General features: G+C 51.8%; 6 protein-coding genes across 6 annotated transcripts; 5 read left to right on the top strand and 1 right to left on the bottom strand.

Annotated features, from left to right (window-relative positions):
* Positions 1 to 15,126: 15,126 nt before the first annotated feature.
* On the top strand, positions 15,127 to 18,067 carry LOC100897295 (uncharacterized). The gene is made up of 5 exons (XM_003741956.2): positions 15,127 to 15,229; positions 16,144 to 16,344; positions 17,306 to 17,495; positions 17,660 to 17,787; positions 17,914 to 18,067. Exons 1-5 carry the CDS (start codon positions 15,141 to 15,143, stop codon positions 18,065 to 18,067), a joined length of 762 nt encoding a protein of 253 aa, XP_003742004.1. The 5' UTR covers positions 15,127 to 15,140.
* Positions 18,068 to 29,828: 11,761 nt separating this feature from the next.
* LOC100897151 (ATP-binding cassette sub-family D member 4-like) lies at positions 29,829 to 31,616 on the top strand. Its single transcript, XM_003741955.1, has one exon. The coding sequence runs from the start codon at positions 29,829 to 29,831 to the stop codon at positions 31,614 to 31,616; it is 1,788 nt and encodes a 595-aa protein (XP_003742003.1).
* A 923-nt stretch (positions 31,617 to 32,539) lies between these two features.
* On the top strand, positions 32,540 to 34,333 carry LOC100909260 (ATP-binding cassette sub-family D member 4-like). The gene has a single exon (XM_018638979.2). The coding sequence runs from the start codon at positions 32,540 to 32,542 to the stop codon at positions 34,313 to 34,315; it is 1,776 nt and encodes a 591-aa protein (XP_018494495.2). The 3' UTR covers positions 34,316 to 34,333.
* A 16,722-nt stretch (positions 34,334 to 51,055) lies between these two features.
* LOC100905380 (activator of 90 kDa heat shock protein ATPase homolog 1) lies at positions 51,056 to 54,145 on the bottom strand. The gene is made up of 10 exons (XM_003741928.2): positions 54,013 to 54,145; positions 53,645 to 53,724; positions 53,390 to 53,505; positions 53,036 to 53,154; positions 52,815 to 52,921; positions 52,492 to 52,615; positions 52,222 to 52,355; positions 51,854 to 52,061; positions 51,563 to 51,645; positions 51,056 to 51,335 (listed from the first exon to the last, which is right to left on the bottom strand). Exons 2-10 carry the CDS (start codon positions 53,722 to 53,724, stop codon positions 51,269 to 51,271), a joined length of 1,038 nt encoding a protein of 345 aa, XP_003741976.1. The 5' UTR covers positions 54,013 to 54,145; the 3' UTR covers positions 51,056 to 51,268.
* A 1,713-nt stretch (positions 54,146 to 55,858) lies between these two features.
* On the top strand, positions 55,859 to 58,629 carry RpL3 (ribosomal protein L3). The gene is made up of 6 exons (XM_003741929.1): positions 55,859 to 55,883; positions 56,327 to 56,519; positions 56,769 to 57,046; positions 57,244 to 57,599; positions 57,943 to 58,159; positions 58,340 to 58,629. The coding sequence occupies exons 1-6, from the start codon at positions 55,881 to 55,883 to the stop codon at positions 58,529 to 58,531; spliced, it is 1,239 nt and encodes a 412-aa protein (XP_003741977.1). The 5' UTR covers positions 55,859 to 55,880; the 3' UTR covers positions 58,532 to 58,629.
* Positions 58,630 to 62,166: 3,537 nt separating this feature from the next.
* On the top strand, positions 62,167 to 65,528 carry Loxl2 (Lysyl oxidase-like 2). Its single transcript, XM_003741927.2, has 10 exons — positions 62,167 to 62,628; positions 62,728 to 62,804; positions 62,968 to 63,114; positions 63,226 to 63,382; positions 63,614 to 63,799; positions 63,999 to 64,155; positions 64,269 to 64,364; positions 64,492 to 64,618; positions 64,731 to 64,856; positions 65,334 to 65,528. The coding sequence occupies exons 1-10, from the start codon at positions 62,361 to 62,363 to the stop codon at positions 65,454 to 65,456; spliced, it is 1,464 nt and encodes a 487-aa protein (XP_003741975.1). The 5' UTR covers positions 62,167 to 62,360; the 3' UTR covers positions 65,457 to 65,528.
* Positions 65,529 to 69,243: the final 3,715 nt, after the last annotated feature.

The raw sequence follows: 69,243 nt of genomic DNA, 5'->3' as shown, positions 1-69,243 counted from the left end.
ATCGCGATTCTCGCGAGGAGCTCTCCCCGCGGCCAGAAATCCACCCAGCGAGTCTCGGGGACACCTCTGCTCCAAATAGCACGGTGATGAAGAAACCTACGCAAACTCGTGGGTGTGCCCACTCACCCGATCGACCTGCGGAGGTGTATGGGTGGTTTCTCAGCCGAGGCATTTTCGCTTCCTCTTCGTTGCCTGGTTTTGCGGTAGTCGTCGTGGCCGGAGGAGATGGGGCAGGGCAATGAGATGGTGATGGCGGAGGAGGTGCCGCCGGTCGTGGTAACGCTCGTGAGCTCAATACGATCGACGAACGTTGGCAGCAGCAGCAGCTGCGGCTGCGGCCACAGCGACGAGTGGAGCTTTCCGCAAATTCCGTTGAGCAAGCGAAGCGTACGCGGAGAGTCGGCACTCAACGAGAGAGAACGAGTGCAAATGGCGAACGCGAAAGAACGCGAGGTCTCAGAGTAAAACGAATCCACCCCCCGAGACGAGTCAAGACAACCAATCCCGACCCCACCTCGCCGGGCGGAGGAAGATTCCTTGGCTTCCCCTCCACCGTTCTCTCGGCGGCCGCCACCGCTGTCTCGAGTCCGCCACGCGAGCCTGTTTATATTATTCACCCAGGCATCTCATCAGGAATAAATTTGAGAACGCGTGAGTTGATTTAATGATCATTTAGGAAAAAGCTGGGTTTGACACTCGTTTTTTCCCATTCTTTCCGTTCAAGTCGATCTTGAAGCATCCCTCCCGGCCGAAGACCTTCCTCATATCTCCGGGAGCCGCTGTGGATGTTGCGAAAGGGGAGCAAGATGTCAGAGCTGTCGAATTGTTCTGAGTGACGGGGCTATTCGATACTTTCCGTGTCGATATAATATTTCGCTCCGATTCGGACTCTCCACGGCTTCGAGATCGAGAGGATGCGCGCGGAAGGCGAGCGGGATGAGGGGCGAGAATGATTCCGCGCTCTGTGACGTCCTCGACGTCAAACGTGTCATGGCGCGTTTCTCCCGGTGTTTTGCATCCGATGGCTGTCGCGGAAAGAAACTGACGAGTGCAACGTCCGATCCGGGTCGGCTCGACTCGACCTCATCACAGTTCCCATTCGGAGACCTCTCGAAAAAATGTACTAACTAAGAATGTTAAAATTTAGTAAGACCCGGAGGGGAAAAATGCCGCCTCCGTTGGACTCCTATTTAGAGGCGGTTTCCTCGATAGATTGGAAATTCGAGAAGAACCTCGCGTTCTCAATTCACCTCGGTCCGAGCCGTCGGAATCGGGGACAGGCTTGACGTCCCCGCGACATGCCGCCTCACAATGTGGAAGCTCCAGAGCGGCGTCAGCTCCGAACGCAGTGATACGTCGCCGACGTTTGGTTAGAGTTGAATTCGCATCAGCTAGAATGCGCGACGAGACGGGTCGGGAGGAGGTTGCTGTTAACTTTTTTTATGTCCGATTTCCTTGAAGTTTCTTCTTAACGGAATCTCGACTGCATCCTGTGTTTGTCCTGTCACACGAGTGAAGACGCTGTTGTCTCAGAAGGAACGCTGTGTCCAAGGAAACGCAAGGAACCTCTTTTCCGCTCGACGGATCAAAAGAAGAGAGCAGAAGGCAAAGGAAGGAAGCAGTTCAAGCAAGAGGTGGGGCCGACCATTCGACCCACACCGACACCCGGACTAGCATGCCGGTCGGTTGCCCGGTTTTGCAAAAGCATCGAAACGAACGAACGAACGACAGGGACCGAGAACCGGGTGGGGGAATGGAAGAAGGAACGAGGGGGAGGGGAGCACATGGTGGAAGAGAAACTGTCCTGTAGCTGAGATGGATGGTCGTGTTGAGGCGAAGGCTCCCGCTGATCCCTTGCCAGACCAACAACTCAAGCCTTGTACACACTTGCCGTTCTGTTCGTCGGTCCTCCGCCGCGCCGGTCGGTGTGTCGGTCGGTCGGTCGCTTCACGCTCGTCTGTGAATTGTCTCTTTCTGACTCTCATCTAAAATGCATTCGCTTGCTCAGAAATCCCGTTCCAAACGAGCTCGTGAGATTTGACAAGTGAATATGACAACAACAAGCGACTCACCCAACACACCACAAATATTGTGTTTGTGTCGCTCTCCGTCGCCCTTGTCACCCGACATGCAAACGCCTAGGGTTCTTCTTCCTTCTCCAACCCCGCGCTTTTTTCTTCGGCACAAGAGATTCACTCTCTCACTTTCCTTCTCCCTTTTTCGAAGTCCAGCAAAATGACCGCTGCCGAAGAGAGTTCTCGGTTTACATGTGGCCGATCAAGGCTGCCCGGCAGTGGTGATCCTGATCGGGAGGTTGTTGCAAACGTCGCTGACGATGTTAATGATGATGTTGTTTCTGGTTCGGAGTCTCATCGAGCGTAATATTTATATTTCGCTGAGAAAAAACGACCGTTATGACTTCCTTAATTCGCCAGGCCGTGGCTTCACGCTGCTCGTTGTAAGTAAGCGGACGGCTTGGTGGTCGGTCGTCTGGTCGACCGAGCTGCCTGGCCGTTCGAGCGGGCCGACAGGCGTGCGTGTTCCTTGGAGAGGCAACTTTTAATGCGTGTCTCCAGCTCTTACAGGGCCTCAGAGGACGTCGTCGCAATGATAACGCTCGCCCGGCGGCAGGCTCGCTTGCTCGCCTCCTGCCGACCACCCCTTCTTCCGCAGGCCACAGACTCGGAAGTAGAAACAGGATCGTACCCTTGCGACATTGTCTGCGTCGCCGTGGGTGACAGCACAGGAATGGACTGTCAACCCCTCCAAACCGAATTCCCATACCAACCACGAGATCGTTCGGATTTTCGCTGACGCAAACCTTTAATCGTCTCGGATGAGCTCTCGCATGAAATTCGAAAGATGATCTCGCGCATCGGACGCCCGATTTCCGTAGTCCAAGGCTGTGGGACTGGCGAACGATATCGGAGTCTTTTCCATCTCGTAGCTCGCGCCGTGTGTGACAACCGGCCAACGTTTTCATTCGAGCTGGTGGTGTATTTGATTGTGAATGTTGAGAAAAGTCAGTATTCTTATGGGACGGGCGGCCTGGAAAAACAAGCCGAAAATTCCCTGTTTCGGACGAGGAAATCAGAAGAAAACAACGCGCCGTATCCGAACGACGACGACAACGGCGTCGGCGGCGACAAACGGTCAGAGCAATTTGTCAATTCTCAGAACAGTTCCTGTGATTTATGCGACCGACGTCGACTGCAAACAACAGGACGTACGGCAGAGGGAATAGCAGCCAAATGGAAAGTGAATCGAGGGGCCAAGAAGAAAGATTAGAACGAGAGGGTAAAGGAAAGGGGACAAGGACGCAGACGTAGGCTCTACATATAGAATGGAGTTATAGCTCTCTCTGAGAACATGGGCAGGTGCTTTTGAAGGCAGCAAAGAGGTTTCCACTCTCACACACATGCGCGTCGCAGACCTTGCTCCTTTCTGCAGTCGGTGATACTCTGTCGACGTCCTTTCGACCGCTCCTCTGAGCACCATGTCTTTTCACGACGTGATTGCGGAACCTCTTTCCGGTCACGAGTTCGACATATCCTCGGGGCGTCGCGATTAATTCAGAGGCTTGCGGCTAGGGAAGCCTTCAGCGACTGCGTGGAGTTCAATGGAAGGAAGAGAGGCGCTTCGCGTCTTAATTGCTTATTTGCTGTTGAGCCAACGATCCCTATCGTGTGGGGTTATGTGAGCCGTTTCCCGCGACGCCGTGGCAACGACTCTCATTTCGAACTTGTTTTTATCCGTCACATTCCCGAAACTGTTTTGTCTTATTTTTCTCCCTCATACAGTCGTTGTTGTTCGCTCTTCTCGGAAGCAGCAGAAGAACGAGCATTTCTTCTCGTGTTTCTTGGAGGAGATTGAGGGATTGTGAGAACGGAGGATTTGAGATTCGTAGTCCGAGACATGTTTCCCTCCTGGCAGCGTTCGCCGTTTCTGCGTCCATTTCAAACGAGATCGGCAGATGGTTCAGCAGTGGCGGCTGTATGTGTCTGTCCACGGAGAGCAGTCGGCGGCGGCGGCTGTCTCTCCAGCCGAGGGCTCACCAGACCGCGGCTGGGTTAGTGCACGGCTTGCTGCGGCACAACTAGGCTCAAAACTTTAAGAAAAGAGAACCACTCCGTCAAACTTCGCTCACGCGCCTGTTTGCGGTCGGTGGAAGAGTTTCGACTGGAATCGACGAACGTTCAGCGCGGCTTTATCCCTCCCGTATTCTTCCCTCCCGTAGTTTCCCACAGATCCCGATCGCTTCTTCATCTCTCGCGGTAGACTTCGATATCCTATCGTTCGTCCGTTGCTATTCAGGTAGACCTGTAGGCGGTGGGGACCTCGGGAATACTGGGTCCAAACGATCAGTTTCCCTGTACTATTCCGGTCGGGAGTCGTGGGATCGGAGGTCGCTCCCCAGACGGAAGTACAGGCCGTTTTCGGCGTTTCGAAAGCTCGCGTCCGCCTCGCCGTCACTTGCGTCAGTCACAATTTATTTTTGACAGAGTGTCGCTCTAGCTTCATCCATCACGTGTCTCTTGACGTCGATTCAGAGGGAATGAACAAATAATATCGGCTATTCTCGGCCGGCCGCCGAATATAGAGCCGGAGCACGCCGTGCGATGGAGCGCTGGGCGCGAAGACCACATTCAACCAGCGCGGCGTGTAGAAGTCGTTCGCCGTCGCTGATAAGCCTAATGGATTCTATCGACTCATCGACCCATCATCGAGAATACTTCGTATTGGAGTGGCCAGAACGGGAGGGAAATCTCGGAAGGAAAAACAGGAAAGTATAACACAACCTGCATGAATGGAAAACTTCGTCCTTTGCGAGCCCCACAATAGAGCAACAATGCTCCACTTCCTAATGCAGCACAACCACTTTGGTGAGGGCTTAGAGGTCGCTCGGTGGAAGGCCGCACATACGGGCCGACAGTCTTGCGGCCGTAAAGACAAACGAGCCTCGAGGCCCACGTGGGCGAGTTCAGCAAAAATCTTCCATCACAGGGGGATTTATTCTGTTCCCTCGCAGGGCAAAGCTGCATTCAGTGCATGGACACTTATCGGAGTCATGATGAGCGGAATTACGTCTAGCGCCTGTTTGGACAGCTTGTGTAGTCGGTGAGCGTACGACAACAATTCTCGACCGCTGCTGGGAGGGTGATTGATAAAAATCAGATCATCAGAGTCCTCTACGCCCAGCTGTTTATGACGGATGTGGCGCTTCCGTCCACGTCGATCAGGATTCCAGTCGCAGAAATCAACGTTCTCATCGGAGTAACTCGTGCCGGACGAGGAGGATTCGTATCAAGGAGAATATTCGGACTTCATGAATTCAGAGGTCATTCTAGATATCTCTTCCCTCTATATCAGCGTATTGAGATCGCATGCAGAGCACCCTTCAGCCCCTCGTGCTGCACAGCTGACGTCGTCGCAGGCGAGAGGAGTTCCGGCCGCGGAGAGCGTGGCCATGCTCGTCCGCTGTAACAGACGAGCGGACCAAGCAGGTTTTTGCCACCAATGGAGTTCTCGTGGTCCCATGAGTGCAGAATACGACCGCTTGGTGAATGAAGCCAACTGCTCGCGTGCCGTTTTATATAAGGCGAGCATTCCTCGTAATGAGCAGCTTCCAAAGCTTCTATAAAACTTATTGCATGTGATCCCATCGGAAAGAAGGCGGTCGTGGCAGCTCAGCTACCAAAAGGATCTCGTCAGTTTTTTTTCCATGCGATCCTGCTCCCATCCTGTTCCCTCCTCGTTCCTCGGCACAATATCTATTCCTCATCCTCTCCTCTGAAGACTTTGTGCGTGTGGGTGTGTACGTGTGCGACTAGGAAAGATAAGTGAACACCGACCGACCCACTGACGTGTTCCGTCAGGTTATTTGCAGGTGCCGTTGAGGAGACTCACAGGATGGAAGGTAGCCACATTTCCTACAAACTGAAAGATAGTCTGCAGACGCTGGTTGAAACAAAGGAAGAACGAAACTTCATCCTGCAGACAATGGTCCTTTCTCTGCTCACCAGCTCCTCTTGGACATCTTTCCCCGGGCGCAATCCCAGTCGCCCATTGTCTCTCCTTCTGAGTCTCTCGTGTTGGTCTTCTCGGCTTGCTTGTGTTCATGACGAGGGCTCCACCCACTCCTTGCAAAATCGACCTTGATCCTTCAGGGAGCGGTGCTTGAGTTGTCCAGCCGGCGACTCCTCAGCGGCTTCTCCCGCTCTCTCTCCACTTGTGTCTCCTCGCCATACTCTTCTCCTGACGTTGTCGTAGTCGTTGCCACCGCCGCAACCGGGCTCTGTCTCGGCTCCTCTCACTCGCTTGCCCCGACGCCGGGATCCTTGGCTTACCTCCAGTTTATCCTAAGGCTGCAAGTGACGTGACCACTCGCGTCACGTTAGACCTGGTCAACCTTCGAGGAGCAAATAGCTCGGTCTATCTTTCACATCACACAATCTTCAGAGTTTCTCCCGGAGGAAACTCACTGATCGGGCTAGAATTTTCCCGCGTTCTGTGATTTTGCCTCGATTGGACTCGTGTTCCTCTGACTCCGAGTCTCCGCCTTCGGGATATCTGACTCGATCAGTAGTTCAGAAGTTTTTCGCGCTCCAGTACCGGCTGTCCTCATGGCGCGCAGCGCAGCGACTATTCAAGTTCACTTCGTCATTCTGCAGACGGGGGCAAGTGTCCATAAGCAGCGTTTCTCGGGGTCACTCTTCAGGAGGCGCCTCCACCTTCTACATTGGCACAATAGTTTCGGTCTACTCCATTGCTCGGAGGACTGACTGTGAGAGGCTGAGGCTGGAGCCCCGGACTCCTAGTCCTGCCGATACGTATCGAATCATGGCGCTAGATCACGACGCCGACGCAGCAAATGTACAAAAGGAATTCAGCGGCAGCCCTGACAGCCACTGCGGAGGGCGTGGGGTTTTCTGCGAGAAGAGCTTTTCAGAATGTTCGAGCGCGTTCAGTCACTACGGAGTCGCAGAGCCGAGCCAGGAATGGAGCGACCTTCCGCTGGCAATATCACCGCTTCGTGATAGTGGCTTGCCGAGAAGGATTACTGGTGACGTTGAAGATCGCTGAGATTGTAGAGTTCAATAAAAATAGTCGGAGCGCTTCGTTGCGGCCCCTTGAAGAGTTCTCTTTCTTTTTTGCCCCCCAAATCTAATGGAAGTAGATAAAGAGCTTTTTGGACTGGTATCTTGACGAAGTTTCTTTTCTTCACATTCTTCAAATAGAGCCGACATCGCAATCTACTGCGACTCGGAAAAGAGGGAAGCTGAACTTCGATCAGTGGTCGACTGTGCGGAAATATTTGGCAGGGAAGCTCCGCAGACAAGGACGAAAAGGCCGAAGATTAGCGATGCGAATATATTTTGAGCTGCGGGAAATAATCGAGTCGCGGCTGGGGCTAAGAAACATATTTTCTACTAGTACGGCATACGACGACGGGGTTCGCTAACAGCGCCGATCCAAAAACGATAATGTCGTCGGAAAAAGCGGTGTTCCTCGCTTCAGACCCAGCGATGTTTTTCGAATTTATTGTAGGGAATTCTCGGCCGGAAAAGTCGCGAGAAGCCGTACCGAATATTCATGGAGATGGCGAAAGGGCATATGATGTATCCTCGAGTAAAGCGGGCTGCCGAAGGAAAAACGTTTCCAAAACTACGTAACGTTTATCATGGGACGGTTGGACGGACCGACCCACCCACTACCACCACCTACAAAAAATCAACTAAGCAAGTGAGCGTTAATTGGCTCATATATAATGTCTCAGCCGGGTAAGTGAAAGACTGAGTGCGTGAGTGAGTGAGTGGGGAAGGCAAACGACGTTCAGGTTGAGGGAACGAAAGGAGAACACTTCTTTTGGAAACTCGACATATTAATCACGGCAAACAGGCAATTCGCTTTTTATGACCTGCTTTTCGACTCTGCTCCGCTCGCTCCGGCAAGTCTCAGACAGCCTACCACCACCCAACCATTCGACCGACGGACCGACCGAGCGGGCAAGCAAGCGCTTTCTCCTCCATTCAAGGACTTGCGTTGGGCGACCGATATAGATTACAACGCTTACCACTTGAGGCAGTCCCGGGATGAGGGCGAGGCACGGTCTTGTACCCCGGAGCGAGTCTCGCTGGTGGAATTCTCATCATACTGATATGTACAACAATCTCTATTTGCCAAGGAAGCGTGTCCGCGAGCCTCGGGTTCCCTCCTATTTAGACGCCCCGGTGCTTCTCCAAGCGACTTGTAGCACTATGAACGCAGCGTTATATCTTTTCTTGTTTTGAGTCTTCATCGACAGTCCCATGATCGCCAGCATGCAAGGTTTTCATGAGAAGGGTGCTCGGAGTCCACAGGGTGCTCGAGCCATAACTCCGAGCGATCGTTCCTTCCGCGCATGCGGGAGATGATCGCATTGCTCAGAACGGAATCGGTAAACGGCTCTTTTATTCCGTCTCGCAGCCTCACGCATTTCCTCTCGGAGATATTCCGATGCCAAGAACGAGCTTGACGCGAGCGAGCATCAAGCTGCGGCATGAGAGCAGCGGGTTAGGGCTTCAGTGGTCGCCTCCCGCCTCCCCCCGAATGTTCGGGGGAAATAGTTGGCAAGAGAGCTATTCTCCGCAGACGACTGCCACACCCACTAGAGCAGGCCGGTGATGGCGGCGGACAGCAGGCAAACAGGCAAGAAATTCTCTCTCTAGGACCGCTCGCTCATTTCTTGCCTAGGTCGGTTGGTGGCGTACTCGTTTTCTTTCTTCTTCCTACTCACAAAGTTGGCTCAATATCTCGCGAGCTCAACTCAATAACTGAGCGGGTCCGGGCGTGCTGTCGTTCCTTGGACCGTTGGTGGCCGAGGATTGCTCTCCGTCCAAGAACTTATTCCGCTGGCCGGAGGTGCCTGGAGGCCAAATCGGAGAGAAGACGAATCGCAGCTCAGGTCAACAAGGCCATCGGTGCACTTGCGAATTCAGCATGGCCGTGCCGCGCCACCGGAGCAATACGGCACCTGGAAACGCGAATCTCTTGACGTGAATCTACGCACACGGAAGCGTGATTTCGGAATGCCGGCTCCTGTCCGGATCACAGCCGACGCGAGAACACTAGCAAGTCCTTGGCACTCTTTGCGGCTGACCGCCACTAATTCATCGCTTCCACCTGCGGTCTGAGCGAGTGAGCCCTCTACACCGAGAACCCTCGACCAGGGCCAGCAGCTCGCTGAGAATGCGGCAACCCCTGGAACACGAAACGTGCCCGGCTGAGCGTGTCAACTGCGTACAGACTGCTGCTATACACTTGCAAGTCAGAAACCAAAGTCAGCGAGCTGGCTAGACAAGCTGCACGAAGGTCGTTGGTACAGTCCGAGAAACGATAGCCGTTTAAGTTGGACGCACCGGACTGCATACTAACAAGTTTCGTGGTTCTATTCATGACGGTCGTTAAGATAAGGCGCTCACCTAACCTCGCTGCCCCGACCGGGTGGACGATCTAACGGAACGTTCACGTATTTCGCGACTTGCCCTCGCTCGTCCGCGGATCCTCACGCTTCCGTTCCATAGGGAGAGCCGCAGTTCTTCGTTTGAAATTTCACTGAATATCCCCATTCACCTCGGGAAAGCGAATTCGAGCAAGAATCGTCGAGATCGCCGATGAAGGCTCCCGCGGGATCCGCATTGATTTTGCCGAGACCAGAACCGCGAGCCGCGACTTTTGAATTTCTCCCTCCGCTCGAGATGGTCGGAAGGTAAGCTGAATTCTGGAATTATTTCTAAATCGAATCCATGATCTCGGAGATGAGCCTCTGAACGAAGTGCTGACTCATCGCGCATTATACTTCGAGGAGGCCTCCAAACCTTTCCTTGTGATCGGGCATGCTTCCCGACAGGGCGTGGTCGGGTTCATCTGATGTAGTGTCGAATGCCAATCACTTCGTGTCTGTTGCGTTTTCAATCGAAGGGATATCGTTTATTGATCACGTACTGTTTCTCACGAGATGTTCCACGTCGGTTGAGGGCATACGGCGTACGAAGTTGACCGAAGGACCAGGAACCTGGCTCGGATTCTCTCCCCTCGTGAACCCGTGCGCCGGCCCGATCGATGCATCGAAGGGTTGGTAGGTCCCCCGCCCGTTCAGTTGATTTGGGTGAATCGTAAGCGAGCATCGAGCCGACTCCTCGAGTGACACGCTCTGTTGAAAGCGGGAAAAGTCTGCGAGAAAGGACGACGGCTTGGAACGAACGGTCGAGCAAGCAAGCAAGCCAGCGACCGCTCGCTTGCTTGCCATCCACCGGTCGGTATTTCAGATCACGTTGTAGGCCAAGCTTCGATATATTGGACAGGAAGGTCCCCGCTGTGTGAGTCCAGGGCAAACAGGAGACCGTAGCTCAAAGGAAGGAGCTGACAGAGTTGACACTTGCAGAAGTTGGTCCGCCCCAACACAGCTCGCCGACCTGTCCGCCCGGCCGTCGCTCGGTCCCATCGGCTTCATTTGGGGACGAGCTACTTTAACGGTCGCTGTCTCCGACAACGTCGGTCGGCACCGTCTCCTGGCACTACTACTGACACTGGCACTACCATCTGACACTACTACTTCTTCTCCTTCCCTTACTACTACTACTACTACTACGACTCCCACTACTAGAACTGTTCTCCTCGCCGACAATCCCCCTTCCCCTAATGCGCGAACCTTTCCTGACGCTTCCTCCCGTGCTATATCAGGAACGGGAAACGTTGATCGGAAAGACGAGACGGAGAACGAGGTTCGGATCTTGATTTCCCTCAAGCGGATCCTCGGGGAGGTGAAGTCACGCGGGAAGTTCTTCTCGGATGCCGACCGTGCCGCCCGACGCTATTTTTGCTCAACCGATCGATCGATTCACCTATCCCGATACCTCCTGTTCCCTCAGAATTTTCCCCGGGACGAAGTCAACTTCTCCTTCCGACCCGTCCAGGCTAAATGATCGTTTGATTAGACTCGATTAGAGTCGCGTCGAGGAGGCAAAGAAAAAATGAGGAGATCGGAAGACGTGCAGGTGGACTGGAACTTGCGCGGGCTCTCTCGTGCGCTGGCTGCTCGCTCTAATCGACTTCGCCGCCACTCTGAGAACGCGGTGTCGGCGGATCCAGAAAGGAAGAAGCAGGAGGAAGACGAGATTTTTTGCACAGAGATCACTTCATCATTTCCGAAGGATAGAGAGACAGTGAGGAGCTCCGCATATTGATTCTCGTTACAGAGTTTGAGTAATTAGACGACGGTTCGCTCGACTCTGCACGCTCGTCCGCCGGCCCGCCCTTCCAACAGCCTGCACGCCCATCGCTGTTCCTTATTTTCGCTGCAGGTGGGATTTCTCCACGGAAAATGAGGAATACGTCTCCCCACTCCTCTGTATCTCTCGCTTCCTTGACTCTGTCGGTCGCCTGTGTACAGCTGTGGCAGTCTCATCAAATTTCAACAATGAACGAAATTCATAAGCGTATGATTCTTTTTGCAGCAGAAGTTTCGTCAGCTAGAGTTCCCTCATTCGTCTATTTTCATAGTCTGCCGCTCGTCCCTTGGTTCTGTCCGGTCTCCCGGCCAAAACGTGGCTGACCCTAGACCAGGGAACGCGCCCCCCCTCAAAAAGGATAATCAAGAAGAGGGAGAGACGATCCTTTTCCTCCATGGGAGACTCCTGACGTCGTCGTTGTCGCCGCCACCGCCAGCGAGTCTGATGGTCGGGGTCCGAAACTTTGAGTTTGGTCAAAAGTGTCGCTGCGCTCCCTCGATAGGTTGAACGGTCGGTGGTGGCGGCGGCGGCTAGGTGACTGACGGACGGACCCACGGACGACGAAAGGCAGAGTTGACAGGTTCAGGCCGTACGGAAGCACCGGCGTTGGCTGGCGACCGAGGTGAACGGAGAAAAATAAGAACGAGAAGAAAACTGAGCGGCCAGCGGACGACGCCATTGTGGCCGCAAGCCGAGCGACGGGGCCGGGGTACCTGATGAAGGCCGCCGGTCATCATTCGGCCATTAGAGCTTACGAACCACCTCCCGGCTCTCGTTTAGCCCGCGCTATACTATCCGTTGAGGGACGAACGGAGCAAACACGTAGCCCACGAAGAAGCTGACAGAAACTCTCGAAAGTTCCGAGTGAGCCACATGTGGGCAAGGCTCCGCGGACTTTTGACGAGTGGACGCACTCATAACAACGCTCGGGGCGCAGCTTGTGATCCTGACTCCAGACCAGCCTACAGACAACTTCTCGTTTTGATCACCTTCTTCGGAGGTCTTCTGCGATTTTCCTGACGTCTGCCGTCCCTTCGTTGATGGAGTCGCGAAGTCTTCGCCAATCATGGGATCATCGAGATATTGGTTTCGGGGAGAAGTCTCACAGCAAGGCTTCGGGTGCTCGCGACGTCCCGTCGGAGCGATTGCTTCGAGCATCGGGGGGAAGCAACGACGAGACGGATGCACGAATCTATCTACGAATATCTCCATGGGATCTTGCCGGCGAGTGCGGACATCAGCGTCACAATGGGGTGGGAGATGGAGAAAGCCACACGGACCATCATTGCCGCGTCGCCACTGGGAAAAGGATCGGTCCCCCTCAAGGAGGCTTGCTTGCGAAAAGACAACGCCGAAAGAACAGATGAACAGTCGGGGTGCTTGCGAAACGAGCAGAACACAAGAAGAATTATTGCAGTTCGGCAGAGCGCGGTCCGCGTCAGTCGCAAGGAGAGGTCCGAGAGAGAAGGGAGCGGCGTCTCTCGTGATGCTTTGCTCCTGATTCCCTTCGCTCGGCTCTCTTTCAACCGCTCGCGCTCCTTCAACCTATCCACTGTCCACGCACATAATTGAAACATTCTCCTCCCTTGGAGGTCCGATTGCAGAAGAACTAGAGTTCACATGGCCGAAATCTATTCGACGGAAGTTTTTTGCTCTTCAATTAAATCTAGGCCCGCATCCTGCATGATATGCGATGCGACATTTGAATTGCTTAGTCCGCCACATCAGTCTAGGATCAAGGTGTGAGCCGGCAGCTTGCCGGCGATAATTCTAGGTTCGATTTTTGTCGAAGAATTGAGAGAGGGGAGCCCCCTCATCTAGCGAAGTTTCGACCTAGAATTCGACGGCAATGGCATTCGATCCCAATGTAGAATCGGGATGTCTGCCGAGAAATTCAGGAGAATCGAAACGCAGAAAGGACTCCGGACTCACCATGGCGCTGAATCCAAGCGGGATCTAGGCCTCGCTGCGTGGCCCATCTCAAGAAATCAGCTAGAACCCCGCGTCAAAGGAGGAATTATCGGGGATCATCCCAGAGTACTTCGTATATATGTTTATCATCTCAGAATACTTCGTATTATGTTTATCATCTCAAAGGAATTAATGGAGAGGCCTAATAATCAGATGAACGATCACGCGCCGCGCCGATTCCACGCCGGTTCCGCGGCGTTCCATGAACAGAGACATTCTGCACATTGTCCCATACATACGTGGGTTCCAGAATGAATTTTCCGCGGGTATCGGTATCGAGTGCCTTCAGTATCTCTGTGTGATCCTGACGTCAGCTCGCCGATCTGACATCGTACTCCTTGGAATCAATGTATCTGGAGGGGTTTGCTGTTCCTGTCTTGATCTGTTCCGGGGGGATTCTCCGCCAGTTTGAATTTGCAAGAGCGACAGGAAATCATCTCAGAAGCGTAGAGACGGGAATTCAACGAAAACTGAGGAATCTCTAGGGAAGCATATCCCCGAAGATCAGTGCAAACGTTAGAGGAACCGAGAAGAATACGAAATCAGCTTGAATGGACGAGCAGCTCAGGAGGGAACCTCTTCTCTCGATTCCATTCCGAGTGGAATTTCGGAGGCCATCATTTTCGAATTTCCGGTGGGAAAGCAAGCGGGAAACGTCTATAATACGAGGAGGTGATTGGATTTCTAGGCATCCGAATGCAACGATACTCTCCTGCGGGCGGAGAATATTCTGAGGATGAGAATCTCAAGCGAGTCGGATTCGGCGCGTAATTTCCCGAAGGAACGGCTCTTGCCCGGTCCACTGGATCAGACAGCAAATAAGTGATGTTGAGTTATCAGTACTGCAGCACGATGGAGTTTATCTAAGCGCTGACATCGAGACGGAAACGATTCGCGAGCTGCGAGGGACTCAGGGAAAGGAACGAGGCGACGACGACGACGCAGAGGAACACTTGCTCGCCGAACCCTCACTCGTTCACTGGTCCAGTGTATTGATTGCGAACAATCGAAATACAATGCCCTAGAGGCAAGCGTTCTGCAATTTGCAAGCCTGTCCCGGGATCGTTGGAGGCAAGCGAGCGGGCACGCCGCGGCGTCGAGCAAGCATGGGACCATAGAAAGCAGGGAGAGAGTGAACTGACTAGACGCGTGGCTAGTTGCCTGCTCCAGTGGATACGAGGCAGCAGTCGAATCGGATTCGATTCCAGGGTTGTAAACCCAGTGAGACGACTAATCCACTTTGTTGCCTCCTTCATTGGCTGTTGCCACAATGCGAGGAAAGATTGAAGAGCGACAATGAGGACCTGCCAGACACAGGATAGCAAAACATCGACAACTGTGAACAAACACCCCGACGACCACCGAGGAGAAACAAAGAGCCCGGAACTTTCGACGTTGATGAAATCAATGGCTATTTCCTCGTGTACGAGAAGTCGCGTCTCTCGACCCCAGCGACTCACGATCAGGACTTTCTGTTGTTCATATTCTTCTGCTAATTCGCACGTCGAGATTAGAGATCCGGAGTGCCTACTCTCGAACTCTCACATACGGAAATATGTCGCCTATACATACCCCGGCGGAACTTCTGTCTCAACTTCTGAAAGCTTCGTCATTGAGCCGTCAGCGCCCTCACTAGCGACTCCCTCACAAGATTCTCCCTCGCTGGCCACTGAACACTGTTAGTGGCGAAGCGAATGGAATAGCTAAGAGTCAGCTAGCCGAGAAGCCAGTAGATCTTTTCCCCGGAGCGGCTATTTCTTCTTCTTCTCACGCGACGACCTTGAGCCAATCTCAATATAAAAAGACTCGTCCGGTGATTCCATCATTGAACGAGTCATTCCGCTCTGTCCGGCAGTTCGAGAGTTTTGATTTTTGGCTCATCTAATCAGTTCGCGGAAGATGAAAGCGAGACCCGCGCATGCTCTACTTGTTGCCCTTTTCCTCATATCGTTCCCGGAGGCATCCAATCAGCAGTACTACGGAGGAGGGTGAGTACCTACTCGTGATATTCCACGATTTCCACTCTTCTGGGCACTGTCACGGAACTAATTCCACTCTTCAGCACTCCGTCCGGGAGCTATTATTATTAGGGCTGGAGATGATTCCGCTCACCAAGATTTCTGCGCGAATTCTTTCCCGAATACCAATGACCAATGAGTACATTGAAATTCCGCGAGAAATTCCCACAGATGAGTCTCTAACTCTGTCCGTGAGTTTTGCGAAAACGCTCTTCGCCCGAAGAGAATCGGGAAGTTGGCTATTCGACTGCTCTGTAGGAGGCTTCTAGGAGAGTGGGATCCCGCGAATCCTCAAAGTTTCCCCCTCTGAGCCCCTGCATTGGCAGAGCTCATCGAATGATGTGCGAGTCGGCGGAGCATTCGTCAAGAAAGGACGCCGAACGATGGCTGATTTCCAATTAAGTCTCTCCCGATTACGATTGCAGACGAGACACGTATTACCCCTCTAATGGGCCTGCATCCGATCCAAATTACTACGAAAACTACTACAAGTACACACATAACAAGCTACCCAGCACCGGTTACTATGGATACGCATACGGTGGACCTAACGGCTATGCTGCACCTCCGGGCAACTATGATAGGTAAATAAAGTTCTCTTCCCAAGCTCAAGAATCTCCCAACGGTGGGTGGAAATTTGTGAGCATGCTTCTCCAATTCAGAACCCGCCTTCATCAGAAACAGCCTGATTGATTGAGCGAAATCAATGATGCGCCTTCCCGCGTCACCGTGGAATTTGTCCACTCTCGCAAGCGGGAATAAGTACGAATGGGACTTTAGACTCGATCGTATTCGAACGATGGTCGAGGCCATGCGATTGATCGCAAATCGGATCGGTCCTAAATCTCAGAGAAGGGTTTTAAGAGATGGAAAATTGCTTCCAGACGAGGATACGAAGGCCGATCGGCAGGCTACCCCGATTACGGACGAGATTACGGACGGGATTACTACGATTATCGCTACCCGAACTACAACGCATACAATGGCTATCAGCGGAATTATTACGACGACTATTACAACAGAGGGGGACGTTCTTACGACGGATATGGCTGGAATCCCCGATACGATTACGACGTCGGGCGGAGGTGAGTGTTAGTTTCCGAAATGATACCGGACTGATGCGATTCAGCTCCGGATTATTATCGATACATTCGTCCAGCTCTGGCTCAATCCTCAACGCGTTGAGCCCAAGCAAACGACGTCGGTAACACTCGGGAGCGGCCGAGGATGTTCTCACGGAAAACACTCCTTCTCGCGTGTCCATCGATATCGATACAGTGTGTCACGTCTCAGAACTCGAGGAATCGGAGCCCTCCCTCCTCCTATCTACAGAATGACGCCCGTCGTGGCATCGCTTCGATATGTGTTCCCAGCGCGAGTTGCTGAGACAAGCAATTTCTGATTTGTTGTTTACTCTGGATTAGGATGAAGAAAGTTGTGAATAGATTCCGTGCGATACGCGACGATGAAGACACAAGGTCGTCGAACGAAAACGCATCGTTCTCTCGCTCCGCGTTGTTGAGCACAAAAACCCATTGGCTCCCTTCTCCTCTTCTCTGGTGTTCTTCTCCGACCGAATCTGATGCCTGTCGCGCAAGCAGACTTTGTCGCCGCTCTCGATCAAAAGCTTCTGGAAACAGCATTAAAGATACTCTCCGCACGCGGAGACTAGCACAAAAAAACCCTCAACAACAACGGCAGAGCCCGCAGCCGCAGAATGACGAGGAGAGAAAAGGGAGGCTCGAGACAAACATATTTCTTTCTTCTGAACTCATCGTCGTCTCGATTGACTGAAGAAGGAAGGAGTTGTCACTCAATTGTGCAGGCGGTTTCTGGCGACTTGGTGCTCCATCAGAAGTATAATTTCATTCTGACTGCAGTCGTAAGCAGCGGACATTACACTCTTTCGGGGAAAAGAGCGGGCTGGTGTTCTCTACTCGCTTATCGACGGCCGACGTTCGTACTTCGAGAGCTTAGAGGTGCATATTTGGGACTGTATTGATTTTATTCCTTGTTTGTTCTCCAAATGAATGTTTCCCTTTCAAGGTACCCGGTCACGCCAGGGTATGGAAATTATGATTATTTCTACGGAAGGAGCTCGAGAGATAGCAGCGTAAGGAACGTGGATCCCTTCCCGGGAAAATATCTCGGCCTCGGCTCCGTTCAGTACAGCTCAGGGGGCAGAGACGTTGAGCTGCTGTGCACATTGTCCAAAGACGGCCAGAAAGTCGTGTCGGTGAGAATTTTCGCAATGACTCCAAGTCTAAGTGGCTCAATGAAACTACAAGCCCAGATGATTTCTCCAATATTCCGCTGATTATTCATCGCCCGGCGAGGGTTTTCGGAGGCGTTGCGTTTCCCAATCGGAATTATCTATCACGGAATTTCCCTCCTGTCCAGAATGTCGTATGGGTCAAGGTGGAGAACGCATATCGTTACCCTGGACCACCTGGCGGCCCTGAAGTCAATCCGTACTACTGTCCCAGCGGAGGCTGCATCTACCGACAAGTCGATTACAGCAACAGACGGTATCAACCAATGATTTTTTTGCCGCTCAGTCCGAGCATCCGTTTTCGTGTCTGGGCCGCCGCATCCTGTCTGGAGGCTCACCATCCCGCTCAGGTTCGAATTATGATGAGAATGAGTACTTTCAGGTTCTTCGCCGATCTGCACGGCGACGTGGCAACCCTGCACATCTACGACACCGAACCCCAGGATCATGGTGTGTACCGGTGTAGTGCTGCCGGGCAGACTTCGAAAGCAACGGAGACTGAAACCACCTTCCAGATAGTTGAATATTTCAATTAGCCGGACTAGCAGAGCCACCGTCGAAAACTCCGTCGTCTTCGACTTCCGCGAGCCAACACGTCCCGGACTCAACTGCCACCACCTTTGCACGGGTTTCGATGATTTGGAGAGAAAGACTACTCGACCTAGACTCCGCTTCCGAATAGTTCTGTTCCGTTCGAAGGGAGCTCTGGGAAGAGTGTTGAGCGTTCTTCCGATTCCGACATCAGCGGCGCGCCGTAACCTGATCGAATGAATGTAATGAATCCCTTCCTCATTAGGATGCTACAAAAAGCTTTCCTCTTTCATTAGGAAGTTGTTCTTCGCTTTAAAGATCCATAAAATGCTTTTACGATAGTTTTTAACCAACCCACCTAGCCGCGTCGAGCAGAGATCACGCAGCGTATGGACGAAACCGTCGAAACGAGCACAACCTAGTTACTAGCCTCATGAAGCTTCCGCGGCGACAACACGAGACTACTGAATCTGCGTGGCTTCGAACAAACCGCCGAATCCCTCCTGTGCCTCGATCAACAAATTTGCACTAACTCGGCTCATGAATCACTGCAGTGAGGACATGACTGAATCACATGAGACCTCGGATGCATGTCGAGAGCGAATAAAGATCGATTATGACTAACTTCTCGTCGGTTATTCGTGGGTTTTGCCTAGCTCGGGGCCACTTTCTTCCGAGTCCGATCCCCGATGCTCCAGACGAAGCGCGAAAAATGGTTTCGGATCGAGTCGCTGCTGACCCGACCGCGGGCTTACCGTCCGCGCTCCGAATTGAATCATCTTCCAGCCTTACCGTATTCCACTGTTTGCCCTATTCAAACTCTCATTCCTTTCTTCGCTAGCTTATTACCTGCGCTCCGCCTGACTGGTAGCTCGGATGGAATTCCATTGCGCCTCCACGTTTTAAGTCCACTTATAAATCAGCTGAAAGTTTCGTTCGCTCACTGTAACGAATTACTGGACGAAGAAAGGGAAGAGGAACGACGATGATGAGACGCCCACAGAGGAAAGTGATGATTCCGGTAGCACTAACCTTAATAAGTTCTTCGCCTCGGAAGCCCGCATACTGAGTTTTCAATGACATGAATGAAGGCGATAGAGGTTGCTCCGCCGGGCGGCCGCTCAAAAGAGTTTCGCGCCGAGGAGCGCTCGTTCCCGACCTCCTCCAGTCGAAAAAAAAGCGGATATCGCTTTATTTAAACTCACCCGGCGTGCTCTACTTTGAATGGAGCCGTGTCCGAAAATTTCAAGTCGACGACGGAATCGTGGATTCTAAGACTGGCTGTTTAGTTGGAGTGGATTTCAATCTGCTGTATCGGCATCGTTTTTCACTCGGCCGAGGGCTCGACCCCACTCTAAAGCTCCTCTCACACCTCTCGTCGAAATGCCCTGGACCCGCGCGGAGGGAGCGTAAACAAAGAATGAGCTTAGTTCGTTAAAATGGGAGATCTTCTGCATTAAACACTCTTCGCGTTCCTCTTCTCTTAGGCCGACGAACGAGCCCGACTGGCCGATCGGGGAGCGATGTCGCTCCTGAGGCTAAAGTCGCTTTCAATTTCTTTGATGATGTTATTTAATGATATTACGGCGGCGCAGCGGCCGCTGCCGCCACTGTGGCTTCAAAGCGTTCGGTTCCTTCGTTCGTTGGCTCGTCCTTCGGGGATAGAAGTTCTTCTCTTCGTGTTCCTCGGCGGCGGCCGCTGCCTCCTCCTGCTAGTGCTCTCCGTTCTCCCTTTTACAGTGCGCGAAAAAAGAATTTGCATGAGAATGGCTTTGCTTCTCCCGATAAACTGCAAGAGAGGAGAAACCGGCCGACGGGCCAGCCAGCCAGCCGGCCAGCCAACCGACTAGCCAGCAAGTCTGAACGGGAGCCGGCATGCAGGAAGGCGAGCAGGCTCGCAGGCAAACCTCCCAAGTTTTATCGAATACAGAGGGCTCTCGCGCAGCCGACGACGATGAGGAAGAAGACTTCGACAACGACGACGCCGAACGAACCGAAGAACCAACGAACGAGCAGAGGCCATTTCTCTTCTTTTTTGCCGCTGCCGCCGCCGCTAAGAGTGTATGGCTTGAAATTGCACTCAATCTCAGAGATTGCCAAACCCAATAGCGATAAAGCGATCAACTTACTTATCAGACAGACGACGTCGGAGCCGCGCGCTCGGGATGAAGGAGATCGGGAAGAGAAAAAACGAGAAAGCACCGAATGGGTGAGTGAGCAAGAGAACGCACGACGACGATGCCGACGAAGCACTCGTAGCGGCGACGGTAGCAGCAGCGGCAGCAATAGTTCGGCATCGCACACACTCGACGGTGGCACCAACAATAGCTATTGGGAAAAACCTGCCGACTTTTTCGCATCGCTCAGAGCTTTGAACTCGTTCAGCTGAGATCTCGAGTTTCGGCGCGTACATAGTAGTGAACTTTTGGAACGTATCCTTAAGCATGAAAAATTCCGAGAGTTTTCTAGGAAAAAATTCCGAGAGTTTTCTAGGAAAAAATTCCGGAACTCCCGCCAAGGTTGCCGGAGTACGTGGTTACGTTCACTTGACGGAATGAAATGTCGGCGCGAGAGATCCGGCTCACGATCGCTGAAGTCCTTGCTCGGTCTCACTTCCCTCTTGACTGAGTTTCCGTTTCTGTCCTCCATACTCACCACCGTGAGCACCGGATGGGCGGCTCGAGTCTCCTCGACCAGCTCCAAGCCCAAATGCTCCCTCGACCCTCTTTTGGGACAGAGCTCGCGAGCTAAGTGAGTTACGGGTTTTTGCTGAGAGACAGATGGATGTGATCGACTTGGGGAGAAATCCCGGAGAAGAAACAAGCTCTGAACCACAATCTGAGGGGGATAAGCTATTTCCAGTATTGATGACGACTACAAGACGTCGAGTTCTCGCAATGGACTGGACCTTTTTCTGGCTGCGTGCTACACGTCAATCCTTTCGGAAACTTCCCAGTTATCGCGAGGATACGTGTCCCCTCACGAGTCTCCATGACGGTCCTGGAAGCCCTCCGAGGCCTCTCCACGAACAAGATCCCCTACGCGAGCAGAGCCGTCATTCCAACTCATCCAAGACTTCCGAACATGGTGTTATCATTCAGTCCGTGTTTTACACGCCTCGCTCTCTGATCGGCTCGTGGCGTCGTTCCATGGAGGAGGGTAGGCTTCCGGAGTCGCTCGACTCGATCTCGACTCGAATTCAATAAAATGTCCAGGAAAGAGAGGTACATTTGTAGGCGTTTTTCCTGAAGCCTAAACATCGACTCGCCATGCCTCCCCATCCCTATCTGACTGTAATTTCCCCAAGGACCGGAGCGGAAGGAGGCAGCGGATGGGAAAAACTAAAAGGGAGAAGTAGGCATATGTAATGGCGTTCTGCCAGTGGTCGGGCCAGACTCGCTCCAAGTCGATCCGGCATATTCACAACTCGAATGTTTTTGCCTCGTGGAAGTAAACTTGCTGTTCCAGCTCCTCCCGACGACACCTATTTCGACTCAGAACATCGCTCCACAGCGCGGTCGCGGGGCAGACGTTCGGAATCACAAGACACCTAGAGCACCGGTGGGCATGCGGCGGGATGAGTCCGTTCGAACCTCCTCGTCTCTGGGGGGTATCGCTCAAGACGGATCGGAGCCCTGTCTCCGATGGAGGGACCAAACGACCGCTGTTCGGTGCTCATGTGGACGTGAGTCAACGAGGTTCGAGGGATACGAGGAGGAACGTGAAAAAGCGTGCAGAGCATGCGCCGATGCGCTTCCCCGAACCCCTAGCTCAACTACGGCAGCTTCGGAATCGGCCTCATCTCTCGGAGGAGGACCTGAAGTTTTCCCGAGCCATCACGGCGAGGATGATGGAGAAATACTCCGTGAATCTTCTTTAACTCTCATACGTCTGGGCTCGCTTTTCGAAGTGGGTGCTCGTCAATTTTTCCCCAATTTCTCCCTGGACGGGAGAGGGCTCTGAATAAGTATATGAGAGGGAATAGGGTCATCATGGATGTATACTCGGAGACAGGCCGACACCCGTACTCTTTCGTCGTCCGCGACTGCCGCATCAACATCAAAATATGGTACGGCCCGCGCGACCCACCATGTGCTGAACAAAGGGCTCTCAGTCAATGGATTCGAAAGCTGGAAGCCCCTGAGTTTCGGTAGAGTTGATTGATTTTTTAGGAGCAGCGACGTCGACTCATTAGAAATATTTGTGATCCCGCCATGAATAGAGAACGAGAAAAGACACGGCCGAGAACTGAGTTCTGAGTACTTTGCCTGGTATGGCAGGCTCGACGTCAAGTTCAAGAAAGGAGTTTAAATTCCGAGACCATTCATTCATTCGCACGTCACCACGACTCGATAGGACCCTCGACCGTCGGAAGCCTTGCAGGAGCCTTCATAAAATGATTACCGGGGTTCTGCCTGGACTCCGAGACGAGCAGCGGTCGCGCGAGATTCCGCGACGAGAGGATGAGCCAGTCGTGTGGACTTTGCGCAGTGACTTCGACAAAGGACTTCGGACTCTCGGGTTTTCGGTATTGTTCGAACTGGTCGATTTTCTGACAGCTGACCATGAACAGGGGAGTCTCAGTGATCGGCTCTGCCATGGAGGGAGGGGGTTCTCGCGCTCGGCTCCTTCCTCCGATTTTCCACACCTAAGCTCACGGTGTAGTTTGAGGTGGAAATATCTTTTTCTTTCCAAGAATATTGGAAATCGCTCTGGAGGCGTCTGATCACAGATGGCAGAGTCAGCGAGAATATTCACTATTCGATTTAGAGTCCGTCCGGTCTGAGCTCGTTGCTCGAAATATTAAAGTTTTTTCTTCTCTCCCATCGATGCTCGTGCACTCAGAGCCTCTTGAAGCCAAGTGTTCGCAAGCTAACGGCCTCTTTGCCTCCGGCAAATTTCCTCTCCCAGAAAGCTGCAGAGCAAGCACCGCCCGCAGACTTTGAAACAACAGATTTCGCAATGCAGATCGAGCCAAAATTACTCCGAGCAAAACCTCAACGTGCAACCGATCGACTGCATCTGAGCGTTCCGTTCAACGCAACCATCGGAATAGGAGATGCGAATCAGACGTTGCGACGTCAATAAGTCAAATAATTTGCTGCCGCACGTACATTGCTCATGGATTCAGTTTTTTTCCCCTCGACGTATTCGCTGCTCTCGGACTCATTCGAGGTAGTTTCGAGGAAAGTCGTCGCGGCACAAGAATGGGAATCTGCGAAAATATTCCCCTTGCGATCGCACACAGAGACATGGGTTCGAACAATCGACTATTCGATGGCCTTATCCTTTCCTCGTTGAAAGGACGAGAAGGAATCGTCGTTCGCCGGTATTGCTTCAGTAGAGCGAATCCTCGGAGTTTTAGCTCTGAGGTGGAGTACCGGACCCTGCCTTGGTTTCCGATGCTCCTTTGTGTATCGCCATCACTCGATCCTTTCTGCCCCGCTTGATGACTTCAGAACCGAAGGGTAGTCGAGACCTGCGGTGCTCAGGACCACTCGATGAACGAGAAGCCGGGGATTCCCCCTCCGGGGTCTGCCCGCCCTTGCGAAACGTGCCGTCCTTCAACGACTCGCCCCACTCTAGACGAGTCGAGCATATGCATTGACGTCGTCTTTCTAGGGTTTTCCCCTCCTTTACCCCTCACCTGAGACTGATTTCGCAGTCGGAGGTGAGGCTCCTTTCGGTCCTCTAGTCTTCTTTCACGGACTTTAGTCGTGGATGTGAGCCTTGATAGTGAATCATGCTCTCTCCATCTGTGCGTTGTCCGTATCGGTCCCCCATGGAGAAATTCGGTAGAAAAATCCAGTGGAAATAATTTTCCTAGGCGAACGGAGCTGACTGGAGGAGCAGAAAACCGACTTATCTGTGGGGAGTTTTCGAAAAATTGGATATACCATGCCGTCGCTTGGCACGTTGTAGCACCGACGGCGGGAGCAGCAGTCGAAAGGATCTCTCGCTTCAAGGAACACCAGTAAACGTGTATTTGCAGAGTCAGCGCAAAGAACGAAACAGAATCAGCTCTCGGAGTGGAGTTTCGCAAGCTCTGCTGTCGAATTGCGACTCTCTGGACACGGATCGGTGATTGAATTAACTTAAATTCAAGACGCCCTCTGATCAAACAATGCACCTAACGACGAACAAAGGTGCTGATCGCACGTACACCCGCACTTGAAAAATGCGGGAAAAACAGGCCGCTGGGACAGCGACCTACTGACGGAAATTTTCCGAGAGCTGCTCCCCGCTTGACCGTTGAACTTCGTGTGGGGCTTCGAGCATCTGGAGAACATACGAACGACTTTCAGCGTTGTGGGGCGTTCATGCCTCACACGTCCCTCGCATGATGCGACAACGAGGCGATAAGAGTTCATCCCTGCGACGACGGAAAGCGAGGGAAGAACAAGCGAGCGATGAGAAGGCACACGACAAGTCGAGAAGAAGGGCTTAAAAGGATTTTTTCATTTAGCAATCATGAGTTTCCAAACGTTGAAGTTGTCAAACAAGATGTCAGAGCGCTGAAGAGGGGAATGAGAGCGGGAAAAATAGGAAAAACGCGAAGGGATGTCAGACTCCTCATGGCCCGACATGACATCGCCGAATGATGGATCGGGAGCTTTCAAAAATCAATAACTCGCTGCACTTGTGTGCCTTCCTCCTCCCTGCCCGTCTGTGTCCGTCCATCGCGGCGAGTCTCGAGCAGCTCGCTGTCGAGCGAGCGGGGACATTGTCAAACCGAGCATGTTGCAGAGGCAACTGCATCGAGGGGCCGAAGTTCTTTGATTCCTTGATAATTCCACGTCGCTCAAAGAGGAGCGCGAGGCTCCTGGTTGGGATATATTAAATATCTCTCTCAGTCAGTCAGGACTCGGCCGTTGCGCTCCAAACGTCTCGAAAATGTCGATGGCGATCCGACACGCCCATCAGGCCTCCCGCGGGTTCTCCCCGAGCCGGGGACAGTGGAGAGTTTATTCTTGGTTTTGCGGAGCTCCCGACGCGCGAAAATTGATCTACAAACGTTACAGGAACGACGGCGAGTCCGTCGGTACTTTCAAAGACCGAAAGAGGCATCACTCGTCGGAGCAGAAGAACTAAAATTAAATCTCTCAAATAGAAACTCTTCCCCTGACTAAGTACACACTTCGCTTCCCTATCTGTTCCTTTGAACTCCACAAACACTCACCGTTCAAACTCATCTCCTAAACTCATTACCTAGAATGGAACCGGTCTTCCTCTATTCCGCCTCCTCTTCCTCCTCCTTTCACCGATTCTCTATTTCGCCTCCCCTCCTGTCCCTCCCTTACGCATCGGAGTTTCGTCATGACGGAAACCCGGAGAAATTCACACCTTCGTTCCGCGCGTAGACGGATCCACTATGGCAGACTGATCGTGAGCAGAGGAGCCGAGAATCGTTCACTTCGTTCCCCTTCGTTCATACTGATTTTCAAAATAAAAGCATGCTGTCTCATCGTATCACACAGAGCGTCGATTCCGTCGAGCCCGGGACGAAGGTGAGGAATGACGATTCCGAGATAGAGCTTCTTCTTCACGGAGCCATCGAGGGGCGAATTCGAGCGAGCGCTGGATAACTCAAGCGCGAACGGAGGCATGCGGGAACTCTCTTCGAGCTCTCTGGTACCGTTTTCTTTCGTGATGAAATTGAATACCGTCAAATGCAAATATCTGACAACAGCAGAAAACCTGGGCAGTCTATCCTTCCCTGCTGAGCACGTTTCGACACGATCGGCGATCCAGCCCCGAAAGGCTAAATCTTCCCAGGTGACATATATTGCTTGAGACAAATCAAATATCACCTCGGAGCCATTCGGCTTGTTCCTCCATTGCTCAGTCATCCTTCCGATGATGTCGCCTCCGGATTTCGGAAGTTCTGCGGAGGTCCAAAACGGTGCGCTCTCGGAACATGATCCATTCCGGTCTGTGACATAACAGACCTCATCTATATTCGTATTCGCCGGGAATGAGGATTCGAAAGCGGAGCGAATAGTTTTTTAACAAATGCAACTCCGCTCGCCCGCGCGGCTCTGCCTGGCTTCCCATGCGTGAGTGGGTTGAAGGTTGGCACCATGCGCGGATGGGCGAGCGAGTTTGCGCGTCTGTGTCCTCTGCTGGCTTCTCTCCGAGCGATAATTGCGAATTCGATCGACTGTAACAATTCCGACGGCAAGAGACCCCGAACGTTCTGTGGAACATCCCTGACCTGAGCGATTCGACACGAGCGTTGTGAAGCGACACAGCATGCTTCGATTCCTGAGTTACCGACTATTGTCGATTCGGAAATCCTCGCGGAATCATCTCCGATTGCGCGTAGCTGCCGGCGACGCGAGCAACTCCACAGTTTGTTCTAGAGGCTGCTGAAGGCAGCAGCAGCAGCGGCGGCGGTGGCGCTGCAAGTGCGTTATGGTGAGGTCCAATAGGGCGGCGAGGCATGGCGGGCGAGCTCGCTGGAATGGAATGGCAACATCAATCCCCGAACCCCACTAATTGTTGGTCTGGGAGTTCCTCCACGACCGACGGCCGTAGTCGATGGGAAAACAGCAATGCGGTCGTACGTAAGAGGAGAAACAAGAAGAAGAAAAAGAAGAGGAGAGTCAGCCGGCCCCGATGGCGTTCGGCGGCGGTATCCGTAGCGGCATTATCTGGGCAACAGTGGCATGAGCTGGAAGAAGGCCAGCGACAGGAATTATTGGTGTAGGAACCGTGGTAGCGATTTTTTTCCCGGGCAGCCCAAGTTTCCCCGGAGGTCGATACCGGGAACATGTTTGCGCTGAATTCTCCTCTGACTCAGTGTGTCGATGACTCACCACAACAAAAATAATTGAAGCACGCAAACAATCCCGTCGGCCGACCGACGCGACGGCCGTCCGGTCTGTCGGTCCGAAGGAGACACTCGAATCATTCACATTGAACGCTTGTGATTACCGAGTTATCGACAGCCAAGGCTGCGGATGCCTGAGGCAACTCCCTTAATTCCGCTGGCCGCCATCGGTGGAACTGAGGGGTGCACAAACGTACTCCGGGGTAAATTCTCGCTGGCGCGCGAGGACGCTGCGATAGGAGAGCGAGACGACGCATCAGGAATGTCGACATGCAACAAATGATCGGGAATCTTCTATAGTCGAACCCGGACCGAGCTAGAGACAGCGGTCTAGTCGAGGATCTGAATCCCGCCATTCATTGGCCGAACGCCGCGAACCTTGGAGTTTCACTCATTCATTCTACTGCTCAGATTTGTTATTTCCACATTCAGCACGAAGGGCTTGAGGGTGAATTCAATCCATAGCCAGCCGGGGAAAGGGAGTTCACAGGAGCTCAAACACAAACTGCGCTCGCTCCACTGAAACGAAATGCATCGGAGCTCCTCGCAGATGATTGCGGCTGAAGTGAAAGCCGAGACTTTTTCAGAAACGACAATCGAGAGCTTTTCCATTTCGTGTCCTTCTGTCCCTTGTTGAGTTCTCACAATCCTTCGATGTGAAAGGATGACTAAAAAGCTTCGACAAACGTACAGGCCATCTCGCCATCCATGTATGAGGCCGGGGAAACGACCTACGTCGGGAGAAATCCAATGCAACTCACAGTCTCTCTAATGCATTTCGAGAGCTGGAGAAGAAAACGAGCAGGGAGGAGATGGCCCGAAAGGGGTACTGATGTGGAAGATACATACATTTCGATTCCGTCAGCGGGAACCGCGGATCATTGCCCTTTCTCCCTTCGGTCGGCTGGGGCTCGTGTCATAAGTTCAGGGCGGCTCATCGGACGAGAGCACAACACGAGTGTGAAACAGCTACGGAGGTGTCATCAAGCCTCGGGCGTTGAACGGGACGGTGGTGCTGGTCGAAGGAGAGGAGAGCGGGCTCCGACCGATGGAAACAGCTCCTGGCAGGAGCTGAGGCTCTTTTCCATACAATCGGAGATCCGCTCGATCAGCCAATACTCATCCATTAAGGCAATCAACGCCCGGCGAGCCTCGAGACTTGTCGTTTTCGGAGGACCCACTTAGGATGTGCGTCTACGCTTAGACACTCCTTGCTTACTTCCTCGCTCGCTCGCACGCTGCTTTCCAGGTCTCTTCGTACTCACAATCAGAGTAGGGCCACCTCGGCCTCTGTCTTCTCCGTTGTCTCTGTTTCCCTCAGCCTTCCCTGCGGCGACTCACACTGCTACCTACTGCCACTTCTACTCAGACGGCTCGCCATTGATTTCAACCGATCCGCTCGGTCAGCCATGCACAGCCAGTGAACAACGTTCGCCATCAGCTGCTCTCCAGCTGCATGTCTAATAGCAACTGGGCTAACGATCTCGCCGTTCTCGGACAGAAGTCACTGACCACCCGGTCTGATTGCAGCTGGGGAAAAAACCATGCACTCGGGAAATACCTGATTGAGTTCGCAACTTGAGCGAGCGATCATTGGGCCGACTCGTTCTGCGGGAGGTTGCTTGCTATCGATGTGTTTTCAACGTCCGCAACTCGAAGCCAGCGACGTGTTTGCCTCCGGGCATCTACTATCTATGCAGATTCGCCTGAGCCGGGAAGCGGGACGGCAACTCTGAATCAATGGATGCGTTCGCTCACCCGCGTGACTTGATGCAACGTGACAAACCATCTTGTCTGTCGCGGGAAACATCCGCTCGTCGAGACCAATATATGTGCGAAATGAAGGTTTTGCATTCGGCTGCAATCAGAACCTTAGTCTCCTTGCTCCCTCGGAGAGCATCCGAGAAGGGCTACCTTGCTTGAACGCTAAGCAGAAGACACGAGTATGCTCGGTAGTCCGCATGCGGGAAAGGTTCAGATGACCTTCCTCGTCTGCCTTCCGCGGATCCGCCTCGCCGTAATTTCGATTTGTCCTTCTCCTCGAGTGAAACAAAGATTTCAATTGCAGGAGCGGCCTTCGAGTCAGGAGTCATCCCCGGCATGGCGAGGAATCCCCATGAATCTGGGTTCAAACACGCGTCAACTCGAGAGAAAATTCGCCGGCACTAGCTCCTGAGGAGCTCTCACTCTGCTCAATAGAAAACTTGCTAGAAATTCCACCCTGCCCTCCTCTGAGGTAATTAATGAAAGCTCTCACTCTGTTCCAGAGTCTCTCAAGCAACGTGCCTGAAAGACAAATTCCGTCACCATCATCGGGGGCTCGAATGGGGGACAACCTCGAACCTTTCGAGGCCGGCCTGCGCCTGGAGACGGATTCTCATGTCTCATGTCCGTCATGCGTAGGCGCCCTCAACGGCCAGAGCCTCTATCTTTCGTTCCATCAGTCGAGCAGTGGCCTCACGCTCCCTATGTTGGTCTCTCAATTTCGGTAGAGCTCAACTTCATTCTCTGATTTGAGGTACCGATATGAGTAGGTGGAGCTCCGTGTATAATTTTCGTCCATATCGGGGATATGCGTCTTTCAATCGGGGCAACATCCTTTTGGTTCTCTCCTCGCAACGGATTCCTGCTCACACGCGCCTGAACGATCGCGCGTTGGACCGGACCGCATGTTTTGAACCCTCCTGTGTCACCGAGTTTTTCCTTGGGTAAAATCATCATAAGTGACAGAAGTGCGTCAGAAGTACCGTCCCTCGTCGCACACGCGCACTCCGAGTCGGGATCTTTTCCATCATTGTGTGACCATGTAGGTATATAATGCTCCTGGAGAGAAGTCTCGGAGCATGACTGACCAATCAGTGGCCAGTTGACAGCATTACCGCTCACCGCAAAAGATTCACTCGAGCCTCGTGGAACACTCAACGTCGGCTGCCATGCCCCCGGGAGACATAAAAATAGAACTCGAGAACGTCGAGTTTTCAAAAGTTCCCAATATCGTGGCGGAAGTGCTGAAAATTTTTATGACTGTTCTGCGTCGCAGCAAATTACTGTGTAGTTTTGTACCGAGTCTGTGTATACTCGAGGGCATTGAGAACGGTCTGGACTACCACAGTGGTATGTTGATAGCAGAGCTGGTCGGTGTCGTGACGCGCCAGGACACTTCTGCATATTCGACCCTGATCGTGGCAATCGCGGGCATCGCACTGCTCAATTCCGTGGTTGGCACTTGTAGGATCTTCCTGACCGCCTACGCAAACGTCGTGTTCCGTCAGGTGCTCACCCGTAAAGTGCACAATATGTACTTCCGAAATCACAACTTTTACCAAGTTAACTGCCGAGAGAAACCTCTACCGAATCCCGATCAACGCATCGGTTCCGACGTCGACATCTTGGGTGATTATCTGTGTTGGATGCTGTCGGTGATAATGACCACACCGTTCACAATCACGTACTACTTCTTTCAAGTGGGGAGCACCCTCGGCTGGACATACTCGATGATTATTGTCAGCTATTTCTTCGTGATCGTCTTCTTCAGCAAAGTTCTCCGAAAACCAATTATCCCCAGAGTGTGTGAAAAACAAAAGATGGAAGGCCGCTTCCGACAACAGCATCTCGACGTCGTAGAGAACGCTGAGCGAATCGCTTTCGTGCACGGAGCCGACGCCGCGGAGTATCGCTACACGGAGCAGGCATTCAACAGGCTCGTGCAAGCGTCGAAAGTAGTGCAATTCCTCACGATTCCAGTGCATTTCGTCATGCGTCTCGATTCCCGAATGGTCTGCGTAGTGACCGCTCTCATTTGCGGGACTCATATATTTTCAACGGAAAACAAGCTTTCCGAGTCCGATCTCAGCGCCAAATGGACGAAAATATTCTTCCTCGTATCTCAATTGGCGACGCTATGCCACAAATACGTTTTCATAATCAGTCATCTGATTAATATCGAAGCCATGATTCGGCGTATAGCCGAATTACTTGACGGGATGGATGATTCGAGCAGAATTATCAACGAACAGGGGACGTTGGATACCGAACCTCGTTATTCACTTAGGAATCTCACCGTCGTCGGGCCCAATGGACAAGTTCTCGTGAGAGAGCTCAATATCGACTTCGGTATACGACACAACATCCTCATCTGTGGACCCAGTAACGTTGGCAAGAGTTCTTTGTTGCGCGTTCTGAGGAGATTGTGGCTCCCAGCCGAAGGTCAGGTCATCTTCAGCGGACAAAGCAGTCAGGTCATGTTCGTTTCTCAAAACATGTTCTTCGGAGCGGCCTGCGGCTCACTACGGAAAGCTCTCACTTATCCTCGAGATGATGCCGCGATCGGAAGAGATACGACGGACGAACTGCTCGCGGTGCTGATGAAACTGAAGTTGTCGCATGTTCTGAAGCGATTCGCCGGGGATTTGGATCGAGAAATCGACGAGCACACGCTGTCAGTGCTCTCGTCGGGTGAGCGACAAAGATTGTCCTTGGCTCGTATCTTGTTTCATAGGCCCAAACTCGCGTTCTTGGATGAAGCAACGAACGCAGTTGACAGAACTCTCATCCAGATTTTCTTCCGTGAATGTAAGAACCTTGGAATAACCACGGTGACTGTGACGCATAATCGAGAGCACTTGTTAGAGTTCCACGATAGAATCCTCGAATTGCGGGAAGATTCAACGTGGACAATCAAATGTTTGGCTGACAATAATTCTGAGAGAGAGACCGTGTGAAATTCCAATAAATAGGTCTTCCCGTTATGACGAGAAGGCACTGGTTTCGACATGGTGCTCGGAATCGTCGACCACACCTCCGTCGAACACCGTTTTCTTGTATGATTGACCCATATGTATCCTGTATCCTAAATCCTGAGATGGTTTATTTTCACGAAAGCTTGAGTTCACACACATATCCCGATGGTCGAGCGTCTCAGCCTCTCCAGGCTCCCCGTGAAGTATCCCTTCGTGTGAGGATGCCCGCATTTCGAGACGAGCCTCCTTGCGGACAATTTACTGCACCGCGTCGTTCTCAAAGATTCCTGGTCCCTAAGCATCGGCATCCCCTTTGAGAGAAGTGCCGCGTAGGAGGAACGGGACACTATTTGGAAGAAAATCCGGATTTCTTTGCCTGCTCGCCAATTCGTAAGTCAGTGAGGGGCATAAATATCAGAAGGGACGATATATGTCCTCGTCATACCAATCTTATGCTCAGACGCAAGCCGATTCTACTCGATTGGGTTTGCAGCGAGAGAATCGGAGAATGCACATGAATTCCCCAGTGTAATAGACATTCATCGAATAAGAAGTCTCCACCGAGCATGGAAATGCAATCGACGTCGTTTGCGAATCGTTCCTCTGCTAGCTCTACCCCTGGGGATCCGCCAGGATTTTTCATTTTTCATGAACCCCCTCGGAGGGAAGTTCACTCGGCCTCAATCCAAGGCCACTGTGTCAGATATTCTCCTGAAGAGTCCGTTGTCCTTATACAAGTGGTCATCCACCATGGCGTCAGCGGCCGATGGACTGCAGAGATATATAAATATCAGCATCGGTCTGGAAAGAAGCCGTCGAGAGTTATTGGCCAATCAGTGGCTAGCGAGCTCAGTACGCGATCGGTCACCGGCGCGATTCATCCCGGGACCATGCTGTGAGCAGCCATGCCCCTGAGCGACATCAAAATCGAGCTCGATCGGGTCGAGTTCTCGAAACTCCCGAACATCGTCGCCGAAGTGTGGAAAATTTTCATGACCGTGCTCCGTGAAAGCAAAATGCTCTGCAGTTTCCTGCCGCTCTTGTGTATACTCGAAGGCTTGGAAAACGGTTTGGATTTCAAGAACGGCATGCTACTGGGAGACATGGTCGGTGCCGTGACGCGACAGGACGCCCGCGGTTTCTCCTTGTTGACCATCTGGATCGGCGGGATCGCTGTCTGCGGTGCGCTAGTCGGCGCGTGCAACAATTTCCTCTCAGGATACGCAACCGTCACGTTCAGGGAGACCCTGACGCGGCAGCTCCACCGTTTGTACTTCCGAAATCACAACTTCTACAAAGTGAACTGTGCGGAAAAGCCAATCTCGAACCCAGACCAAAGAATCGGTTCGGATGTCGACATTCTCGCCGAGTCGCTGTGCTGGATGCTGTCGGCGATCCTGACAACCCCTTTCACTGTCTCATACTACGTCTGTCAGGTCGGAACGACTCTCGGTTGGATCTATTCTTTCATCATCGTGGGCTATTTTTTCCTTATCGTATTTCTGAACAGACTCCTGCAGAACCCCATCGTCCCACGAGTCTGTGAGAAACAACGCTGGGAGGGTCGTTTCCGACAACAGCACCTGGACATCGTTGAAAACGCGGAACGTATCGCGTTCGTGCACGGAGCCGACCTCGCAGAATTTCGTTACACTGAAATTACGTTCAGTAAATTACTGCGAGCATCGAAGATCGTTCAATACCTCTATCTTCCTGTCCTCTTCGTCACGCTTCTGGACGGTCGAATGGTTAAGGTCGTGACCTTCATCATCTGCGGAGCTCATATATTCGCCTACAGAAGCCATCTGTCAGAAGCTGAAATCAGCACCGAGTGGACGAAAACTGTTTTCGTGGTAACACAGCTCGGCGTTCTGTGCCACAGGTATGTCAGCATCATCTGTTACCTCATCCACATCGAAGCCATGATCCGGAGAGTCGCCGAGCTCCTCGGCGGGATGGACGATTCGGGCAAGATCATCAACGAGCAAGGATCAACTGATAGTGAGCCTTCGTATTCTGTGAGGGACTTGACAGTCACCGGACCAGACGGGACTGTTCTAGTCCGCAAATTGAATATCGATATCAACACCGATTTCAGTATCCTGATAACCGGCCCCAGTAACGTGGGGAAAAGTTCTTTTCTGAGAGTTCTCCGAAAACTGTGGGGGCCTGCCGAAGGCCACGCTAGGTTCGGCGGACACAACGATCAAGTGATGTTCCTCTCCCAAAACATGTTTTTCGGAGCGGCATGCAATACACTGCGGAAGACTTTGATGTATCCATTGGACGGCAAGGAGACGGGAAAATGCGACGGGAGTGACATCGCGGAAATCCTCGCCAAACTACACCTAGCCCGAGTCTTCGAAAGACTGAAGATGGACCTCGACGACGATTTAGACGAACGGACCTTGGCAGTGCTATCGTCCGGGGAACGGCAAAGATTGGCCTTGGCGCGAGTTCTGATCCACAGACCGAGGCTCGTGTTCCTTGACGAAGCGACAAACGCGCTCGACAAGCCGCTGGTGGAGACTTTTTTCAGGGAGTGCCGCACCCGAGGAATAAAAACCATAACGGTCTCCCATGACCGGGATAATTTGTACAAATTCCACGACAGAATCTTGGAATTCCACCATGACTCCTCCTGGACTGTTCGACAGTGTAGATCCGTGTGTAATGAGTGATGATGCATTTTCGGCGTGGAGAAATTCTCTTAGCAATGAATAGGCTCTTCATACATTGAAATGTACAACAGTAATTCGTAATTGGACCGGGCGGATGTCGAACCTCCATCGATGGCCGAGATTGAGGCTAAGACTCTCGCAGTCCCAGCCCGATGACTCATAAGAAAAGATGGCAAGACGGGGTTTCTCATGATTGATCCCCTACAAAGAATCGGACGTGATGTCTCTCCATCCCAGACTTCGCAATCTTTATTTCACGACAGGGCGATTCCGACTACACCTATAGGAGGGGGGTATGCGATTCATTTGAATTCGCTAACTGGCGTCGTCAGATTCGGCTTCTTCGCAGAGCGTGACATTGGTGGACTGGAGCTGGAACAGGGTACCCTCAGTTTCGGGATGGGATCTTCCGACCGGCGCAAAGTCCATTCCGAAAACGGAGGAAATCTACTCAGATGTTCCCGAACAACTACGCTCCGGAGCATCAAGGCCCCTAGGATTGGTTGCTATTCTCCATCTGATTCCTACCTCGTCCCAGAATCCGTCATAGTCTGTGACTCATAGAGTATGAGCCTAATACTCAAGCCGTCCTCAATTGAAGTTTCCGAGAGTCGGGAGATGCTTTCTGCTCCCGGAGCGGGTCGGAAGGTCAGCTTTTTTCGATGACTTCTCGGGTACGGTAGGACAAACTGCAAAGAGTGATCGACGGATTGCCGTGAACTTATCTTGGAGAGCTCATCATGGACTAGTCGGCGGGAGCGATTAAGTTTCGTGACGGAAAGCGGCCGGCATAGCAATGTCTCTGAGGAGCATCAAACACAGGAGGCTAGGCTCCAAGAAGCATATCGATCGTGGAAGCTTCGGGTCCTTCACTGAGGGTTAAAAAACTCTCCTACTATATTGCAGGGAACCTTTCGCGCGCAGAATCCCCACGATATCAAGTAGAATTTGAATCAGGTGATGGAGTATTCCCAGAGTGCAGGGTTCCCAAGCTCGAACCGAAGTTGGACCACTCAGTGTCGAATCGTCTCTTCATGATATTCTAACTACAATATATTCCGAACCCCGTATTGGATAGGATACCGGATATGTCTCGGCCACGAAGGCTAGGATCGGACCTGTCGCTCTGAAGTGCCGGATCAATCTTGAAAAACTGAGTTTAGTAGTTCGGCATGGACCTCTCAATGAATTGGAGTTTCTGTGGGAAGCGGCTGGCCTTTCGCAGAAAGCGCGCTTTTCAGGGAAATGAGGTCCAGAACCATAGGGAGTCCTTCTAGCCCGAGCGAGTGTGCTCCAACCTCAGGAGGAATCGAGAGACCCGCGGAAATCCTCCGATCAAGAATCGGATTGTGTGGGCTCGGGGACTCCTGTCCAGGGCCTGTTGGATGAAACCGATTTTTTTTTCTGCACCGAACGAGTGCTGTAGCTGCTCCGGCTGTAGGATACCCGAGACACGGAACCAAGCGAAGACGGATCGTAATGAAGTGTCAGGAGACCAGAGAGCTCGCTGCGGGAGACCGACGGCTATACCTGCCCGCGCCTCGCAGGAGCCGTCACTGGTCCGATTGGGCCCCGGGATGGTGCTACTTGCACAGACTCGAGCGGGAACGCTATTCCGTCTATGAAAGCATTTATACTGGCAAATCTGGAGCTCGATGTGACGCGAATATCTGACGCTCCCGTGTGAGTTCTCGAGATTACGACCTTTCTCCCATAGTCAACCGTCGATTCCAAAGACCCCTCGTGGTTCGCCCCGAAAGACCTCATTTATAAGTAGTGGAGAAAGAAACAAGTTCTGATTGTATGTATGTCTCAGTCTCAGCGTGGAGCTACGCTCGAGCGGCGATGCTCCGTTTTTCTAGGCATCTCCCGATCCGTAGTCGTCAGATCCCCACATACGGGAGAACAAGAGAACCGGGAATCGGAGTGCTCAAGTGGTCACACGGCAGATGGGGCCCTGGACTTTGAGGGAGAGTGCTCGATTTTTTTGTACCCGCTCGATTTCGACTGTAGATGAACGAACAAGCCTTCTCACAGAATCCCGGAGCGAAATTCTGGGCGGGCTCAGCTTCCGCATCCGTCGATTCGACCTACTGGAGCAGATCGGGAAAGTGAGGCCGAACGTAGCTCGCTGATGAATTCCAGGATCCCTTCGCCATCGGATCGCAAGTTCCTCTCCCTAAGCACGGGGCCCTAACGGAGATTTTGACGTTCGTATTGAGGGAAGAAGTACGGGTATCTCCTGTCACATTTGAAGGTCCAAGATGGTATTTGATGCCAGCGGAAATGAAATCGAATCAATGTCGTAGGGGGCCGAAAAAGGACCTTCCCTGCGAACACTGCCGTTGTGGTCCTCACGGTCCCGGACTAGGGATGTTCGACGATGACCTCATTGAAGCGTTCGAATGCCTTTCACCGTCTGCGCGGCGTCCAGCGAGTTGACATGCACGCTCCACGAGCGCTGCACCTAATACCCATCATCTCGACGCTGTCCATCTTCCTCCCTCTGGCGTCCAGGCTTCTCTCGGATTCCAGATCCGGACAAGTTTAGCGTGTTTCCGGGCAGAGTTTGAACAATGCGTTCGAGGAACCTCGGAAAAGAAAGCGCTTTTGTCCTCATTCAGCTCTAAGTTCTCTTCGGGGAAGTTCCCCCCAGTGCTCACAATGTCTAAGCTCTTGTTCTAGCCAGAGAGATTCTCATGGGAGATCTCCGACGTGAACAATGCATCTCAAGAATGCAGGCTTGAGGCATAGAGCCTCGGTTGCATGATTCTTCGAGACGTTGAGAATAGCTCAATCAGCCCGTTGCAATTTCTCAGAGTGATATCAGTGAGATTGCCATCGCGATCCGCCTCATTCCGTTGAACGGCTATCCGTCAACGGAGAACTCTTGTCGGGCTCCCTCCTAGCCGACGTCAGCGATCACTGAGCTGACGGGCTCGTGCCACATTGTTCAGCTGAAATCTGACGCTGAGAACTTGCGCGCGGATGAAGGAAGAGCTTTATTTTTAGACCTCCTCATATTTTTATTCGCATGATGCGTCGAGGGACAAAAACATCGTCGTAAACTTCTCGGAGCCACACGCGCAGCAGGGTTTCGCATCGAGATTTCCATTCGAATGGACTCCCCACAGGAGCAGGTCGCTTTCAGCTGCAGCTGTCTATCTCAACTCCGATTGTCGATATCCCGCCAAAAGAAGATGTCTCCGTTTCTACAAAGAAAAATGAAAATCCAAAGTTCCCCGTTGGATCTCTTACAGAGGAACTCAATCTAGGGATCGAATTGAGTTTTCCGGAAATTCAGTCCCCCAGCTGTCGAGGCGCTACGCAGGTGAGTAAATACGCATTCTTGCGCAGAGAATACGCGACAGAAAATGGGGCGACCGCTCCACTCGCTACACGGACGCTACGCCTCACCCCAGGCGGTTAATAATTTCTTCGATATCATCTGAATGGAATATCTCTCCGAATGCATCAGCTAACGTTAGGAATGAGCGAGCCGTACGTGCCGGAAAACAACGTCGGCATGATCGATCAAGTCTTGAGTTCGTTCATTCACTCTGACGGAAGTATTTTCCGCGACCCACGACTTGTACCGCCGAATCATTCACAGACCTCGCGGCTCTGCCGGAAAACCTCCCGCGAACAAATCGGGAAGCCCGTCAAAGGTTATGGTTCACATGAATACAGATCCCCAACAGCCAAGCATCGAGCTATCGGTCAGGCCCTCCCGGCGTTGGGAACACTCTCTATCGAGCTCTTCATTAGGGGAAAATTAATCTTTCCGCCCAGACCCCTCCGAGAGAAATTGACAATCATTTCTCAAGTCTGATACGCAATGATATGGTGGCTCCGGAAATGATCAGGGAAAGACAGCTGCTTTGTATTGGCATCTGCGGACCCTTCTCGAAGAAGTGACAACAACAAGTTATGCGGTCTCGGTCTCCTCTGGTAGAATTAGGGTCCTCGCCTGGACGGCGATTCCCATCAATTCGCTTTGCTACTTCAGAGAATGAATCGGAGATTACTGAAAACATCGGACACGGCAGAGAGACCGAGAATCAGCGAGTGGCCTGCGATTGAGAGTCCTCGGAGTCGACAAGCTCGAGGAGCTTCCAAACATAAGCATAAGGGCCCGACCTGAGAGCTCAGCGTCTGACAAGCAGACTCAATCCGATACGGCTACCTCTGTGTAACGAATTGCAGACCTGAATCACTATAATTTCCCATTAGCGAAACTTCTGCTTGCTCTCGACGTCGAAGCAATCACAAAGAGCAGCTTTCATCGATCGTCTAGAAACCCGCCTTGTGCTTCAGCTTGGTGAAAAAAATAGTCCGAGATGAAGCATCGTGACGGGCAAGACCCTTAATTAATGAGGGCCTTGAAGAAAAATCTCGTTTTCTGGAGGAGATTTAAGTTCGTCCCGAGGTCTACTCTGAAGCTGCTCGGGTAATTGACCTACAGCTTCATCAATCTGATGTTCTCCTTGCTCCCCCGTCTCTCTCATTCGTCGTTGCCGGGCGACCATCTTTGAGCCCAGAGACTTCGGATCGGAATGAATAAGAGGCTTTCAGTTCAGTGACCAGATGATGCTACCGAGTAATTGGGTGAATTCTTATGTTTGCACGACCCTCGGAGGAATTCCGCCAGCCCCAATGGCTTAGCGGTACAATCTGGAAAGGTCTCGATTCCCGTTCTATCGAGCGGCCAAGCGATCGAGCGAAGCCGGAAACACCGAACGTTAGAAAGAGATTTCCTCCAGAAAACGCCAACGTCAAATAACGATGAGGCGGCATTCCTGTACGAGAGCTCTTTTCTGGTCGAAACCAACAAACTAACAAACAGGTTCACGATTATTCGATCTGGCTGGCTTGAGAGCTAGTCCTGCCAGAGTCCGCGCATCTCCGTCTTCCGGCTCAGAAGACTCGTTTCCCGATCCGTCCGTCGGTCGAGAAGCGAGATAGTGGTGTCGCGAAACCTGAGCTTGTGGCAAACCTCAGGACTCCTCAAGGGCGATACCGATTCACCAAGGGCGAACATAACCCGTCCCCTTCATAAATATACTACATTTCTACCAAACCATTTCCAGCTCCCGAATTCAGATCGGGAGTCCATCGAGGCAGGCGAGGTCCGAGGACTTTGTAGACTAGTGGCGGAGGCCTATGTAGAAAGTCCAGCATCAGCGTAAACGTAAGAAATTTGAACCCCCTCTCGATATATCACCCGCCTCGGGAAGATTCTTTGAGCAGTTTCTATCCCCTCCCCCTCCCACCACCCCGAAGAGGAATCGTTGTGAATTTATTTTTGCCAAGATTTCCACCAGCCGGCGTCACGGCAATATCAAAGGAGATGGGAGTGAAATGAGGAAGTAAATATTTTTGTAGAGCTCAAAAAAGTCTAGGGAATTATTTCCAGAAAAATAAAAATAGCAGCGCGCAGAGGCTTTCGTGCGTTATCGAGAATCGTTCGAGCGGCATCCCCCCTGCTGCCACGGATCATATCATCGAACTGCTGCGGTTGCAGGCAAAGTTCCTCCCAAAAATCGATTCAGGGACATGAATTTACAGCGACCGGAATCTTAGTGAGCTCCAGCTCGTTCAAATTTGCCCCTTTCGAAAGTCGAGTCATTCTTGGGCACCATCGCGTTGCGAAAGTGCGACTTTGAGGATATTTGTCGAATAGTTTCGTTCTGATTCCGAATAAGAGGAAACAATTTTTCTGCCCGGAACGCAGCCATTCCACTGTCGTACGCACATGTGCTCTGGGAGCGTAGGATGCTAATTGAGATCCGGCTCACAGGAGCCGCGTCTGCTCAGAAGTGGTACACAAGCATGCTCTCGAATTGCCCGCCGGCTGTGCGTCGAGCAAGCGTGTCAGTCTCGGCATCCGACTCCGGCCGGCAATTATCGCCGCATTTAAGCATGCTTGGATTCGTCGCCTTCGCCTGAAGCGCATTCCAAGCTAACTGTGACTCTTGCAGTTACTTCCCCGTCATGGCGACGACGCTTAGCCGTTTCTGCGAGTCCCCAGTCGGCGACTGCAAGCGAGCTCCGGGCTTGCACACACGCTTGCTCGCTCTCAGGCTGAAGGAGTGGGTGAGTGGGTGGCTGGCTGTGAGGCAAGGGGGTTCTTGCGCGCATGCGCAGATGCCCTTCGTCGAGTGGCGTTGTCCACTCGGTGGAGTACGCCGTGGCGGCCAGTTGCGGAGACAAGGAGGCAGGTTCGGAGCGCTTCTGCTCTGCACGTAGATGCGGTCCCTCGCATTTCTAGACGCCCGCAGGACGGTGGATAGATTCTGAGTCTGATTCTCACGACCACCAGAGTGTATGTGGGACCGGGCGGAAAAACTTGGACAGCTGGTGAGTAGCTGGATGCTCCCCTTCGCTTCTGCGTCGAACCGTCAACGGAAGGACTCTACGGATTCATCGGTATCATCGGCGTCGTCTCTCGCTGCCGACATCGAAGACAGCTCTCCGGGGAATTTCCTCGATTCCGACCGTTTAGTTCCCCAGGCGTCATCTCCCTTGTCGGCGACGGCTCAAACGTCGTTTTTGGACACGACGACGGCAGCGAATAACGCGGCAACTTCGAGCAATCGGGAGACCGTCAACGATCGTCTAATTGTTTCCTCACGAGAGGAGAGAAGTTGGCGGAGACTTAACTCGATCCAGGTTGTTACGGGTAACTTCGGTTGCGAATGAAGGCCTGAAGGCCATCGAGAACTGCTCAGCCGTAGCGAGCTACCGCAAGTCATCGGCCCGACTCGGGACGTAGCGCTCACGACCCGAGCTCCAAATTGTGCGACGAGTCGACGAGCTCCCCGTCCGAGATACTCGGGGCATTTTTTCTAATTCTGAGCGGCCCCTGCTCGACTGGACGAACGTTCTCACGCGCGTTAGGCGGGAGCAACTCGAGTCAGGGACAAATTAAACGCACCCTCGCCGATCGCCTCCCGGCGGCGCTGACGTCGACCGCCGCCGACGTCTGACGATCGCCGGCCTGCCGTAGTTACATCTTTCCAGGCGATCAGAGCGCGTCGGCTTTCCAGACAGCGGCGAATCATCCGTCCCTCGCAAGCAGGCGCGCGCGCGCGGCATATCCGACCCGGGACGCCCTCTTCCCAAGCTGCTCTCGCTACGAACGCGCTTTCTCTCTTCATTCGCCGGTCGCTTTACTACAACCGGCGGCTTCCTTACATTGCGATTGTTCTGCTCGCGTTCGTCGAGTCACATCAACGCACGAGCTAACGAAAACGACGCCGCTGTCGAGACCGTTCGTGCTCTGGAACATTGAGCTCGTTGTCACTCGCACGCCATGAAGCTCCAAACGCAAAACAGCACGACCCTCGAACCCCCGGACTTGGGGATGGAGATCCTCAGGATCTCGGTGAAAGTTCCTATGATCATCTGTGAGGATGTGGCCCCTCCCCAGGAGAACCAGGAGAACGACGGTGCCGGAGGGGCCGGGGACGACATGAACACGTCGCCGCCGACTTCTCCGCGCGTCATGAGCTTCCTGACAGTGCCCTCGGTGGATCCGTCCATCGAGCGACGGCCCTGCGAGTTCAACAACAACACCGTGAACGCGTAGATTGTTGCGAGAAACTCGCAACGAGCGAGCTTCATCATGGTTATTGTCGGAGGATACATCGACGAAGAGTTATTCCAACAACCACAATCAAGAGTTCGAGTTGTACATAATTCGAAGAAATCTAACGAGCGATCAACGACGAACACGATGGTCGCGGTGACGGGGTTACTGGCTGGTGAAGCAGAAGACTACGTGACGTGTACATAAGACAGCCAGAAACGGAGTGCTCGGTGTCCTAGGAGCTGACCGACAGTGAGTATCGATCATAGTGATTCTATAACGCCACATCCCTAGTGGGTACCCGGCTAGACACTCTGCATGTGTTCATTCTGCTTTCCGTTACCTGTGTGCGCCACAATGTTCTAAATTCAGAAGCTCAACTCGGAATGAGCCAGAAGCGCTCCTTATCGGTTTTCTTTTCTGCTCCAAGACATCCCGTGGGTGGGCCGCTTTATATTATTTCCCTCCGAGTCCCGTGGAACGCTATCCGAAGCTTTTATTTCATTCTCCGTCGCGGAGTCGGTACGGTTGGAATTTTCGTCGACGTGACGATCTCGTTCGGTTTCGTTCCACCGTTCACGATAGTGCGTGGGCCGTGGAAGAATCGAGTGTTCTCGTGGTCGCCGGGTCGATTTACTGCAGAGCTGAATCAACGGAAAATTCCGTGCACGTCGCCCTCGTGTCGGCTTTTTCGAAATCATTCGATCGGTTTCATGGGCCCTCGCGAATGGGGCATTCAGCGTGGATGGAATAGGGAGACAATGGAAAATGAGCACTAATTGAGACTCGGTGTTAGTTCGACCGCTTTCCGGAGCCTGTCTGATTCCACGTATCCGACTTCTCGTTGCGCAATGCTGACAGCGAGCTCGACGCGCATCGAATTCTTCCGAATAGAGGAATCCCGACTGCAGTATTGGATAGGTCCAAGTTGTGCTGCTCGAGGAAGAGTCCCGGTAATATTCTCACGGGTTCCCTTGGTGATGAGTTCAGGGGGAGAGCCGTCTCTCGATCCCGGCCCGAGTGATTTACCGACTCTGACAACGTTTCTGTCGTTCCTCGATCGAAGATCTCGTTATTTCTGTCTCGCAAGACATCCGTTAAGGACGAGTCCCGGAAGAGCCCGGAGTTTCGATGCAAACTTCTCGAATTGAAGGCTTGTACGGATCTACGAGGACGATTCCCTGATTCCGGCGAAATTTATGTGCTCTCGATTCGAGATCAAAAACTCAATCTCCGAGATCCAACGTCACTCCGTCTGACATATCTGAGCATGAATCTCCAGCGTCGAGAGTTCCTCGCTCGTTCTGACGTTCTAAATATCGACTCGAGAACGAATCCGATCTATGATTCCTAGGAGGGAGATGGGGGCGGAATCTTCGAAAGGATCCTTCGATTCGGCGCGACCGCGACTGATCATCATGAGAATCTTCCACCTCGCGTGACCGTGTGCAGACCGGGTTGTTTTTTTTTGGGTCGAGGAACGCAGCGCAGAAAGTTCTTCGATTTGCATTATCGGCTTTGTCAGGCAAGTCAATGGGAGACGCATGCAGAATGCGAATCAACAGCAATCACAAGGAAGAGGAAAAAGGAATGGCTTCCCGGTTTTTGGGGTCAGGAGGCTACGAGACTTCCCGTTTCCGCTCTGGAATCATGGCTATTCACAAAGCTCAGATGGTTGTTCTTTCGGATTTTAACCGATTTTCAAACTGCGATCTTTCTCATCGGAGGGGTTTCCCCCCTACGGGGGTCGGTCGTGAATGTCGGCGATATTCCGCTGGAAAGGGGGGGAACTCCATTCCTGAGACTTGCTCAGTTTCTCGGAGGCTTCCGTCGTGGCATCCGCGTTCTCATCCATTACACAGATTGATTGAGTCCGGAGAATGATCCTCGAGCCTCGTCTCATAATCAAACCGTTCGTGGACACCGCTCCGCGCACGGATTCATCGGAAATCGAATTCTCCGGCTCGAACGCCGACTGCGATGCGGACGTTCTGCTTTGGTGGTACGCTCTTCGGCTCCGGAACAGAATCTTTCTCCCGTTGTTCGTCATTAAGATATCTTTCACATCAAATCGACGTTCTTGTAGGAAGCTCCATGGCCATATAGTGCATAGGAGCTATAGAATTACTTCAGAAACTGACCGATGCAATTTTTCCCTCCGTTTCAGCAGTCGGGATCTTCTCTTGGATGTCATGGAATCTGGATAGGAGTCGACGATAGCAGACCTAGATTACAAAACTCAACAATTTGAATCTTCGACTATGCCGCCGTTTAGGCTCTGGGCTCTACGCTCCAGCGATCGATCAAGTCTGAGGAAGTCCAGTTTCAGTTGGAGGCAGCCCGAAGCGAGCAAATCATCATGAAAATATTTGTTGGGACTTCCCGTCGCGGTAGCGAGTCCCTCCTCTCTATTTCTTCTTGACCTGTCCGTGATAGAGTCCCGTCGAGCTCCGAGCTCAATTCTTCTTCCGAGGGCCGAGTGATGACTCGGAGTGAAGGAATCACTTCGTTCATTCGGCCAGCTGATCGCGGAGTGCTAGTTATCGGAATCCGTCTGTCGTCACCAACTTCACAATGAGTCCCGCTCAGTGCTGAACCTTTGGATAGACGTCAGAACTCGATCGGCGCGAACTTCCGTCGGCTTTTTGGACGTCGGAGTTCTCGCTCGCTGTTTCTGACCCGCTCGTCGATCCATCGGCCCCATTGGGATTCAGCGGGATCCGGTTTTTGTGAACGAAATAATCCAGGGACCAGGGGCGGTTCTGAGCACTTCCCAGAACGGTGAGCATACTTTGCTATATTGTGGCTGGCCCATCGGGTTTTCGACGAAGCGTGGCCATGTGACAAGCTGCATCATGTCTAGTCCGTTCCTAGGCCACGACCATCGACCTGGTGAGTGCCTGAATCCAGCCTGTGCGAACATGATTAATAGTTTGCAATATTTGTCGGGAGTCGATTGAGAAAAAATCCTCCTATCGTGTACATACTCGCGGTACTTTGCAGTACCGTTTTTTTGAAGTTTGATCCGCGTCGAATGAGCGCGCTGTCGAATGATGCCAGAATCATTATCATCGTTGTAAGAGAATGTACCCGATTTAGATGAAGTCCATGAGAATAAATAGTGAGTGGAAAAGGACATCTCACAAAAGAAAGCTGCCTCCGATTCTCGATTCCGTCTAACAATCGCTTATCGCCCTCTTGTAGCTCCTCTATTGACCTACTGATGATAACAGTTAGTTCGTCGTGACGTCGTGACCCTCAGTCGGTTTTTGCGGGAGTCTCCTTATCATCGTCCTCGATCAACCGCTTTTTCCTGTTTGGGATCTCAAGATCCCAAAACAGGAAATCTCAAGAGTGCGATGACGTCTTGAGTCATAATCCCTTAACGAGGGCTCGGGATTTCCGTCCATGTTCCGTAAGTCCCAGGGCAATAATCTCCGCTAAGAGGCAAAAGTCGTAAACAGTATCTCGGCATTGAATCAAGTTGGCGAGTCTGAGATGCATCATCGCTGTTCGGCCTGGGAGCGAATAAAGACATTCATCTCCTCCGTTCCTGGGCCTCGATCACTGTCGACCATTGCCGTGCTGAATCTGGAGCCTCTTCCACAGCCTGGATGGATCGGTCTCCGGTTTGACACGGGCTCGAATGTCGACGGTAAACGAGAGCCTAGACAAGGACCGAGCTCCATCTCAATGGACAGCTTGCGCGAAATGAATTGTTCTGGAACTGATTCACTATTACATTGCCGGAGGAGATATCAGATGAGACTCATTTTCAAATTGAGAAACGACTCTCCCCTCGAAGTATCGACGGGAAGTACCGAGATGCCTCGTCACCGTTTCTGTCATATGACTTTTTGGACACGTCACACGTGGAAGAAAGAGGAGGCTCATTCAAAACGGTCGCTCGAACTCGCGATCGAAAAGCCCAGAAACCGAATCAATAGGAAGTCGACGAGGAAGGGGACCGATCCCGTGAAATGACGTCCTACCCCATTCCCGAGACGGTTGCAGCCCAGCAGGTTAGTACAGAGCCGCGATGAATCGCGTGCTCGTACAGAATACAGCGCGAACGATGCTGTTCTCTTGCCTTCCTCGCCGCCGTCGCTCGTTCAATGGAAAATTTCTAGCTTTATCGAATTTGATCGGATCTATCCTGTCTGAGGCTCCGGAAATCACCTCTGCTCAAGAATTGCTCTTGGTTCGGAGGTTGATTCGATCAAATCGGGATAGTACCTTAGCATCAGACAGGGAGCACTCAGTAGAGGCGCTTCTTTCCGTCAAGGCGAGCATACTTCCAGCGATTCTGCTGACTTTCCCATGCCCTTCCGTCAACCGTGTCGACGGTGAGTCATTTGCCACTGACCAGCGTTGAGTGCATTTACGTCAAAGGAAATTCGTCGACGTACCTAGATAGCGAGTTCCGTGGGTCACAACAGTGATTCCGACTAGGGGCGCCTTTCGGGGAGCGATCTAATCCATCTCCCCCTTCAATCATGTCAAATGTATTAGTATCTCCATATGTAGCATCCTCTGGTCAATATATGTATCCTCGAACAATCGAGGTTTCAGCGAACTTCCTAATTCTGTACCGATTCGCCTATGAGTCAATGACCTCGGGCGGATGTGGGTTTCGATTCCGCTCCTCGAGGTGTGTGCTGAGACATTCTCAGCTCGGTCGAGCTGTTTCCCTGCACAATAATACCACTCACATCGAACTCACCATTCGGGATCCTCACGCCACGCGTTCCCTTGACAACCGACGCTCCAATTACAGGGGCTAAAAGTAGTCGAACAGCAAGCAGTCTATTTGAGGAGGTCGCAACCTGCGGCGGACATGGAAAATCCGACGAGCTGTCAGGTAACTTGCAGGTATAATACCGAGCGGTTCGCGAATCGAGCAGAGCCGAATCAGCTCGTCCTACAACTCCTACTTCTCTATAGGAAATCCGTCTTTATTCGGAGACGAGCTCTTCCTCAAGGGTCTCCGCGTATGAGCTGTCAGGGCTCCGGTCCCTCAAAGTCTCTGAGGATTTGAAGACCTCCGAGAAACTTCCAGATTCCCCTTGTCTCCAACGTCGGCTGTCGACGTTGTAACTAGGCTCAGAAGTCTGACGACGAAATAATACGTACTCTCGGGACGACGACGTCTGGATTCCTATGAAGATCATTCAATTCCACGTCTCGAATGTCGACGAATGAGCGAGCGCGCCGACGACCGTATCGCAGCAGTCTGTCACCATGAGGTCACCAAGCTCGCGATGACGTCAAGCGAGTGAGCTCTCTGTTCAGATCTGGCACTTCGAGATTGACATCAAGGGTTAGCAACGCAAGACTTGTGTGGCCATCTGCCTCTGACGTACAGCGTCACCTTGATCGCGAGTCGCTTTAATCGATTTTCGTCCCGGTAAACAACTAAAAATTGCATGATTCGCTCAATTAATCAAAGTCACGGCTGATATCGCCCGTTGATACGCGATAAGCAGGTTTTCGGTAAACATCCTCTAGCATACGTGAATTCTCCGAGAGAATCTCGCGATAATATACGATATTCCGGAAGTTTGGAATAATTATCAAGGAGGGCATTGATTCGCGGGCACTTATCGGGGTTTTGCGGGGAAAAAAACCGACGCGCAGGGGTCGAGCGCCGATTTCTCGGCGCACTGAGCTAAATTATGTTTTTTCTCGCCCGTTTCTCCGTAGTGACGCTATTCATCGGGCCAAAGGCTTGAGAATCATGGGGTACTGTGAACCCGTCCGGCGGCTCGAGAAAGGGCGACCCCGTCGATCCGACCGAGGCGAAGTCATTGCCGACGGGCAAGCGGCGAAAACCTTGGTAGCTGGATTGGTATATGGTACTTCTCCGCTCTTACTTCCACAATTCGTCCAATGCTCGCAGGAACCTCGGCTCCTGAGAAACTTGAAAATTGCTCGCGATTGGGCTCTTGGAAGAATATCATTTATTCACCCCAGGTCATCTTGCCTGAGATTCTCAGAATGACCACGAATTCTAGATGGCTGGATATGCGTCCAGAATTCCAGGAGCGTCGGCCTTTCTTATTTCATCCCCCCCGTTCCTAGTCATAAGCATTTCGAGACGAGAAATGCGGGGGTGCGGGATTCACTTCGACCACCTGACCCTCACAGTTCTACCGAGCTGAGCAGTTATCTGTGACAAACACGAATGAGGGGACGACGAGCGACGAAATCAGTTTATGAGAGAAAATATAAACACATCGATGCGATTTGAGCGTTCCCGTCGAAAAACTCATATCTGTTCGAGTGAAGAGCTACCGAAGTTCTTGGATAATGCATCATGCATATGAGATTCAGGGCACGCGACCCAGTTTGAAGCTCACTCAATGAGCCGGTTGCTCTCGTTTTCAGCTGTTTCTAGAGATTAGCCCGAGCAACAATTGGCAACTAAGTCAAGCGCCCACGTACTCGGTTCCGAAGCAGCGAGGCCGTCGCGGTGATGATGAAGCGAGGAGGAAGTCAGGTGATCGATACGCCCGTAGGAACCGGCGAAAAAGAGTTCGCCAGCAACTGTGCAGATGAAACGGAGAAGAAGTGACCGACCCAAACTTTCTGCCTGTGCTAGCCGAGTTGTCGCCGCGTCTCCAAATTCGTGGGTCCGGTCTGCAGGCATCAGGTTTCGTGTCGACTGGGAGTCTGTTCAGACAAGGACGGAATGAAGCTTCCATTGCCTAATTAGAATCTATCGATCGACGGCTGTCAGACGCATAAGCGACCGCGGCTGAGTATTATCTCCAGCTCGAGACTGTCTCGAAAACGAGAGAGTTGCTGACGGCGCGGCGTTCTAAACAAAGAACAAACGCATGATTGCTTTCGTGTGGGCTTTTTCCGTCCTTCTCGCTCACTTAGTGGTTCGCAGAGTGGTCAGACACCCTCAGTCAGACGAACCGAGCGATGGCTGGAACCGCGAATACTCTCTGGACGGCTGAAGACACCGATGCCGTTCTGCTGTGTTTACAGACATAACGCGGCAGTGGTTGCGTCGAATTTCCGTTGAACAAATCCACGAAGTCAAAGCCGGCTTCGTAGCTCCCGTGGCAAGATCCCGGCCGTAGCAGGCGTCCGTCTGCCCCGAGATTCTTCTGGTCGCCTCCCTACAGCGAACACATGCGTAATAATGTTCAACGACAATGTTTCCTAGCGGAGCGAACTTGAATGAAGTATTTCGCTGGAAGGGACCGTCTGGCCGCGATGCTTTACTCGTTGAAAATAACTCTCTGTCCGTTGACATACGAGCAAGGTGCGTTCCATTCGAGAGTAGACCGATTGTTGGGAGCGAAGACGTCAGCAAACATGAATTATGCAAAATTGACTGTGCGCAGAGGGCCAATGTAAAGTAGGTTTTTGTTGGCTCCTCAATATCCGGTCGCGAGCAACAAGTCTTTGCAAGGATCTTGGGGTCAGATCATTATTTGTTGTCAGGCGCCACCGCGGGTCCCGTAATGTATTCGGTGGTCAGGGTCGTCGTTGTGTTCGTGGTCAGGCACGACTTGTTTGGGGAACTAGCAAGCCACATCAGGAAAAATAAGAAACTAGGAGAACTGAAGAGATCTGCATTGTTACGACAGCCAGTAGAGTATACGTAAGGCCGGAGAATATTAGCCAGGGACGCCCACGTGTTCTCGCGGGAGTGTTCAAGTCGGGCGAAATGGTTCGTCACGTGCGCGTGGTTGAAAGGCAGACTTGTCGGCCCTAGACAGACTGGAGAGAACTTGGAATCTCTGAGGACGTAAAACAAGTTTTTGCGCTGGGATCCTATGCCTACGTCTAAGAGCTGATTCCATGAAGACAAAGCTCGAACACCGCTCTGTGTAGAGCCTGAATCGCGCAGTCGTGTGATAGTGGGAGTTTTCGCTGAAAATCTGGACCTGAAAACTCGGCTATGGAGCCCCGCTCATGGAGGACAATCGATTGCTCAACCTGGTCGAAGTTGACTAGTTCCCGGAAATTCGCTCCGAACCTGGATCCAACAAATAGTTTGACCGATACGGCGCGGCGTTGAGTCCTTGCGGGCGAATCGCGCATCCCCTCAGGGAAAACGACCTTCAGATGAGAGCTGTGCGTCAAAGGGTTCGATCAAATCAAATGAGCATCACGAGCTGCTCGAGCAAATGAGAACGTCCCAGAAAATCCTGCCACAGACACCAAGGTCGGCTTTCCAGACCACGCGCATCAGAAAAACTCTCCCAGCATTCATAGGTTGGGACCGAAGCTTAAGTGACTATGAGGGGAAGTTTCAGGAACGGTTCCGATGTGTTCCTCCGGAAGATGGTCTCACGACCTCACCAGTGGAAATCCCGAGTTTCGGCAATTAATACGGAAACAAGAAGCACTAGACGGGCTTGGAGGATCCGAGGTTCATTCTTCGTTACTGCTTTCATTGACGCAAATTCGTTCGAGGATGTCGACTACCGGGGTGATGCGGCTAACAAGAAAGATTGTCGGTCTCCATGGCTCCCAGGGCGTTCTTCCCTATCGCGAAACTTTCTCAATCAACCTTGTTTTTTTACCACGACACTCACCATGACCCATGACCCCAACTTTCCGCAAGCAGTTTGAGAAGCTCAAGGGTTTCATTTCAGCGCATGCTCCATCCGGCTCGATGACTCGTCGTCAACTGATAGGAGCCGAAAATTTACATAAATATGCCAACAAGGCGCGTAAGCAGGATTATGCCTCGGCAGGGGGGGCTAGACCGTGTTTGGATGGCGCCGAGATTCGCCACTGAATAAGAGGCTGTCACAATCATATCGAGTTGAGTCGAGGGAGTTAATATCACTCTTCCTATCTACATGAACCCGGACACCCATTTTCAGGACATGAATGACCCGATATCGAGGAATCAGATGGCGAATATCTTGAGGTGAAAGTTGGTGGATGGTCACGTCCCTACCCAGAAGAATCTAGGATCCAGCGTCCGGATCCGCACACAATCATCAGGAATGGAATCGCGCTTTCATATCTCGGATTCAACTGAGAGAATGTGGAAACACGTGACCTCAGTGGCTCTCGCCATGGTGGTCAGCCCCCTCAACCCGGCTAATCGAAAAGCTGCTAAAGTAAAAAGACTGAAACGAAAACTAAAGACTGAAAAAGCGAATCAAGTGATTCTGTACAATGACGCTGGACTTTATTACCGAGAACAGACTGAGTCTGGAAGGATAGGGTCGAACAGTGAAGAATCTCTTTCATTTTACAACACAGCGTTACGTGCTGCTGTTCAGTTTGCTCTCATAATTTACGCTCTTACTCGACCTGGAGCTCCCGTTGCACCTATCCTGTCAACCGTTGAATCTATCCGCTCCGGATCGATTCCAATCGGCTCTCTAGAAGCCGCCACCGCTGAGGATGGCCCCGAAACCGAAAGTTCGTTTGATGGCATCGAAATAGTATCTGCAAATAATTCAGAGATATTCGTTTAGCACAGTATTCCTCGAGTTCCCGGAAGCATTTCTCGCGTTCGGGTGCCGCGTGCGCTGCCGTCAATCATAACAGGGGGAGTCAACAGCGTCCCTGGCAGAGCTATTCCGAACGCGATTTAGCCTATCCCACGGAGAAATTAGCCCTGGCCCGGATCCCCATATCGGCACCGATAAGAATCATTCCTGCAAAATACTGACCTCTGCCAACCGGCTCTGGTGCGTTCCAATTCCGCTTCGGGGACTCCTTCCTGGATCATTTTCAGTTTCGTCGAGTCGTTTGTCTGGGGAGAAATAGAGCAGTCTGTCACAACCTATTCCTCCTCATATGATCGCACTACTTGTTGTAGAGTGGCAATCGACGGCAGAATGTGTCTTTGCCTGATCGGTAGAGCCCTGGAACCCTCAGGGATACTCGACGAGGAGCCTACTTTTATTCCCGGAACGTCATTAGGGAGCAGTTCCGGAAGAAGAATGAGACTCGGTACTCACTTGATCAAGAGTCATCGAGACCTTCGAGTAATGTTCCGCAGGCCAGCTCTTGAATCTCCACGAGAACTCCAGCCGGTCTGGCGGATTGAGGGTCAGAAACTTCCCCGAAACATTGGTATCGAGCATGAGGATCTTGCCACCTATCTCCGCCACGATCTCTGCGGGACCTTGACTGAACGCCTGAACCATGTCTTGGACAGTGAAGACTCTGGAACAAGATTGGACTATCAGACATGACTTCGCACAGAGATGCAACCTATGCGTAGATCGACTAATGAGTTCAGGAATCGTTCGAAGAACTCCGATCATAAGATGAAACATGTCGTCGGGCTATTAATAATAATCTACAGAATAACTTTTGTTCTCACCTGTAGAGCTCATAGGCAGTGCATTTGAATTCTTCTTCCATGGTCAAGTTTGTGGTGTTTATCTTCACTCCTGACGTTCCCGCGTCTTGTTTCGGGGGATGATACGTGCTAGTCTTGTTCAACCCAGTTTTTCCCTGTGGATACCACCGGACAATGTTAACAGGATCCCCCATGTAGGTTGGGAATTTCGACCTTTGAGCGAGCACACCGGGAACGAGGAATTTTGACTCGCGGAAGCGTCGTCGAAGAATTTGTCGTCGAGACCCTCACCTTCGTGGAGGTGACATTCAGGTTTCCGCCCTTGGTGGGCAAGATGAGACCTTGGCTATAGTCGGCTCGCAGGGCGTTGAGATAGTCTGATAACTTGTCTCGGATCACGTCGACTCCTTTGCTCCTGTAAAATACCGACGATCAATTTTAAGATCAGCTGAGGTACTCCCCGTTGAACCAGCAGATGTGATGATCGAGCTCTAACACCTGATTCAGACTCGAGCCTCGCGCTCCGGTGAGCTCGGAAGCTCCGGCAGACTTCGTTCTGCATTCACTCGCGGTCGCGATGCACACAATAAAGCCACCGCACCCCAAGGTCTCACCTCATCATGGCTTTGATCTTCTCGGCTACGAAGCCGCTTGTGGGATCGGAGAGCATGACGTCGATGACGATCTCATCAAGATCATTCTCCTCGGACAGATTTGGTATCTGGGGGGAAACTTCTCTTAAGTCATGAGCCGGATTTCGGATTCCCGACTACGGGATCGCCTCCAAGCCAGATGTAAGCAGAAAAACGGTGACGAAGCCCGCAGAGAAACTCACCTCAACCTTCCCTTTGACGACTTCATCGCTCCCTGCACATCTTCCCTCCCAACTCAATTCCAAATTTAAATCATAAATGAAAATCAGCTTCGCCTTCCTATTATTGACAACGGCATCACCTGTTGAGGGATGGGGAATTACGGACTCCATTATACGACATGGACCACTAAAATCCATCATGAGCTCTGAACGTCCTCGCCGACTCGAGCAGGGTGGGACATGAACGACGTATATTTCCTCAGCCCGTCGTCAACTTGGCCCGAGGGCTGGACTTCGGGATAGCTCATGAAATCTCCATTATCGATCAATGACAAAATGATTTCGGATCTTTAACATCAGGAGTAGAGGACAAACCTTCGAATTTGCTCACTTCGGTTATCGTGACAGATAGAATAGTGTCTTCGATTTCTAGATTAGTGAACAATGCGTTCAGTTTGTCCTTCGACCATTGCGTTGCATCCTTCTCAGTCCTGTGGAAATGTGAGATAATGTAATTCTTCATGGAAGAAGTTTGTTCGAATTTCGCAAAGGCTGAGGATGGTTCCAGGAAACATCGAGTTGGGTTGCGAGACCTCCTAGCTTGAGGGCTCAGATTCGATCTCAACTGACCAGTGCCAATTATTAACATTGGTAGCATCGGGACGCTCCTCGACAATCCAACGAGGGTCTCCTTCACCCCACTTGGCCATCTGAAATAGAACGATTGTGTATTACAGAAGAAGCTCAACACAAGGAAAAGACTCTGACGGAAGGACGATGTGTCAGATGTTTTCCCACAAGAGACATCGAGCGGACGAGTCCCGCGACCTCTGGGGGCGCATATTCTTTTTCCGGGCTCCCAATCTCAAGCTCCGCGCGCATAGGCAGAGGAGCCGGCAGCATTTATGATGGAATCACGACGAGCTCTCAGATTCGAATGTTCCGAAATAATTCACGTTGACCGAGTTTGCACCGAATTTCTTGATCCTGGTACTAACCCTTGTATCCTCTTGGGGTCACTGCCGTAAAGTCAGGAGCTTCACACGCGATTTTATTCCGAAAATCCGAATGGGGCCGAGATTGACCACTCACAGGGACCACACCGCTACTGGCGAAAGTTACACAGCCGGGGCCGGGAATCGTCTAGAAACCTCTGCGCGGAAGACACAATACGAATGCGTTCATTCGTGATTTTTCCCAGTGGCGCTAACTTTCGTAGCCGCTTAGCGCTCACGGAGCCCAGGCTAGCGTGGACTCAGCCTAAGAAGAGCCCGTCTCCTTCCTATAACAATCTAAATACTTGGGATTGGTTTTAGCACTCTTCAAGTACACCAGTCATTGTCCGACATGACATTTGCTTCATTCAGAAGACGGATGAAGTATAGTATTCAGTGAATCCACGAAGATGCTCCACCTCAACCGCGAGCTGCGCCCGATTTACCGCATGGCTCTCCTTTCTCGGAGATTCATTCCGCACAGAAACAGCGCTGGAACGCTGGCTTCCGTCGAGAGTTTCCCCGTTTTCGGAGGGATCTCAGGCTCCTAGGCGCGGTTGTAGACGGAAAATGTATGGCCCGAGTCTCAAGTCTGATAGCGCTCAAGTCGAAAATAGTTGCTTCCCTGATTCGGCTTGGAAAAATCATCGATACGATGATTTGAGCCGAATCGTGAGAGGGGAGGAAAGTTATATTGATCAAGCTGCTCAACCAGGATATCGTGGACTCCCAGGGGAAGGCGTCACTCGGTGCCAGAGTGCGACTGATCCGAAATCCGAGAGGAGCATCGATTGAGGTCAAATTCGTCGGGCTTGCCAGGCTTCCGCGAGGATCCACGTTCGCGAAGATCAACTCGGTGCTCCAGATTCTCGATTCGCAGGATTGGGAGTGTACCGTGGAACGCTGGCATGATGAGGCACCGATTGAGGAGTGATGGGGGGAAGCCGCTCGTGCTGTAGATCAGCCCAGACAGAGCGTAGAGCATAGATGCATTGGATGGAGCAGGGAAATGTACCCACCCAATACGTACGTTTAGTTCCCCAGGAAGGCCCTCACGGCGTAAATACGATGCTGATGATGCGGACGAGCTTTCTCGAGGCACCCATCTGGTGGGATATTCATGGTATTCGTAGATGATCTTCTATGATTGTCGAGCTTCGCGCGCAGTCATCGAGACCTATGACTACTGATGTGAACCTGATCTCCCCGTGCTCGGCTCGGGGTTCGAGCTGCCGGTCCAGGTTGTACAGAGGATCGTCTTCCAATTCGAAGAAAGGCAGATTCCGGAGTCCTCTGAGAGCACTCCCTCGACACCGTCCTTACGTGCGAGAGATCCGCCGGTGAAGCGAATTCCTCACCTCAGCAGGGATCATCGTCATCATCGAGGGGTGTCGCATCGTCTGCGAGGCGCCTCGAGCTTGACTCTCGGATTTGATCGGGAGGTCTGCTCGAGCTTCCTCCGCAACTTCGCCCGCAATCAGGGAGAGATCTCCATTTTCCCCTCGATTAGGGGCTCCCTCAATTCATTGGAATGCGCCGCTCCAGAAGCCAGGGGAGCGTCGGGCGGTGCTGCCAGTACCAGGCGCAGAGAGCTGCAGCAGCGGCTTCCGAAAAGTACCACACTCCTGCAATCGACGAATCCTTCGATCTCCTCGACGAATAAGGCTCAATCCGCATTGCCTCAATCGAGAAACCATGGCCTGTGCATCGAATGACTCCGTCCGCGAGGATTTCGCTGATGAGCTACCCGAAGAATGACAGTCAAGGCTCGTTTCTGTGGCTGTTCACAGTACCACACGGCGGGTTCCCTCTCCCCGGCGTCTTGAAAAGCCACGTTGGCTTCAACCAGGTCCTTTTCTTGCGCAGAGACGATGGTGAGTGCCTCGTGTGCGAAGATTCCACTGATTTCACATTACATACAATGTTTCGTTTTCTCCGATGATCGTTGCAAATCGTTGGGTGTCGTCACCCGTCGTTTCCGTGCGGAGAAACGAATGAGTTCGCGGCTCATACGCGACGATCCGTGGTTTCCTGGTGGAGTCCGGCATGCGGCAATCTTGCGAACGGCTCCGTACTCGATCTCTTTGGAGTCGTCTTCAATTTCGTGCTGCAGAATCCTGCTCACGAACTGTGAGACAAAGAGGGCTGTTTTACGTCGGACTCGGCGGAATGCCCAGTGCCTATGGTTTCTCGGGCGTATTGCGATTCCCACGTGTTGCACGAGGCCTAACGCGGACCATTCTTGACTCGGAATCGATTTTCGAATCATTATATCGCATGCTTCCAGTCGTCTAATCGCCTGATATGTTCTCCACAGTCGCATCGTAAGTTCCACGCGCCCCGTCACGGTTCGACCGGGTTCTTGCCCCGCAAGAGGTGCGCCCGTCACCGCGGAAAGGTAAAGTCCTTCCCCAAGGATGACAAGACAAAGCCAGTGCACCTCACGGCTTTCCTTGGCTATAAATCTGGAATGACCCACATCGTACGAGAAGTCGACAAGCCCGGCTCCAGTAAGTACCTCGAATGGGTCCAGACCACGCGGTCTGATGCACCTCTGTTCTCGAGCAAGTGCATTCCACGCGAGACCCTGAAGGGGACCTAGCGAAGGGGCTAACCGATATGATGACCAAATCTAGAGCCTAATCTATTTTGGCTGATTCTCAATGATTATGAATGATAGGACTGAAGCGAAAAAGAGTTGTTGATTAGAGACCGATGAATTCAGATCCAGTTCGTAAAACGAACTTCTCCTCCCACAGAGGTGAACAAGAAAGAGGTTGTCGAGGCTGTGACCGTTATTGAAACACCTCCGATCGTGATCATCGGAGTCGTCGGTTACATCGAGACTCCTCGTGGTCTCCGAGCCCTGAAAACAATCTTCGCGGAACACGTGTCGGACGATGCCCGACGTCGGTTCTACAAGAACTGGTACAACTCGAAGAAGAAGGCTTTCACCAGGTCGGCGTTGAAATGGCGCCAACCGGAGGGTCTCAAAATGATCGAGCGCGACTTCAAGAAGATCCAGAAGTACTGCACTGTACGTTCACTTTCTCCCACGATCCTACTTCTTCATTCGAAATATTTGATTGTGATGAATGTTTGTATATTCATTCGTGGTTTCCAACGGATGGGGTAAAACCCAGTGACGGCCTACGCGTCTGATCCTCTCCTTAAGCATACGCCTAGCGTTCGGTTTCTGGGCCAGTCTCCTCAGACGGTTCCTCCGTTTCACAGGTTGTTCGAGTTATCGTCCACACTCAGATGTCGATGTTGAAGCGCCGACAGAAGAAGGCTCACATCATGGAAATTCAGCTGAACGGTGGCAGCATCGCCGACAAGATCAAGTTCGCTCGTGAGCACATGGAGAAAGCTGTTCCCATCAAGAACGTCTTCGCTCAAGACGAGATGATTGACATCATCGGAGTCACCAAGGGTCACGGAGTCAAGGGAGTCACCTCCCGTTGGCACACGAAGAAGTTGCCGCGTAAGACGCACAAGGGTCTGCGCAAGGTCGCCTGTATCGGAGCCTGGCATCCTTCTCGAGTCCAGTTCACCGTCGCGAGAGCTGGTCAGAAGGGTTACCATCACAGGTGCGTTTCATACAAGCTCATCCAGATTATCGCGTCTGGCCTCTTACTGGCTGCGCATGAAGATAACTTCGGTGCGGTATGCTGATCGGGCCTAAAGCATTGGTCAGTTCTAAAGTTCTGGGCGTCTTCCTGACTCTGGAGCTATTTCACCTGTCCAATATTAGCAGAATGAGAAAAATCTATGAATTATCTATGATGGAGAAATGAATCACAGATTCCGGCTTAGGCGACCTCAGTCCGTGCAGAAAACCTTTGCTGCCTTCCTTCTGAGAATCTTGACGAATTCTTTCATGGATGCCCCGCCGTGTAATGATCGGATCCAACCGCCCATTTTCTTCCGCAGGACTGAGATCAACAAGAAGATCTACCGCATTGGCGATGGATTCCACACTGTTGACGGAAAGCTCGTTTCCAACAACGGATCGACCGAATACGACAACACCAACAAGTCCATCAACCCCATGGGCGGTTTCAAGCACTACGGTGAAGTGAAGCAAGACTTTGTCATGCTCAAGGGCTGCGTCATGGGACCCCGCAAGCGAGTCATCACGCTGAGAAAGGTTCGTTTCGCATGAGTCCCGTAGGCTGGCTTCTGATATGATTTTTCCAAGGATGAAAATTTCGCAGGCATAGGTCAAATGATCCCCATGATTACTGTTGATAGAACTGAGAATCCTACCGGATCCTCAGTGCACTGTCCCGGAAATGCCGAAGCTTATCTTCTCAATCTTCCTTTGCAGAGCCTCATCACTCAGACGAAACGTGCGGCCACCGAGAGCATCACGCTGAAGTTCATCGACACTTCGTCGAAGATGGGCCACGGTCGCTTCCAGACCCACGAAGAAAAATCTGCCTTCATGGGACCACTCAAGAAGGATCGGCTCAAGGCGGAAGCTGCCGCAGCTGCCGCCGCCACCGCCGAGAGCGTTTGAGCGCCTCCGGCCGCCGATCCTGACGATCTGTTCCTCGAAGAAACTTCTGGACGGTTCTGAAAGAACGGCGAATAAAAGAATTCAAGAAATTCTTGACCCGAATTTCGTTATTGTTTTCCGTTGAAATCATGGAATTTTTTTGTTGGAGCATGGGTTGGCCGGTCCGAGTTTCAATGAATCAGAATCTGCAGCAGAACCAAAGCATCGCTTACAGACCTCCAGACGTCGACAGCGACTAGAGACCTATTTACGATGCGAAACAATCATCTCACGCAGGAATTACTCTACTCGTCAATTGGGTTGGGTCTAGAGCGTGTGGGACATCCCCAGTCGTAGCTGGAACTATCGGTCGTGGCTGATGAGCACACACCTCTTTCATCATAACTCTCAAGCAAAGCATCAATCCCGCGCGGTGAATTTATGGCGTTCGGGCTGTTCGCTTTGCGATATCATGCGACCGGTTACTTGCGTTGTGACAGAATGACTGAGACATCGCCTGCAAGCGTTCCAACAACATAGGGCTCCCGATATGCCTTCCGATATTGGTTATGAATACATTGAATCGTATCTCGAGCGTTCCGTCGAGAGGCCGATGATCCACTGGGAACGCTGCTTCGAGTTCCAGTGGACTCGGAATCCATTAGGAACACCAACACAGCGTCAAATCGATGCGCCGCACGTAGACCCGGCTCTGGATCATCTCTCTCTCCGATCTGGTGACGGCGCGCGCGACAACCATTCACACTGAAAATTATGTCGCTACCGTCGTACACATCCGCATCGATTCAATCCTCCCGAAACATTTCCCAGATTCGGAAGGTACACAACGGTGCCAAACCGAGTCGGATATTCCTCGTTGGTCAGTGTCGATAACACTGAGAATTCTGGAATTGTCTGAACACGATCGTAGCTAAACATTTGCTAGCATTTTCTGCACAGCTCTCGAAGAGTTTGTCCAACCAAGAGGTCAGGCTACGAGGAGCTGTGCCAAAGCAGAGGGTCTTACTGGCCGCGAGAGGCTCCTCTGCTTCCTCGGTCTTCACCTCCCGCACAATCTATCTCAAACATTTCTTCGGAGATTGTGCATCATGGCTGCGATCGCTGAACCGACGGGAGTTCTCGAAATATCGTTCGTGCTCCCGAAGAGGACGGCGATCCGAAGGATTCCAAAATAAATGCCGGGCAATTATCTTGTTTGCGAAGCGGAGCCATACTCTATCGCAAATAATTCCGTTGTCGGATAATCTCTCGCGAAAGGAAAAATCTATATATAGAAAGCAATAAAAGGCAACCCTATGATTTTGGTCGCTTCGAGTATAGACTAAGTAACTTATGACTAGTAGAGCGCCAAGTTGAATTTTTGGGAATTTATCATGGCAGAAGATGATTTACCATTGAGATTCCCGTGACGAGCCTGCAGACCTGGGGTTCGGATGTGGGAAGTACGAAAATCGTACGGAAATTGTGATATGAGGGAAAATACGGGGGGAACGACATAGATATTCGTCAGCAAAACGCTCTCTGAGTTATTTCACGATAGGTTTCTCGATTGAGACGTGAGGGCTCTCAATGTAATTCGCTATTTCACTTGGCAGTCTGTTGCGCAGAGGAACGAAGTCACGTTCGGGGGTTCGTCGACCTATATCTATCTTCCCGCCTATGGTCGAGAGCGTCCAGGGCTTGAAATCTCACAAAACGGATTCTCCCAACAGCTCTGTTTTGGAGAACATTCCGGGTATGTTGATATCTCAATTGATATCTGGTGGGTTCCCACGTAGATAGGCAGCATGTATTCGATGTGCGAGTCGGTGAGGGCGTGGTGTATTCTCTTCTTGCTGCGTTCCTGTGCTGAGCTGAGACCGCAAACCCTCTACCAGGTTTTGAGCATTCATTTTCGACGTAGACATTGAACTTCATGTCCAGTCGAAACGTGAGGTACGAATGTTCATTTTCGCTACAATCCTCCCCGTGGGCCTAGTATTGTCTTGGTGGGGGGATCACTGCCTTGTTGACGTTGATGACATATTCATCATCAGACGTCCATTCCATGACTCTCGTGATGCAGACTGAAGCCTCGTTGATGACTTTTGACACGTGGTTGCTCTGGAAGAACGAAACAGTATCGTCACCGTACGAGATCGTGGTCGTCCCTCCTACCGGATAAGGTAGAGGGATCATTCATCGGGAATCAACAAGGGCTGTAGGGAATCCCCGTGGTGAGCTTCCTGTCACGGAATTTCGCATCGAACATCTCATTGCGAAATCTCGGATCGAACACGTCCCATCCGATTTCCATGTGCTGGTGCGGAACCTCGAATCTTATAATTGGGCTCTGCATTCGATTCTTTCCGCTGCCGGAAGATTTTCACTCTACTTGAACCAGAATAGGGCCGGAAGATGTGCGACAGTGCACAGTTTCACGTAGCCCCGCCGCGTAGCCGCAGCTCTTAACGGACGAGAGGTCGATGGGCAAACGAACGGACCGACCGACCGACCGATCATTGTCACTTGTCGTCTCACCGGCTAACGTATGACTTGCTTTCGGAAACGCGATAAGACACGCTGTCCCGCTGATTGGGATAAGTCCACTTGTGCTCCAACGCTGACTTGTCGGCATTCCGGTCTCCAACGAACTTGACCATGTAGTAATGTCTGGAGTAGAATCCGGTGGGTTCTCGACTCGCGTCTCCCTAGAGTGCATCTATTGTATCGACGATTCGGAATCGCATCGCACACGGGAAGATATCGATTCGATGAGACCAGCCGCTCCCGGAGTTCGCTTGTCCAGGCAAGAACTTTCGGGTTGACTCGATAGCGGGTGGAATGATCAATCAGCTCATATGCTCATATCCCATGCCAGAATTGAAAAGCGCCAATCATTCCCTCCGTGGCGGGGGGTTGCAGAAAGATTTACGAGAGCAAGGGAGACTCGCGATTGACCCTTGCCTCGCGTCGCGGGGATCTTCCCTCGAGAACGCCTACGCCCTCAGCCCGGGAGCCTAGCCTCTCAGGAACACCGTGGGAAATACAGCTCCGCACTAGAAGATTGTGTGGCGCAAAGAAGAGAACGAGGAATACCGTGCTTGTTCCACATCACCTCCATAACTTTGGGAGCTGAAAACCGATGGTCGGCCACGAATACTTGAGCCGTTAGTCGGAGAACTCATCGGCAAGATAGATTCCGCGAATAGCGAGCCTCGTGTAATAATTCGCGAGAATCGATGGGAATCTCGTAACCAGGTGGTCTCCTCTGGGAAAAGTGGTGGAGAGAGCTCCCGTTTTCGTTTTCTGCAAGCATATCCGTCGATGATCGACTCCCAACCTTCTCCGCAATGCAGCCTCTCGAAGATTTCTCAGCCTCCAAGAGATTTCTAAGAAAATGGTCGAGTTCGCAGAGACTCTTTGTCTCTGGAGAATGGAGAACGATTATCTCTTGAATGGTGGTTTTGAACGTACGCAGGTTTCACTCCGTACCCAAGTTCATGACGTAACCGAGAGTCTTCTTGAAGGCTCCAAGAGGGGAACAGAGTGGAAGTCAACGAGCCGGCGATGTAGAGCGTATCTCTTTTTGCCCTTGAGAGCACTTATGTCGTGCCCATTCCACCGGGTTCGGTGAGGAGACACGGATTCGAAAAGAATCCACAAAACGTCTCCACCCATTAAAGGACAGAGACGGGACCTCCTGGCTTTACGTCAGAGTCTGAGCCGCCCTAACAACAGAAAGCGATCAAGACCCCGGACGTGGATCGCAGTGCGTCGCTCCTCAAGTACTCAAAACCGTGTAGTGACCAATATTGAGATAGAGGAGACTCGCTCCTAATGCGAAAGGATGATGGCCTCTACCGTGAGAGAATTCCTTTTGATTGCTCTCATGACGAGCATCGCGCGAGCTTCTAAGGAAGGTTCTCTGAGACTTTCTATCGGAGCAAGGATCACGACACATGAAGGCCAGGGGAACGTCGAGATTTTTCACAAGAATCGGTGGGGTTCCGTTTGCGATGACGAGTGGGACGAAGCCGAAGGCACAGTGGTCTGCCGAGCCTTAGGTTTCCGAGCCGTAGACGTAGTGACACACGACGGGGAATTCGGTGCTGGGCGTGAGTAAAGTTTTCTAGGGTCGAGACGAACAATAGCTCGAGGAAATACAGCCTTCAGATGATCGCTCATCTGATCTGTTTTCCATTCGTACCTTCAAGGACCGATATTGATGGACAATCTCATGTGTACCGGGAATGAGAAGAAACTCACGGACTGTAATTTCGATGGATGGCAGGTTCGGATCTAATGCGGGAGGCGATTGATCTTCGAACAACCACACAGTATAATATCCTCACGCTCACCGCGCAGGCTCATCCATGAGTGTGCCATTCCGGATATTCTCTCGATTGAGGACGGGGAATCCTCTCATTTTCAGAAATTCTCTTCATGCTTTCCAGGTGCACGACTGTGCCCCCACAGAGCTCGCGGGAGTGCGCTGTCTGAAGCACGAAGAGCCAGGCAAACCGCTGCCAGTTGTGGAGAAGAACGACGTTGTCATCGTGGATGCGCCACCGGCCCCCCAGAATTTCTTCGAATCCCTACGGGTAAGGAGGGGGGGGCGCGGGAATCTTTGAAATACCTCCGCGTTACTCCGACTCAGACCTGAGCAACTGGAACACTGCCAACATTAATTCTCGAAAAATCTCTTCTTTCAGAGAATCCACCCGAAGGATCTGAAAATTAGACTTCGTTCCGGGAGAACGGCAATGGAGGGTCGGGTTGAAGTTTATGACGATCGAAAGAACCAATGGGGCGTTGTGTGCGCGGATGGTTTCGGACTCCTGGAGACTATGGCCGTATGCAGACAGGCAGGTCGGCTCTATTCTATTATTTCTCGTTCCTCCATGCGAATGGATCTCTCGTTCCGCATGAATACATATCGGGATAAAGACATACACACGCCTCGCACTAAGTCAGAGCCTCAACCGGCTGCGTATCGGGATCTTCCGAATCTAGAGCGGGTTTTTGATGGCGACACGATGCGAGGGTTCTTTTTTCCCGGAGCTTCGATCTTATAACGTCAGAATATTCGAATTCGCAAAGGCTTCGCTTACGGCTCCCAAAGTGTTCGCGGATCTGCGTTCGAACGAATCAATGCAACCTTGTTGCCGACAATAATCGTCGGACTAAAATGCACCGGAGATGAGACTAACATCGCCGATTGCAAATACAGTACTCAGCTGGTGACGTGTCCGGACGATGAGCACGCCGCAGTTATTTGCGCTGAAGGCAAGTACCTATCTGATTCGACGTTTCTCCAATAGTCACTATTCTAATACGCGTCCACTCATTCCCAATGAGCGGCATTTCTCAGGTCCGACCGCGAACGTGCGAGCGGGCGATGTGCAGAGCTCGGGGAAAGGAGAGGAATCCCAATCGGAGGATCACCAGCTGGGAATGATTCTCACTGTTTTTTCCTTTTCCCCAGAACTACCAGATCTCGTTATCGACAAAGATGAGTTGGAACGAAACACGTATCTCGAGGATCGACAGTTGTCCTTCCTGACTTGCGCTAAGGAAGAGAACTGCCTCTCCGCATCAGCTTACACGGTTCCCGCCGAGAATTTCTTCGAGCACACTCGCAGGTGGGTGCGATCGGACTCTAACGAAGAAGAGCAATGCTTGAGCTCCATGAAGGGAGGGAAAGATTAATCTGCAGAATGAATCATCGGACATGAATTAATTCGATGAACAACAGGTTGCTGAGGTTTACAACGAGAGTGGCGAATATCGGCAGCATCCCGTTTCGACCTTTCCTGCCGAAAGATCAATGGATTTGGCATAGTTGCCATCAGTAAGTTTCCCTAAATCTGATTGCTTCGCGAGAGGGTTCAATTGAACGGGCGACTCGTGGTTGTGAATTCGATGCCTTTTCTGGCTCTGAGCCCCAGGTCAAGAGATTCGATTTTCCTTTTCCTCAGGCACTACCACTCGATGGAGGTCTTCGCTCATTACGATGTGCTTGATTCGAAGGGTGCCAAGGTCGCTGAAGGCCACAAAGCTTCTTTCTGTCTCGAAGATAATCATTGTGACGAGACAGCGACTAAGGTGAATCATTGGGAGGGCCGAGATGAGCATATCAGCGACTCCAGATCCGCATCGATTCATTTGAGTAGGTGAATCCTGAACGAATACACTAACCGTTTCACTGAACCAACAGGTGTATGCCTGCGCAAATCATGGCGATCAAGGCATCTCCGTGGGCTGCGTGGATACTTATCTCCACAACATTGACTGCCAGTGGGTCGATGTGACGGACATGCCCATCGGGAATTATACTTTCAGGGTAAGCGATGGGCGGCCTCCTATCTTCCCGGCTTTGCGTGGTCGAAAGCGATTATCTGCAGAATCCCTCAAGCAGTCGATGATTCCTCACGCATCGAATGAGCGTGAGCGAGGGTTCGATGCATGGTCCCGGTCCGGAGTATCGTGAGAAATTCCTAGGACAAGTTTCCTCGAGAGGAGTTCACGTATCGGACGCTTCTGGCGAAGTATCCATGGTGGATATTCCTCTCGAGGGCCCACCAGGAGTCTGCTGAGAGCCCTCTCCATCGACAAGCTGGGGCTCTGCTTCGAGCATGACGATAATGATAATCGAGGACCCTGCCTAGCACACTGATGTTCGCACCATCATCGACGGAGACGGAGAGATCGGTGTTGCAGATTACTGTCCCGTCGATACCTTCCTGGGACACGTATGCATTTCTCGGACTGGAGGAGGTTGTGAAATTCGTCACACAATTCCGTGTTTGTTCGTTTCCAGGTCCTCATCAATCCGGATTATAAACTCGCTGAGAGCACTTTCGATAATAATGGATGTACCTGCGAGTTGATATACACTCAAACCTATGCTGCTGTTCGGAACTGCATCTACGAGAGACCTTGATACCGATCGTTGTTGATATCCCAATCCCTCAATGTAAATTAAATGCGATGATCGCAAGACGGTCCCCCGTAAGGAGCGTACACAACCTTTCTAAAAAGTTAGATAAATGACGTGGAGTCCGAGAGTCGAGACTGGGCTCTGTAGAAAAACGCGAGTTGGCTAGGCATCATCTGAGAGTGAGGCCCGAACCCTGTGTAAAATACATACCCGTATATTGGCGAACCCTTCTGACTGTCGCAATAATCAGAGCGAAATGCGAAATGAGAGGTTTCAGAAGACGAGGTCGTCCAGGCGCACCTCGGTTCTGGTATGGGTCGAATGAGTCCATGAAATTCCGTCATCCAACGGCGTTCAATCCCTATATAGACGTGGCAAGCAGAGAGCTCGCGATTTCCGCAGCATATCGGGATCGTCTCTGACTGGGATAAGCAGGACGTCTTCTGTTTTTCGAAATCTCGTGCATTTTTCCAAATATTTCTTCCTTATGTTTGATGTTTTCCGACCGATGAGATGCGTGAACCAGGATGACCGCAGCGAGAACAAAGTCCCCCATCGTGTTTTTGACCGGAGCTCTCGGCTTGTTGAATTGAGCCGAATCATACGGTGACTCAAACTCTGGAAGAGCCGGAGAGAGCAATTTTCCAGTGCTACGAGCGTACCCGTGCTATTCAAGCGACATAAGACGGTAGCAAATCCTCGAACACAGTGAGGGCGGTATAATTCCAATGAGTCTGCGGAGGCGCACGGGTGCAAGGCTTAGAGGAGGGTTTCCCGATTTCCGATGCCTTTCGAAGCCCCACTCAGGCTCCACGGAGCCGTTTTGGCGGGCATCGGGCTCCATTTCCCAGACTCGGTTCCGATACTTCCCCCACCTCCGACGGCCATCCCCCTAAGTACACTGTATGAATGTGAACACAGAATTAATTCAGGCATAAACTCCGAAGAGAAACAAGGAAGATGATCCAGCTCCTAGCGGTCACGAAAAGGGCAGCAGCCTATAACCACACTAGTAGCTTGCGTTCGATCATCCTGTGAGTGAAATTTTGAGCACATCATTATCTTATGTTTTTTCATGGACAATCAGTCTTCAAGAAGCGGGTCTTGAGATCAGGGAACTATTGTGAAAGTAATAAGGCCAAGCCATCCTCACAGAGGGAAGCATCATGCTCATCTTCCATTTTTAATCGAGTCTGAGGCGAGTGTAATATTGTGCTGAGACTCCGGAGCACACAGCTCTGCTGCGAAAAATTTGTACTCGTGTTCGGCTCGCTGAAAGCCCTTGGATACACACGAGCGAGCGATAGTTCTTCTCCTCGAATCCCATACATTTGAAAATATTATTTTTGCGACGATACCGATATCCTGTGACTCCTCTGAGGCCCATGGTGAGCGATCTCTCGCTGTTGAAAGAATCATAGCCAGCAGGGCAGAGGAGAGTTGACCCGTCGTTTACCGGTTTTTCGATTCGAAGAGGGGCAACATACAATGCGCGCTAAGCTGTAACTCAGCATGGGGAAATCGGAAGGGCCCGTAGTCCCTGCTGTGTATCAAGACCAGACGAAGAGAGTAGAGAGAGGAAGAGTGTTGGATTCGCGCCCGAGTCCCGGTTCGTAGCGGAAGTTTCTAAATCACTGACGAGATGCCGAACGCTTCCCTGGGATAGCGAAATGGGAGATAGATGAACGGGATGCCTCTCCGAGGCTTCGAATTTATAACGCTCGGGGATTTGCATTCGCAAAGGCTCCGGCGACGGCTCCCGAAGGGTTCGAGGATCAGCGTTCGAACAAATTGGTGCAGCCTCGTCGCTGACGATAATTCCCAGATCCGAATGCACCGGAGCTCAGTGAAGAATCGCTGATTGCAAATAGTACAGTCTCCAGCTGGTGACGTGATGAGCACGCCGCAGCTATTTGCGCTGTAGGCAAGTCCTCATTCGATTTGTCGGAGTCAAAATAGACACTAATTACCGCCCAATTACGCCGAATGAGCGGCATTTCTCAGGTCCCAGCGGAGACGTCGCGGCGGAGCGAGCGACGAGTAGATGTTGGGGGCAAGTAAAGGAAGTGAGCCAATCGGGAGAAGTATCGGACTAGTTGAGGGTTGTTCTCGTGGAATTCACGAGATTGTCTCCTTATTCCCGGACTGAACCGTATTCGTGGAACCGAGCGACGTGGAGAGTACGAGAGAGGAGGACACGAAGCAGACCTTCCAAGGGAAAATAACGAGTGATGCTCATGTCCGGAGAACTTCTCCGCTCGATCTGAAGGAGTAGCGGAACCCCGTATCGATAAATATGGAATGGACCGAAATACGTATAAATCCCGGAGATCGGCAGCTATCCAATGATGTGCGCGGAGGGAGAGATCCGCCTCTCTGACTCAAATTACACAGAGCCCATCGAAAACTTCCTCGAACACACGCGTAAGAGGGTACGTCCCGATTCTCGGCAAGAGAGGCAATAGTTCGGTTCGAGCGGGAATGAGTCGGATTAGTTTGCGGAATAGCTGGGATGTTGATTAATTCGGTAAACAATCTGAAAAGGTCGCTGAGTCTCACAGCGAAAGAGGCGAACATTGCCAGCATCCCGTTTCGTCCTCTTCTGCAGAAAGATCAATGGGGCTGGCACTGTTGTCATCAGTGAGTTTCCCCTGAATTGGATTGGTTTTTGAGCGAAAACAATTGGATGGCCGACCGGCGGTGCGGCGGTGCATCTAAGTCCCCTTTAGGCTCTAAGCCTCTGCTCTGGAGATTTGATTTTCCTCTTGCCGGGCACAACCCTTCGATCGAGGTCTTCGCTCGCTGCGATGTGCTGGGGTTTCCGAAGACCACGAAGTTCGATTCTCAGCACAGGATAATCAGTTATACCTGACATTGAGCCAGATAAATCATTGAGGTAGCTGATGAGTGAACTGTCGCGACATCCGATTCATATCGGTCGATCCATGGGAATTCTGAAGAAATGCATCTATAGATGCGTTGTTCTGCTTCGACAGAACCATGTCGACAGAAGCATGCCTGCGCTTATCATGGCGATAGAGGTGTGCCGCTCTGATGTTTATCTACTCTGCCAGGGGGTCGATATGACGGACGTGGCCACCGGGGATCACACTTTCTGGGTGGGCGAAGGGGAGCTCCCGGTCTTCGAGCTTTTCGTAGTCGCGAGTCGAAGCGATCATCCGTCGAATTTCCTAGAGTTGTCAAAGTGTTCAGACTGTCAAGTCCTGGAAGGAAGCTTCTCCCAGTGTCCACCTATGTATCCTTCCTTCCTTCCTTCCTTTCTTCACCATCCCTGACGGGCCCACTCGCAGCTCTTGCCATCGTCGAGCTCGAAACTCGATCGGAAATCGAAAGGGATTTCACCCGGAAGGCACTCCCCAAACCCAGATTCCTACGCCATAATCCACAGGGGCTTGAGCTAACTCAACGATTTCGGCCCCTTAACTTCCGTATCCGAAGATTCGCCTCCTCTCTCTTGATCGTTCACTTCTCGACGCCTCCGAGTGCGCCGATGGCGTCCGATTAGACGAGTCGATGTCATCTCTCAATCCACATGCAATTTGTGGACCCGACCTCTCTCTCAGTTGTAAATCAGTTATGAGTCTCCCCCGATTCCTAACTGAGGAAACCCCGAAATTCACAGATTTCCGGGAATTCATATCGTTAGTTCATAAACATAATAATAACATATTCATATTCATATTCATGAAGATGAATTTGATCCACTTTGAAGACAGGGACTTCGCTTTTTCATGCTCTTATCCACTCATAAAGCCGGATGATAAGATGG

The sequence above is a fragment of the Galendromus occidentalis genome, unplaced genomic scaffold, assembly GCF_000255335.2.
Source record: "Galendromus occidentalis unplaced genomic scaffold, Mocc_1.1 scf7180000077231, whole genome shotgun sequence".
Taxonomy (NCBI): Eukaryota; Metazoa; Arthropoda; class Arachnida; order Mesostigmata; family Phytoseiidae; genus Galendromus; species Galendromus occidentalis.
This window is presented reverse-complemented; position numbering and strand designations above follow the sequence as displayed.

Excerpts from the sequence above, each read along its gene's own strand:
- LOC100909260 (XM_018638979.2), top strand. The coding sequence starts at position 32,540 with ATGCCCCTGAGCGACATCAAAATCGAGCTCGATCGGGTCGAGTTCTCG.
- LOC100897151 (XM_003741955.1), top strand. The coding sequence starts at position 29,829 with ATGCCCCCGGGAGACATAAAAATAGAACTCGAGAACGTCGAGTTTTCA.
- LOC100897295 (XM_003741956.2), top strand. The coding sequence starts at position 15,141 with ATGAAAGCGAGACCCGCGCATGCTCTACTTGTTGCCCTTTTCCTCATA. Across the intron at positions 17,496-17,659 it reads ACGGCCAGAAAGTCGTGTCG|AATGTCGTATGGGTCAAGGT; the intron begins GTGAGAATTTTC and ends CCTCCTGTCCAG. Across the intron at positions 17,788-17,913 it reads GTCGATTACAGCAACAGACG|GTTCTTCGCCGATCTGCACG; the intron begins GTATCAACCAAT and ends GAGTACTTTCAG.
- RpL3 (XM_003741929.1), top strand. Across the intron at positions 56,520-56,768 it reads AGTCGACAAGCCCGGCTCCA|AGGTGAACAAGAAAGAGGTT; the intron begins GTAAGTACCTCG and ends CTCCTCCCACAG. Across the intron at positions 57,600-57,942 it reads CAGAAGGGTTACCATCACAG|GACTGAGATCAACAAGAAGA; the intron begins GTGCGTTTCATA and ends TTTCTTCCGCAG.
- LOC100905380 (XM_003741928.2), bottom strand. The coding sequence starts at position 53,724 with ATGGCCAAGTGGGGTGAAGGAGACCCTCGTTGGATTGTCGAGGAGCGT. Across the intron at positions 52,356-52,491 it reads TGAATGTCACCTCCACGAAG|GGAAAAACTGGGTTGAACAA; the intron begins GTGAGGGTCTCG and ends TGGTATCCACAG. Across the intron at positions 52,062-52,221 it reads ACTGCCTATGAGCTCTACAG|AGTCTTCACTGTCCAAGACA; the intron begins GTGAGAACAAAA and ends ATCTTGTTCCAG.
- Loxl2 (XM_003741927.2), top strand. The coding sequence starts at position 62,361 with ATGATGGCCTCTACCGTGAGAGAATTCCTTTTGATTGCTCTCATGACG. Across the intron at positions 62,629-62,727 it reads CGGGGAATTCGGTGCTGGGC|GACCGATATTGATGGACAAT; the intron begins GTGAGTAAAGTT and ends CGTACCTTCAAG. Across the intron at positions 64,365-64,491 it reads ATTTGGCATAGTTGCCATCA|GCACTACCACTCGATGGAGG; the intron begins GTAAGTTTCCCT and ends CCTTTTCCTCAG.